The 72,089-nt window shown below is 34.9% G+C and overlaps 5 protein-coding genes across 5 annotated transcripts in view; 3 read left to right on the forward strand and 2 right to left on the reverse strand.

Moving 5' to 3' along the window:
• Nucleotides 1-7,516: 7,516 nt before the first annotated feature.
• LOC140776422 (sinapine esterase-like) lies at nt 7,517-20,688 on the forward strand. Its single transcript, XM_073120134.1, has 5 exons — nt 7,517-7,757; nt 7,888-8,106; nt 9,820-9,968; nt 19,794-20,070; nt 20,336-20,688. Exons 1-5 carry the CDS (start codon nt 7,517-7,519, stop codon nt 20,557-20,559), a joined length of 1,110 nt encoding a protein of 369 aa, XP_072976235.1. The 3' UTR covers nt 20,560-20,688.
• Nucleotides 20,689-24,449: 3,761 nt separating this feature from the next.
• On the reverse strand, nt 24,450-32,661 carry LOC140775371 (10 kDa chaperonin, mitochondrial-like). Its single transcript, XM_073118622.1, has 3 exons — nt 32,476-32,661; nt 28,321-28,460; nt 24,450-24,727 (listed from the first exon to the last, which is right to left on the reverse strand). Exons 1-3 carry the CDS (start codon nt 32,578-32,580, stop codon nt 24,679-24,681), a joined length of 294 nt encoding a protein of 97 aa, XP_072974723.1. The 5' UTR covers nt 32,581-32,661; the 3' UTR covers nt 24,450-24,678.
• An 8,333-nt stretch (nt 32,662-40,994) lies between these two features.
• LOC140775695 (uncharacterized) lies at nt 40,995-45,404 on the reverse strand. The gene is made up of 4 exons (XM_073119100.1): nt 44,088-45,404; nt 43,893-43,982; nt 42,116-42,539; nt 40,995-41,956 (listed from the first exon to the last, which is right to left on the reverse strand). The coding sequence occupies exons 1-4, from the start codon at nt 45,402-45,404 to the stop codon at nt 40,995-40,997; spliced, it is 2,793 nt and encodes a 930-aa protein (XP_072975201.1).
• A 1,170-nt stretch (nt 45,405-46,574) lies between these two features.
• On the forward strand, nt 46,575-54,347 carry LOC140775296 (uncharacterized). Its single transcript, XM_073118496.1, has 8 exons — nt 46,575-46,749; nt 46,839-46,906; nt 51,931-52,050; nt 52,119-52,192; nt 52,514-52,550; nt 52,698-52,799; nt 52,879-52,987; nt 53,880-54,347. Exons 1-8 carry the CDS (start codon nt 46,676-46,678, stop codon nt 53,998-54,000), a joined length of 705 nt encoding a protein of 234 aa, XP_072974597.1. The 5' UTR covers nt 46,575-46,675; the 3' UTR covers nt 54,001-54,347.
• Nucleotides 54,348-65,331: 10,984 nt separating this feature from the next.
• LOC140776433 (asparagine synthetase [glutamine-hydrolyzing] 2) overlaps nt 65,332-72,089 on the forward strand; it is a 7,312-nt gene continuing 554 nt past the window's right edge. The window contains exons 1-13 of the mRNA XM_073120144.1: nt 65,332-65,608; nt 66,889-67,027; nt 67,742-67,837; nt 68,007-68,148; nt 68,297-68,392; nt 68,589-68,683; nt 69,070-69,231; nt 69,559-69,639; nt 69,722-69,943; nt 70,627-70,761; nt 71,190-71,270; nt 71,377-71,463; nt 71,664-71,771. Of these exons, the coding sequence (XP_072976245.1) occupies nt 65,529-65,608; nt 66,889-67,027; nt 67,742-67,837; nt 68,007-68,148; nt 68,297-68,392; nt 68,589-68,683; nt 69,070-69,231; nt 69,559-69,639; nt 69,722-69,943; nt 70,627-70,761; nt 71,190-71,270; nt 71,377-71,463; nt 71,664-71,771 (1,524 nt within the window). The 5' untranslated portion in view covers nt 65,332-65,528. The remainder of the gene's footprint in view (nt 65,609-66,888; nt 67,028-67,741; nt 67,838-68,006; nt 68,149-68,296; nt 68,393-68,588; nt 68,684-69,069; nt 69,232-69,558; nt 69,640-69,721; nt 69,944-70,626; nt 70,762-71,189; nt 71,271-71,376; nt 71,464-71,663; nt 71,772-72,089) is intronic.

Genomic DNA, 72,089 nt, shown 5'->3' on the forward strand with positions numbered 1-72,089 from the left:
GGGAAGATGACCCTACGGCCACTACTGGCAACTATTCCAACGCTATAGAGGCTGTGGGTATGATTTATAGTGGTGGGGGGCCTCCGCTATGGCTGGAGAAGGATTCGAGGCTGCGTTTTGAGTTAGCACCTCCATCCCCCCTCCCCCTTCTCGGTTTGAATTTTGCTCATCATAGGGGCATATTTCAGCTATGGCTAGTGGTACTAGTAGTGTTTGCAGCACAGGTTGATAGCGTTGGGCAAGGAGTACTGCTGTCAAGGCCTAGATCGAGTCCATGGTAGCAGTTTAGATCTCTATCGATGATTCTCTCAATAAGTCCACAGACACTATTAATGTCTTCGCCCATATCAGTAGTTCATTGTCGTCGACTACCAGTGATAGTGGTGACCACCAAGGAGACACCCACAAGAACATAGATGAGTTCCTAGTCCTCTATAATTGCTCCTTCCTCATTCATCCTTCAATCTCATGCTAACCATCGCTTGAGGAATGTCGGCTATGGTTTCACATGAATCTGAATGCAAGAAAATTATAAAAACTTATGTGGTGGTAGCCTCATGAATTAGGATACGAATGGCTCTGGTTTCATATGAATTTGACGTCAGGATGAAAAATTATAAGTGAAATAGTAGAGAAAAGTCAAACAGGCAAAATAGTAAATATCCAACGTTGCAGCGATCACTGAAGGGTGGTGAACAGCCAAGGATAATGGTGGACGATTGTAAGGTAGAGTAACTACTAGAGGAAGATAGTAACTAGGGTTTGAAATATCGAAAGGGTTCTACGGTTATGATCTACTCCTAGAAAGATAAGAACGATCTAATGGCTATGTAAAAATATAAAAACAAAAAAAATTATTCGACTAAATTCGGATTCCTTCAATGATAATTATGAACTCATGTCCACTCTTATGTATAGGAGTAAAAATTTTAGCAGATTGAATCCACAAGCGAATTATCTGATTTATCTAAAATTTTAAATAATAAGATAAATCTAACTAACTTAGTTAACCCGAATTGACTAACCCATGTAGTTTAATTGATATAAACTCCAGACATACTAGAGCTATTACAGTGAAAAGTTCTTTTCAAACATATCGATTAGAGATCAAACTCTCCTCCGATTTCTTACCTTTTTCATCTTCAATTGACAAAAAGAGCAAACAAGGACGAAATCATAAGCGAGCATATAATGACTCATGTTCCCTCAAAATCATAATTCATGTGAACATCATTTTTTAACTAATAAATGTTAGAAAAATACACAAAACACTTTCCAAATTCTAAAAAAATTTTATTGCATAAGTTTGAATCTTTAATATCTCAATCTCTCACAAAAGAAAATAAATATTTCAATTAACATATCATTTCAAAGTATTTTTTTTTTTTTTTGTTGCATTCAAGAATTTTCAACTGATTAATGAAAGAAATTAGACCCATAACAAAGTCAAGAGGAATTAAATGAACAATGGTAACATTAACATATTTTGCACCAAGTGTTTTGATCACATTGAATTGTTAAAACGAATAGTCAATTGTAATTTCTCATTAATTCTCTCGATTAAAACACTAAAATATGAGAGAAACTTTAAGACATAACTAAAACCAAAGAAGACATTAAATTGAAGTCGAATTGATATTAGATCGTATTCTCTCTTTTCAATTCAATGCATCTTTTTAATTTTTCTCTTTTTTCTTTTTGTTAATTTTTTAAGAGAACTTTACAAATCACATCATACATTTTTCCTATTCTTTTTATTAGCATCCGTCATTGAAGATTTTATATCCCGACCCCCCTTTTTTTTTATCATTTTCATATAATATCTTGAGTTAATTTAACATAACCATAAATAAATAGAAATGCATCAACAAAGAAAGATTATTTAATTTTAAAATATCTAAATTATCTTTATTTTCATCTCTAATTTTATTCGGTCTTATTGCCTTTTGCCAAGCTATGGAGACCATTGATCAAACTCCAAGCCGAAGAGACCTTAGAGCTTCTCAAATGCTAAGCCATCTAAGGCTGAAGGAGCTTGCCCTAAGAGATTCTAGGAAACTATGCTTGCTTGTGACTTTGTTCGTAAACAAAGGGAACTTGGGCTCTGAGGCTTGATAGAGGAAACGATACTCAAAGGTCAGCTTGTCAAACTGAGTTGGGGAGGGAAACAGTTTCTTGAGTTAGGGAATAATAGGTCAGAGAGGGAGATGGAGAATATTAGGGAATTTTGGAAATTTTGGTAGCTTCTATGACCATATATGTTGCAGACAAATTTGGGACATTGGTGTAGTGTGGGGAAAAATATTTTAATTTTGTCGGGTAGAGTTTGATTTCGGGGAGAAAAATTTAAATTTAGTGGGGTAAGATTTACTTTTAGTGAAGAGAATTAGATTTAGTAGGGTAGAGTTTAGTTTTGAGAAAGATGATTTTGATTTAGCTAGTATGGATAAATTATAATTTTTGAAGGGCATTTTGTAATTTGATAAGTAGAGTTATATAAATCATATAATAGATAGAGGGACTTCCATGAGAAGATGTTGTTTTCTTAAAACTCTGAGATTCTTTTTCTAACAAATATGTTAGAAAATCAGAATCAAAAGATGTAGAAGTCCTTGAATTCTTCGTACTTAAACTAAGAATAGACAGAAGTGGCCCAAATCATTTTCTTCTTTTTTGGTGTTAATTCTTCTTCGTCTTCTTCTTCTATCTCTTAATTCTTCTCTTTTTTTCTATATAATCTTTCTAATTGCTCTTTATTTAATATAGTAAGAGACTAATTAGAGATAATGGTGAGATAATTAGGATAAATTAAATAAACAAAAACTCTTTAATCAATGTTTTGAAAAGAGAACTTAATTTATGTTACAAATAAATTATAATATCTATATAAAAAAACTATGAATTACATTAAAATTTTGTACTTAAATTAGGAATTCTTCGTTCTGCTGTAGAAAGATTTTAAATTTGAAGAAACTCTTAATATAAAAATTCTAGATCATAACGTCACCAATTTTATCCAATTAATTTTACAATATTTGTTATGAGTGTGAAATGGGCTGCTTATATAAGAATAACTAGGTCTCAAAGAATTACGCATCTAAGGCCAAAATAGGCATAACATATAGACCAACTATGTTAAAAAGAAGGCATGTGAGTATTTTTGTCTTAGTTTATACAAAAGCTAAGCAATTCAAGATATCATGTTTACTTGTTAGTGAATAAATTCAATAATACTTCGATAGAGAATGTTCAAAGCCAAAACCTACTTATCCTAATGCTATGATTTTCACTATATTCTCAATAAGTCTGCATTTCATGTGCATTTACAACCAATTCATTCATGTAGTAAATAGTTGGAAATATCATGTATTTGAACATGAATATTTTATAAACTTTAAAGCTCAAATAGTACTTTAAAGTTATATATTCACTTATTCAAATCCATAAAGAGAAGTGAATGAAAAATTAGTTTTACAAAGAGTATTATGACAATGAAAAATAAAGAGAAGTGAGTTTAGTATCATATTAAATATTTGAGAAATATTAATATGGTATATAAGTGAAAGTATTTAATTACTTGCTAGAAGATGTTTTCTCGATTAGAATGATAAACAAGAGCTAAAATGGAAAATGCAAGAGCATACATAAACACAATAACTTTAATGTGGAAACCCTCTTATCAAACAAGGGTAAAAATTTATAAATCCCTTTTCGGGATCAAACCAAGCGCTATAATAATCAGGGATTATAAAACACCTATTCATTGTTACTCATAACCATCTCTAAATTGATTTGCATGACTCCCTCATCAACACACCACTTTTCGTGCATAGTACTCAATCTTAGCGACCCTTAAAGTTGAAGACTTGCCTCTATGACTCTTGAGGCAATAACAAATGCAATCTTGAGCCTAGTAGAGCTTTATCAAAATATAGTATAAAAACCTCACCATTCAACTCTTTCAGTTCTTCTCCTTTTGCTCTCCTAAAATATTTTTAATAGCCTCTAAAAGATCATCATATTTTTCTCGATCAAACACTCAAGTGTTCCAAGTAAATCTTATTCGAACGTCCTTCCCACTTTGGATATAATGAGCTCTCTAAAAAATCTTGTTCAAATATTTCTTTTTCTATTGATATAGTGATCTCTCTAAAAATCTCGTTTGAACTCCTTTCCTATGTTGGATATAGTGAAAACTCTAGGAAATTTTGTTCAAATGCATTTTCCACGTTAGATATAGTGAGCTATCAGAAATTTTTGCTCAAACAGATTTAAATCTCATTTGAACGAATTTCAAATAAAATTCCTACAACACTATGCTCAAACTAAAACATCTCCAATTTTGATTTCCAAATGGGAAGAGGTTATGTTATATTGATCTTTGCAACAAATCTAAAGAATTTACATTATGAAAAACTTTCATTTCTCATAAATTTGTTAATCCCCAAAAGGAGTACCTATTTTGAGGGTAATGTAATCTAAAATTAACTCACACACATGCTCGCCACTCGATTCGTGTGCATCAAGACCAAAAATTATATTTTACTTGGTACAGGTTTGGATCTAGTTTGGTTAGGGTGGAGTTGGACCCAAAGTGGTGTGGTGTATCCCTTTGAATAAAGGGTTAATGCATTCAAACTTGAAGTGATGCATCTCTTTGGATGAGCATTTAATGTATTTAGACTTGAAGTGGTGTGTCCCTTTGATCAAAGGGATGTGAACAGGTGGATAAAGACATTTTGTTTCATTTATGGGTCTTACTAACTCACATTCTTTATAACTCTTCATCTTCATTTATTTATCATGTATTGCAGTATTCACACTAGAATAATAAGTATAGCAAAGAAACAATCACAAACACACAAATTTTTATATAAGAAAAAAATCATAAACCTTATGTAGAAACTACAGATCATTTCTAAAATCAAACCAATTACTAAATAACTATAACGGCTAAAAAATAGACTTACATACCACTGATCGTAATCGGTGATCCTCGAGGTTGATGTTTCCGTCTTATTGACTCTCGAGATAAAGTATTCAAGATTTGAAAAAGATGAGATACGTAGAAATCCCAATTTGTAAGGGATCTCCCAAAATCATGATAAAAAAGATGCACTATAGTTAGATTAAGATCCTGTTATATACCTCTACAACATAGTCATTTTTTATACCTCCAAGTATCTCTATAGGGTAAATACAATAAGCAGAATCTATATGGGCTTAAAACTCGAGCTGTACAAATAAGCTAGACGTGTTTATATAATTATAATATTTTAAAATATATTACTAATTACATTAAAACCTTAAGTATATAATAGGGACAATTCATCAAAAACAGAGTTTGTCTTTATTATCATTCACACCCTACCACATGTATACTTATGATTTATCATTTAACCTATATATTTTGCTAAAAAATATTTTAATAAAAAAACTTACTATTGATTTTCTAAATAGTCAATGACCGCATAGATGAGTTAAAATAACTATAGCTATAAAGTAATCTCAATACCCTTGGATAATCTTGAAAAGAATTTAAGTTAAGGTAAAATAAACAGAGAAGTAGATTTTAAAGTCATATGCTAGGTATTTTACATATTTAATTCTTTTATTTTTAAAAGTATTGAAATATATTTTATTTTGTTAGGTAATGTAAAATTAATTTATAATACTTTTGAGGCATTAAAAGCAAAATACAGGATCGAATCATAAATATTCATATGATATGTTTTGAATGATAATAGAAGGAAAAGATAGAAGGTTTCTATCAAACTTTCACGTCGTACATATACTTAACTATACTTCTCTCCTCACCTCTCATTTCTAAAAGCTGATGAGGCTTTCAAATGAGCTGGTAATTTTAAACGGCACAAAACGAACACTTTCATATTAATTTCTTTCTCTTTCTTCAATTTACAAAAGTTCTTCACATAATTGCTACAGAAATTGTTGAACTCTTTAAAAAAAATACCATTTGGTCAGTTAAATCTAACTAATCACTATTAGAATTGAACTTATAGCCAGCGAGCAGTTAGCTTTCCTCTACAAGGAATGGTGGGGAATACACTGGGACGGGTAAGGATGTAGCGAGTAATGGAACTATATCCACAGAATCTCTAATTTGCGGAGGATGGATTCTTTCGCTTTGAGGAAAAGGTGTGAATTTATATTAGGAAAAGACTACTTACCCTTATATAAATTGTTTAAAATGGTACGCAAACTATCTAATATTACTCAATATTATAGTATAAAATAATAGTTGATAAATAGCTTTAACAATTATATGTTTGAGAACATTCTGAAACATTCTACAAAAAACTTTAAAGTGATATTTTAATATTTCAATATAAATTATGATATTTTAATAAAATATAATGACAAATTCTGTTATATATTATAAAACTTTAAAGTGACACTTGTGTTTTAAAAAATCTTTTACATAAACACATTATTGATTTGGAATATTAAATTCAAGTCAAAACTTGTAGCATGTAAGAATTCTCCGTTTGTTAGGGCATCAAAATCATGTGTGTATATATATATATATATATATCAAAGTAGCTGGCTATCTTTAATATGTAACGACTTCAATGGTCATCATAATTAACTGGGTTTTTTTTTTCTTAGTGTATAAAAAATCTCTTATCTATTTTTATGCCTATCTAAAATTGATTTATATATACCCCTCAAAATATATGTTATTTGGATACATACTCATTTAGTTACTTTTTAAGTTAAATCTTATCGATTTAATAAAAATATTGTTAACTAAGATAAATTTATGGAAATTAGAATAATGATAGTTTAATCCTTTTATATCTAAATTGTCTAAATTTTAATTGGTAGCTAACTCCAACAAGAATTAATGAAAAAATATAAGAATTTTAAATGGTATGCACAAAAAGCATATGTTTTGAATAGTACTCATGCAAATATTTAATTTAGAGGACGTACAAGTAAATTTTGGGATTTGTTGAAAGGTATGTATGCACAAAAAGAAAGTAATTAATTTATTGGATCCGTTGAGCACATCGGCCAGAATATAAAACGAACAACTTTCCAATTTTTCACGAAGTCCATTAACTAGTTGCCACGTAGCTCGTACTGATGATGCACGATGAATTTCCTGCAGCCTTCCCTGCAGAGGGTCGTTATCGAAGCGCTGCTCAATCATTTGTGATTTCACATCAGAGTGCAACTTACGAACCAACTTTCACAGAGTCTCTACGTAATCTCACACAGGAGGTCATAAGTTTAACTAGAATATTTAGTGGTTGATGATTTAATAATTTGGTTCGATTAATGACTCGGTAGTACATGAAAGGTCAACTTGTGTCACGCTTGATCGAGACACCACGAGCCCTTTTCCGAGCTGACGATGTCAATGAAAGGCTGCAGAAAGTTCGTGCATCTGGGATTGTAGAGGATCCGGAACGGTTGCCTGCCACCCGTTCATCTTTATAATACGTTTGCATACATGCTAATTCGTAGAGATTATTGCATGCATTCCTCAATGGCCTCATCCAAAGGTTATCATCTCCTCTTCTTCTTCTTCTTCCTCTTCCTCAACGCAAGCACAGGCTTGTGCTGCTACTCCCACCTCTTCAGCTTCGGCGACTCCATCGACGACACCGGAAACTGGCTCCACTACGCCCCCGTCCCCGGCCCCGTCAGCCAGTTGCCCTTCGGCCAGACTTTCTTCGGCCGCCCCACCGGCCGCTTCTCCGATGGGAGACTAATCATCGACTTCATAGGTAACAAAATTCCTTAAACAGTTTATTACCGTCCCTTAAGTTCGATGCATTCTTACTGCTGCTCTCAGTTAGTAATTCATCAAAAACCTCCATAACTAAAAAACTTCTGGGCATCTACATGGTGATGCAGCGGAAGCATTGAAGATGCCATTTTCGCCGCCGTATCTCGCCGGGAAGACGGCGCAGGATTTCCGCTACGGCGCCAACTTTGCGGTGGCAGGAGCTACTGCACTCAACCAAGCCTTCTTCAAGAACAAGGGGCTTATCGTCGACTTTACTCCTTACTCATTAGAGATTCAGATAAGGTGGTTTAAGAAAGTCCTGCATTTGCTTGGCCCTACTGAAGCAGGTACTTATAATTAATTTTTTCTACTACGTACTTTTAGAAGAAAGTAAAGCTGACTAAGGTTTCGTGCTACGTGAGAAGATAGAGTGTCGAACATAAAACTTTTCCTAAAAAACTAATTAAGAAATAGAAAAGAATAACCGGAAGATATGCAATATTAGATCCTCTATTAGAAACTATTTTGTAATGTTTCTTTTTCATTTATGTACAATACTCTTTGTATCATAAAATATTACGCTGCAAAATATATAACAGTTGACCTTGAAGCTAATTAAAGGAAGAAAAGATCCGAGAACGATATAACAGTTGACCTCTAGTTACTTGGTATAAGTAATATTATGAACAAGGGAGAGATTCTTCGCAGCCGGGACACGCAATAATGGACATAAATAATCACAACCATCTCCAAACCTAACTAATTATTAAGCAATCAATTTAAACTACTTTGGCTGACTAGATTCATGCGTTTGAATCGGCTCTGTGAGTCAAATCCGATAGTTTCTACACACGCCTCATATATACACTTGTGCGCATATGAAAAGTATTAGAATAAGAGATAGATAATAAAAAAATATTAAAGAAACCTTGACGAAGTTTAAAAAATTACTACTTATAAAAAAATTAATTGACCCAAAAACTTAAGCAATAAAAATATGGAATTATGCATATGATTTGAACTTATTTCTGGATTTTTTATTTTTTAATTTTTTATTTTTTTGAAAAAGGAACTTTCACTCGGAAAACCAAGCAAGCAAGTGAGCACTTCTTTAACTTGCTTTCCATGCATGAAGAATAACGGAAAATTTATCAAACACCCAATGTCTTTATTATTCTTCACATCTTTACTAGATGGATATTTATTATTCAATCTCTGCTTATGATCTTAATGCCCGTAAAAGAGGCTACCATTAGTTTTCTTGACAGTCTAGCATCTTATATATGACTTAATTTTATTGTAGATGGAAAGTTACCTTAATATCTTTCAATAATTTTTAAAGTTAAGATAAAAATAAAAATAGAATCAAATTTTAAGTCAAATGAGGAGTATTTTAGGTACTTTATTTTTATTTTTAAAAGTTTAATGAAATATTTTCTATTTTGTTAGTTGTCGTTAGGTTAAAGTTAATTCAAAGTATTTTTGAGGCAATAAAAATAAAATATAAAAGATGAATGATAAATTTTTATATAATAGGTGTAAAGAATAATAAATATAAATATAGGGCATTTATAATAAAAAAATTTTAATTAAAGAAAACTCCATCAGCCTTAGGCTGTCAAAATAATAGAGAAACTTGAGTGCGACTGATTCAGTTTCAATTTAAAATTAAATGAGTAAGGCTGAAGATATATATATAATGAATAAATTGGTCATTTATTTCCATTTTAACTTGATCTAATCTATCTTTTAATCAAATCATATTTAACTGAAACTTTATTCAAACTTTATTTATTTCTAGCTTAAATCGGGCTTGATCCAATGGCTTGAACATTCACATTATGTTTGAATTGAGTTTATTTAAGGGTCAAGCCGGTTTTAGATTCGAATGCAATTGAAATAGGCTTCAACTTAGCTCGTCTATTTAAATCAGGCTCAGCTCGAGTGCTAAGCGAGCTGACCCTAAAATAATATATAGACTCAAAATTAATTTCAAACTGTGGTTGCTCAAATTTAGCTCATTTACACCTAATTTCTTCTTTGTATATTTTCTCTCACAGAAAGAAAAAAGATTATGAGCAACTCTCTTTTCATGGTTGGAGAAATAGGAGGAAATGATTATAACCATCCCTTCTTCCAAAACAGAACTTTCGAAGAAATACGGACATATGTCCCTAGCGTCGTCAACGCTATTTATGCATCAGCCAATGTAAGTTCCTCTATCTTTACATTTTGTTACTTAACAAAAGATAAAACTTATATGTTAGGATATCAAAGATTATATTGCTTGTTTTTGTTTCAAATCTCTTCTCAATGGGTTCTAATTCACTTGTTAGGACTATGATTAACTCAAACTCAAGCTTCTGTAGACCATGATAGTTAAAATATAAGAATTTGATGTCCTTTGCATGCCATCTGAATACCATTTATCTTACTTGGATGTCATCTATCTAATTAAGATGCTCTCAATCATGTTCGAATGAGATCCTCAATCTAAAGTTTTATAAATTTAATTATGCATCAATTGACTTAAAATTTTCGTGCTTTTGACTTTTCATAACTATGTTACTTTAACTATACATAAGAATCTAATTTATATAACTTAAATAAATATAATACTTTTCATAAATTTGTCGTTACAAAAAAATATCACTCTAATAATTTCTTTCTCAATTTTGTGATAAAATATAACTCTAAACAAAGAGTTTACAAAATTTTCTAAGTTCGAGACGCAAGACCATTACTTCAGATTCTTTTTTCAATAAATATCTAAACACAAGGAAAAAAAAACTCTGTAATGGATATGTGTTAAGAAATTGATTCCATACAAAATTTCCAATCATATTTTTAACATCAATTTTGACATTTCGGTGAAAGATAAACAATAGCTACCAAAACTTGATCAAGCCAATCAAGTAATCGTATCATGTCAAGGCAATGTAACTAAAACAAGTAAGTAAAATATGTCAAGGACATGCCAAAGTCGTGAATATGAAAATTACTTTAAGTCCTTGCTAGAGATAGTAAATTTACTAGCATTTTTTTTTTGTCAAAAATTAACAAAGAAGACTAACCATGTAACCGCCAACTATCCTAAGACTGAAGAGAAGAAAACCAATAAACTTTAAGAGAGTAAATGTCTTGGTCTAGTAATATTGTAACGCTCAATTTCTAAACACGTGCATAGTACAAGCTCACACGGTATATGTAAGGCAATTGGCAACTTGATTAATTTCCAACAATCACATAAAATTTGTATCAATATTATAATTTGTCCATAATATCTTAACTAATAATAATTCATGCCTAAGTATCAACAACATCTGATAACTCAACTAGTATACAACAATAACCACGCTCTACTCGTCAATCGCTGGCAACGTCTGTAATGGAGTATCTTATTCTACTTATTCACCTAGGTTTTAAGAAAAGAGAAATAAAAAGGTTATCAACTAAAAACTCAGTAAATAGATCTTATCCCGAATCAGTGATGTCAAACAGAAAGTAAATCATGTACTAGATAATATAAATTAAAAAGAACTATAATACGATGAATAAGCATATAAACATATCCTCAATAATTTTAAATGTATTGTAGATATCATATCATAACAGATTAAGAATATAACTCTCAACAATATATAAATAAATCTTAATGTTTTACTATCATCATAATACTCTAAAATATAACACATATGATGCATCCCAACTATGACTATGTTATAACGTCAAATGCAATCATATCTGAAGTATAATAACTACTCGATAATCATATATATCAAGTGAGAATAGAATCATATGCAATTAATATCACAATCATCACCATCATCTTAGTATAACATCATCATACTAGACTACCGTGCACAATTAACACCTAACGCCTAATCTCATCATCCTACCATAGGCTCAAAGCATATTCTACTATTTGTTAAGTGTATCTCAGTCATAATCATACATTGTCATAGGCTAAGGGTATATTAATACTTATTCAGATCGGGTACCCCACTAATTAATAGAAATTATATGAGGGTAACTCGCCACACGCATGCCCTAACGAATAGTATATGTTTGATTGTCTGTGTGTACTAGACTCAACTAACCTTAAATATGAACCACGAGATATCGCATATCAACAACCATAATCATCACATTAGGCACCCTTAACCCTGGCACCTAATCGGGTACCCTTATGCTTTTTCAATCAACATTCTTATCATTAGATTTATGCATTTCTTATATATGATAGATCACATGTATATATCTAGTACTATAACAAGTTATGTAATTTAGGAATTTAGGTGAAAGAGGAGTTAAAAAAAATATAATGCACCTTCTGATTTTTCAATCAACTTTCTTATCAATGAGATTTATACATTTCTTATATATGATAGATCATATGCATATATCTAGTACTATAACAAGTTATGTAATTTAGGAATTTAGGTGAAAAAGGAGATAAAAGAAATATAATGCAATGCAGTCTCCGATTATATATCTATCGCATGCATACTCATGCTACATATCAACTCTACATAAAGTACAAATAATATATTTACCTCCAATGGTTTCTATATATTATCAGTATATTCATATCCAAGTTCAGTCTAATCAAATAAATGATAAAACATGATTAATCATAATCATCTTTATATAGGATCGTATAATCATGCTAGAGACCAAAACAGAATGCGTGTATATAATTATATTGTATCATAATATGGGAAAGATCTCTAGAAGGTAAGACTACTTATCATAACTGTAATTACCAAGTAACCACTCTTTCACGTTTGTCACAACAATGATTAGTCCTCGTTAGAAAGATCCACGGGATCTTGAACAGAGGGATCGGAATCTAAAATTATTTATAACATATAATGTTAGTCTTTTCACTAATTAATATTAACCCAACTAAAAGATAATTTCTTATTGTAATCATATATAATTAATTCATCCTAAATATTCTATTTGATTTATAATCGATATTTCATCCTCCTATTACCATTAATTCATATATTTGTTTTGTTATTTATTAACTACAATTATATAATAATATCATTATTTAAGACATAACTATCTACCTATTATTCTCTTTGATAATTAAGAAAAATGAAAATAAATTAATGCAAGTAAGTACCTGTGAACAAATCTAGACACGCGTATGTATCTAAACCTTATGCAATGATATCAACCCTTTGCTTGAATAAATACGGAAAAAATATTAAAAAGTAAAGGCAAAGATTAACACTAAGATTTTTATGTAGAAAAATCCAAACGGGAAAACAAATCATGAATTCAAACTCGGATCAAAACTAATCACTAAACTTGTAGTAGTTACAAGACTGACTTACAAAACAACCCGTCGATTCTTACAACTTTGTTTTTCTCAATCTTGATCCCTAGAGCCCGTGATTCACTGCTTTCTATGATTGATCTCCAATCTCAGTATCCTCGAGAATGATCCTTTATGTAGATGATACTTAAGACGAAAGCTTGGTGCATTGTAGAAGAAACATACCTTATTGGTAGAAGAACATTATAGCCTCAAGAACTCCTTATCAAAAGTAATCACTGACCAACTAGAGTTAGGGCATCTCAACCCTTGTATAGATTAACAAAAGATAAGGTCAAATCCAAGTCATATCAGGAGTCACGTAACTCTAGATTTTGCATATTATGTGGGTGCGTTCGAATGCGTTCGGGTGCGTTCGAACGCACTGACTTATTGTCAAGTGCATTTGAATGCGGTCCGAGTGCGTTCGAACGCACTGACTTATTGTCAAGTGCGTTTGAATGCGATCCGAGTGCGTTCAGACGTGATGACTTGATTTTCACTAGATGCGTTTGAATGCGCAAATACACTCCTCTATATGTGTGAACGTGTTGTGAACGTATGCAAGGTGCATTCGAACGACCGATACGCATTCTTTGTATTTGCGAACACCTAAACACACGTTTGAACGGTCTGAACATATTCTCTGTATTTATGAATGCCTGATCCTACCTTCGAATGACCGAAACCCGTTTACTGTCAATGTGAATGCCTAAGTCTGCGTTCGAATGCGATCTGGGTGCTTTCGAACACAGTGCGAACATAGAGACTTCTCTTCTCTCAATCTTGAAATTCTTTAATCCGAATACTTTCAAAACTTATATAAATACTCATTTACATATATAAAAGCACTTAGAATATTTTGTACACAATTGTCAACACTAAAACCTAACAACTTGTATATAAGTATATATACATAACTCCAATGATTATTATACTTGGCTATGATTAATATAGTAACTATATTATATGTATTTTGCTAATCATGGTGTGACTAAATTAATTACTAATAATGGTATAATTAAATTAATTCATAAAAATTAGTACTTTAGATTAGCTACAATAATTAAATAACTAATAATAGAAATTAAATAATTTAAAAAAAAAAGAACATAAGCCTACTGGTAAACAGTGCTAGGCTCAGCCCAGCACCTCCTTACTATAGGGTGTTGGGCTGACCTAGCACCCTCCTTGCTGCAATGCTAGGCTGAGCCCAGCACTATTGTAGCCAAGAAGGAGCAGATCGAGGAGAGAAGAAGAAAAGAAGGAGAAGGAGAAGAAATAAAAGAAAAGGAAGAGAAAGGAAGAAGAATAAGAAGAAGAATAGTTCAGAGAGGGCATTACGGTAATTTTTGACGTTGTGGCGGTCGTCGAAGAGCGACGGACGACCAAGGGTGGTAGTGGACGGCTGTATTGTAGGGTGGTTGCTGAAGGTAGAAGGTGGCTAGGGTTTGGATGATTAAAATAGATCTACAATTAAGATCTACTCCTAAGAAGATAAAGATAATCTAACGGCAAATGTAAAAAAGATAAGGACGAAAATAATAACTGGCTAAACTCAAATTTCTCTCAATGATCATTATCAACTCATGTCCACCCCTATTTATAAGAGTAAAATCCCTAACAGATCGGATCCAAATGCGGATTATCCGATTTATTTAAAATTCAAAACAGAAAGATAAAGCTAAGTAACTAATTTGACTCGACTCAACTTGACTCGACTTAACCCATGTGGTCGAATTGTAGTAATCCACCATGCTTCCGACACCTTGTCCTCAAGGTGACTAGTCTCTCATGCCCTTGTACTCATATAACTTATCGTGCCAATCGATGGATTCGGGTTTGTCTTCTTCGAGTCCGCCTAGAAACATGACGTGGGCTGGTTGGCACTTACATTTATGATTGGGGGTAAATCGGTCATCACAGTAAAAACACAAGCTTTTTCTTCGGCGCTCTTCCAAGTCGTTGGGTACAAAGCGGCGCGTGATCATTTGTCGGTTAAGTTGAGCCGTTGGTGTAGTTTGAGTCGGGGCAGATGCCATCTCTAGTGGGCTGTGGGCTTGGGCCACCTTTCTTCTCTCCTCCTTATGGATTTGGTTCAGTTGATCCAACTTGGACTCCATCAGAACAGCTAAGGAGAAGACCTCTTTAGAAGTAGTGGGTCTCAAAGCCTTGACCTCAGCCTGAATGTCAGGCCTAAGCCCACTAATGAAGGTACTCTTCTAGGCCGAGTCAAACTAGTTAGTGACTCGGTTGCATATTTGCTTGAACTCCTCTCGGTAAGCTCGAATTGTTGTTAATTGAGTCAGCTTAGTCAATATGGCCTGAAAGTCGTCATACTGAGTCGGACTGAATCGAGCACAAATCGCATCCGCAAAGTCCTGCCAAGACTCAAATGGTCAAGTCCGCTCAGCTGACTGGTACCACCTAATCACTACGTTCTCCAAGTGAAATGAGGCTAGCTGGACCTTCTAGTGGTCGGGTGTGTCATGGTACGTGAAAAACTGCTTCGCTAGATAGGTCCAATCTAGCAAATCTCCTCTAAAAAATTTTGGAAAATCAAGCTTGATGATCCAAGCTTGGATCCCAAAATGTGGTCTATCATCATGGGCGAAGTGACCTTGGGGTCGAGGTGCTGGTCTCGTGGGTCATAGGCCCACGGGTTTGGCTCATGTCGCCCCCGGGCTGCACACGGGTTCGGCTCAGTTTGACGATGCGTGCCCACCAATTCATTCCACCATTCCTCCTCGGGCTCGTACTCGTGCTCGGGGTTTTGTTCATGGGTTCCAAACTAGTTCACACGAGGTGGTCGAACCGGTGCGCGAAAATTTAGCCTACCTTAAAAATCGTGCTCTTTATCTCCTTCATTCCAATAAACCTAACCCTAGGGCTGAATTTGGGATTCAGCCTAGGGTGCCGCCACAAGGTGCATGCGGGGCGGCGGCAGCTGGGCTCGGTTGGGGATCACTAATAGTTGACCCATGGCTGGTCCTCGCGACGATGGAGCGGCGGTGGAATGGTGGTGAGTGGCGATGGAGGGCCAAACTCGAGCTCAGGCTCGAGCTATTGCAGCGGCAGTCCTAGTGTGTCACCGGCCAGTCCACCAACCGTCGACGGTTGCGGAAGGGACCAGTGGCCCCACTGTAATGGAGTAGTAGCGGCAAAAAACTATGATGGAGCTTCCCCGATGTAAGGGTAGCTTCCCGTAGCTATGGCTATCGAGTTTGGCTACCCGACGGTCGCTCGCGGCTGTAGTGGCCACCATTGGCCAATAGTTGGCCCTAGGAAGCTAGCTGTGACTGCCGGTGGGCGTGGGAGCGTCGAACCTGTGGCCACCAACCGCTGATTTGTTACAGCACGAACTGCCACGGCTAGCGGTCTTCCAGTCGGTGCCGGCGCGAAAGGCAGCCTGGGCTCGGGTGCGAGGGCCTCATGGAAGAGATCAATCGTAGCGGTAGGGGTCGTGAGCATCTGGATAGCTGCCGATGGGAAGCTAGGGTTTTTGGCCCTAGCTCCTACCGTGGGTGGGGAAAATGATCTCGTGGACACTGTTGTGGGCAGTTCCGGCATGGTATCGACATCTGGGGAAGGTTTGCAAGGCCAGAGGGGTCCCCACCGTGGCCAGAGGGGGTTGAGGCCGCGATTTGGGCCGGCTCATCCCTTCCCTCACGGGTTGATAACAGTGGCTGCGTTTGGCTTTGTCCCGTCATGGCCGGCAACTCAGGTCGATGGAGGGCAGCTAGTAAGGCCTCCACCAAGGCCTGGATTGAGTCTTTGAGGGCAGTTTGGATCTTTTGGATCTCCTTCGCGTTCCCCTCCAACTCGACCGAAAATGCTTTAAAAATAGCTTTTGCCCACGCCGGTGGCTCGTCGTCTATAATTGCTAGGATTGGAGGGGGTGCCAAATCAATTCTCACAGGAACGGTGATGAGATCATGGTCCTCCATAGTCGATGCCTCCTCATTGGCCTTGGAACGCGTGTTAACTATCTTCCGAGGAACGTCGACTCTGATACCAATGTTACGGACCAGATCTGGAATGATCTGCCTGTAGGACGATTATAAAAATTTAGGTAGAGGTAGCCTCGTGGGTTAGGGTTCTAATGGCTTTAGTTTCACCTAAATCGGAGGTTGGGATGGAAAGATAAAAATAAAATAATGGAGATAGGTCAGAGAGGGTAGAACGGTAATTTCTGACGTTGTGGCGGTCGTCAAAGGGCAGCGGACGGCCAAAGGTGGTGGTGGATGGCCATATTATAAGGTGGCTGCTGGAGGTAGGAGCTGGCTAGGGTTTGGATGTTGAAAAGGGATCTACAGTTAAGATCTACTCCTAGAAAGATAAAGACAATCCAACAGCAAATGTAAAAAAGATAATAACGAAAATAATAACCGGCTAAACTCAGATTTCTCTCAATGATCATTATCAACTCATGTCCACCCCTATTTATAAGAGTAAAATCCCTAATAGATCAGATCCACATGCGGATTATCTAATTTATTTAAAATTCAAAACAGAAAGATAAAACTAAGTAATTAATTTGACTCGACTCGACTTAACTTGACTTAACCTATGTGGTCGGATCGTAACAGAGAGAAAGGAGGAGGGAGGGAAGCTCACTAGCAAGAGAGTGTCGACAGCGGGTTTCTCGACGGTCCAAAGCTTACTGTGTATGTAGAGAAAGAGAGGGAGAGAGAGAGAGAGAGAAACTAAAAGAATGAGAGGAAGATAGAAAGAAAATTAGAGAGAGAGAGGGAGAGCAGGGTGGTCAAATGGCGGCGGTGAAGTGGCCTGTGGGCTCGATCCCACCTCTATGCATCGCTACAACGCCAACTAGTAGGGTTGCATGGCACCTCCACTACAACCCTTGGATGCAATGCATGCCAAGCACGAGATCGGCCACAACATGGCCGATCGTGTCATGTCCAACTATTCTTTTTTTTTTAGCTTGGGTTATTACAAATGGCATCCGCACGGGCTAGGTCTCATCTGACTGCTACGATAGAAAACTAAATTCTCCAACAATTTTTCAATTTTAATCCAAAATCCACAACTCTACAAAACAACTTTTTTGTACCACCTAACTAAGCCTTCCACAACCTACTTTGGGTCCTAACCAACACCAATTGATCTTTCATAGAGTTGCAACAATATTACCTCCATCAACTACTCAACCTCCATTCCGTCATCGATCACCACCACCTTATGGCCAGCCTCTGTCACTAGTCGCATCATATCTTCAACCCTAGCCATCTTAAACTGTCATCCCTATTAGCCTAGCTATTTGTCTATCATATCCAAATCCTAAATCTTGATACCATCTAGCTAAGTCTTCTAGATCCCAATTTTGAGTCTTAATCACCACAAATCGATATCCTTAATTCCTAGATGCACTAGCTAAATACTTATACACACTAAATGGCTAAATCATTCGAACCTTATCATCTTGTATCGATGTGCACTGCATAAGCTTAGTGCACACTGCCTTTAGAAACTAAGCCCAACTATTGATTCGAGCGAGCACTCACTAGTCTCGATGTGCACTGCATTTAGATAACAATCAAAAAAATCCCCTTTGCTATCTAAGACCAATTTGGTTGGTGATCCTTCATAGGGTCGCAACAATATTACCTTGTTCATGCACATTTTGTGTTACCTATCTATATAAACTATAAATTATTATAAAAAGGATTAATTATATTTTGACCCCCTCTATCAGCTCATACCACTTTCAACCCTCAAGAAAATGGACACCCTCTAATAGTCGAATTGTATCACTAAGCTCTCTCCGTTAAAACTTTTATTAGAAAAAATATTAAAAATTTGACTAACTAATTAGACGGAATTGGGGCATTTTTGTCCATTTATTAAGTTAGTCAAATTATCAAGATTATTTCTATAGGAACTTCTAATGAAATATTGATGGATGAGACTTAAAGATAAATGTAAATATTTTAGAGGTGTATCTATCCACTTTTTCTCTTAAGGTGGTGAAAGTGATAAAAAATGATTATTAGGTCAAGATGAAATTAACAACAAAAAACCATAAATAGTTTTGGAGCAAACGATCATAATTTAAAATACATATATGAAGTCTTGATAGGATAAATAGGTTGGCATTGTCATATTCCATTTTAATTATTTTTATTTTCTTAGGAAATTTATAAAAAAAAACACTTACCTTGCCACAAACATATTGTTTCGATTGCCTCAAAAATACTCTCATGATAGTTTACTTAATCGATAATTACCATATAGATGGGTTAAATTAACTAACTAACTATATATATAAGGACCACTCATTGATATCTGCGATAATATATCTCATTCCCTCTCTAGTAGATAACTTTGGCAAGGCTATTTTATCTCTTTTTTTCAGAAGCAACATACTTTTATTTATTTCGTTGGCATATGTCAAGTTAAATTGAATATTGTGTAAAAATAAAATGCAAAGGTCAAATGATAAATAGCTATATTATGTTTTACTTATAAGAAAAGAAAAACTTAAGGTGTTTGGCATGACTGAAGTCTTCTTTACGTAACCAAAACCATGCAAGACTATAATAAGATCCAACTTGAATAGCATGTGATTTGAAGCCTAGACTATATCGCAAATCTATGAAATATTCATCCACACTATTATCTTAATTATTTTTTGCTATATGAGACACTAATTAAGTTCACTTATATGTATATATATGACTGCAGGATCTGATCAAACTTGGTGCTAAAACATTGGTATTCCCCGGGAACTTTCCAATTGGATGTATCCCAGTGTACCTCACAATATTCCAAAGCAACAACACAAACGATTACGATCCAAAAACAGGATGCATCAACTGGTTGAATGATTTCTCGCAATACCACAACCATGCACTACAACGTAAGCTGAAGAAGCTTCGCCACCTTAACCCCAATGTCACCATCATCTATGCCGATTTCTATGAACCAACCATGCGCATCACCAAGTCTCCTCTCAGCAACGGTGAGCTTCCTTTTAATTAACCTTTACAATACTTGTAGTTATTTTTTGGCGAGTATCTTGATATAAACTTCTATTATTTTCATCATTGTTTACATAATTTGTTTCCATATTGTTGAGTTTAGGGTTTTCATTTTCCAAATTTACAGTAGATACCATTAAAGTTAAGCTTTCCATGAAGTTAAAATCTCTTGAGGTACGTAGTAGTACTTAGATGCATGGACAACACTACATTAGGATAGTAGTGGATGCTAATTCTTGGCTGCAGGATTTGGCAACACGCCATTGATGGCGTGTTGTGGAGGTGGTGGTGGAAAATACAACGCCCTCATCAGGTGTGGCGAAAATGGATCAACAGTTTGCAGCGATCCATCCAAGTATATCTCCTGGGATGGGTTACACTTCACCGAGGCAACTTACCGTGTTGTGGCACGTGGCATACTCGAAGGACCGGATGCTATCCCTCCCATCTTGAAGAAATGTAGATGCTGATCATCAATTATATGCTTGCTTTCTTGTTATTGCTTTCCATCGTTTTATGGTTTCTGCACAAATAGTACTTGTCTCAAGTGTATGATTTGTAATACTCTTATGATCATGAACACACTGGTGATTGTTTAATTTCCAAAAAGAAACTTATTATATATATATATATATCTTCTAGGAAATATATGAAGCACTTTTATTTCACCAATATCACTTATATCTCAAATGTTTCAAAAGATCAGGTGGTTTTGTTTTTCAAAACTAATAGGGAAATCTACATATGACACCCTATTTTTTAACAATATTATAGTTTTGTATTCTACATTTTTACGGTTTGTAAATCGAGCTCTATGATTTAGTGATTATATATATAAAATATACATTGCAACAAATTTAAACTAACACTATGAGAATATTTTATTAAATAAAAATATTTTGTTTTTAAATTAACTATAATGTCATTAGTATGACTTGGTTGTGTGTATTTTCATAATTTTTTTAGTAATTAATTTAATGCAGAGATTTGATTAAGTTGACTAACAGCAGAATATTTTACACATATTCGCTAAATTATAAAGCTTGATTTAAAAAATATAGAGTACAAACCATAATTTTATTAAAACAATAGGGTGTTATATGCGAATTTCCCAAAGTAATATATGGACAACATTGTCCTTTGGTTGGAGGAGAAAATATGAGAGTTTCCCTCTCATCAGCCAGTTATATGCATCTTGATTCACTGATTGCATTCTATCCACTATAACTTCAAATTCCTATAATGTATATGCTATTGTAGTAGCTCAAGTTTGATCTTTAAACTCTTTGCCTTGTAGAAATCAGCATACATATGCACCTAACACAGAATCTGTGTGATCAACTCTACACATAAGTAGCTCAAAAGTTTAAACAAGGCCCTGTACAAAATTAGTCAATGTATTAGGTCCTAAAAGATATTGTTCATATTGCAAATGAATTGTAATTAGTTTTCTTCACATACTATGAATTTATTTGATATAAAGGTCCATCCTTTTTCCTTAGGGCTACTAATGGCGGCGATAAGGTTTGCAAAAAATCATGTCCAATTATTCTTGTATTTAACCTCTAATACTGCAAGGGCTAAGGGGTAGATATGATTGTTGCTATCGATCTCTACTGCATGTACTAGGTGACCGCCATATGGCCCTTCCAAATGAGAGACATCTAACCCTATAACAACCCAACATCCTTCAATAAATCCTTTCATTTGTGCAGTATGGTATATTTTAAATTGGTGTATGAACTAGGATTTCTCTATCAACCTAGAAAATAGTGATACCAAGGTTTTACCTTCTATAATCTCATATATTGATCCCTGTGGTCCACTTCTATTTTTACTTCTATCGTCTTCATTGCCTTAACCTTCAATACAGAGTTGTCCACTAGCTGATTTGTGAATTTATTTGACTACTATTTTGATGTTGCCTAATTTATTCTTATATGTTCTTCAATAGCTATGTGATCCCTTGAGACTTTTGATTTGATAGGACTTCTAATCTGTCATAGGAGATGCATGCACTCTTAATTCACATTCTCTACCATTTTTGCTTACTGCAGTCACCCTCCTGTACTTATTTTTAACATAGTTAAACTCATACCCCTCTCTAATGTGAAACTCTTTAAGCAACTCCCTAAGGAATAGAACTATTGGAAATACCATTCCAGTGACCAATCTAGAATAAATAATAACCCTATCGAATTAAATTCAACAAAAGAATCATGCTGGGTCTCTTCATCACATGTAATAGTATTCAAAGCTAGGATGTTGTAAAGAACTATCACTGTCAGATGGTATTTGATAAGATGAAGCAACACACTTGCCTCTTCTTTCAAGGGCTCATTTTTCATCAGATGAATTATCCAGGTTATCCTAAGCAAGCATTCCCAATGCCCTACCGCTATCAGATGGTGCATTATCAAAGCTGAATTTATTTTCAAACTACGTTGCAACCTTAATAGACCTGGCTCATCACCTTGTTTATGACATAAATTTCTATATTGCCAACTGAGATGCTTGTATTCGCTTGTATGCTATTTGTTCTGAAATACAACTGCGCGTAAAGGATTGGGTAGAGTGGAATGTAGTTCCAATTCGTGAGGCTGATTTGAGTGATTAGGTTTAGATCGAGAGATATGATAGAAAAGAAGAAAAGAGACTGATTTACGTGAAATCAGATTTAGATCGAAAAACTTATAGAGAAGAGAGGGTTGACTGGAGGTTAAACCCACTTATGACAATAGGCACTATAATCATTTTCCATTTTACATCTATCAGCCAACAGGAATGCTCACATATTCATAAATACTGAGAGCAATTCAGTGAACTCATTAATCCATTAATAGCATTACCTCCATTTTTTTCATTTCAAGGGGTGGGGTAGGGGGGGGAGGTGGCCACGAAAGCCTTGATCTCACTGTGTCTGCCCTTGCCCTCATTGCGTTTGTCCAATCCAGCATTACTATTTGCATAAGCTTTCTTGGTTGGAACCCCTCTCTTACAATCTCACCATGGGAAGGGAGAGGAGATGGAAATCCAAGAATGAAAAGCAGTAACATCAAAGCAAAAAGGTTAAGAGAGTGTTGCAAATGGCTTTCATGCCTATTTTCATAGGGAAAAGAAAGCAATGAATATGCTAGGTGGCTAATCGCCACCCACCAGCAGGTGATGGATCAGCATATGAGTGTTGAGGGGTTAAGGGTAAATTAATATCGCCCAAAGCTGTATTTAAATCTCTATTACTTTGGTTGAAATGCACAATGAGTGCCGAGGTACTGATTAAGATCTCTTTGTATTTAATTGGAGGGCTTAAAATTTTTGGGGAATAAATTGTAGAGTCTAATCAAAATAAAATTAAGTTCTCTTTCCTCTAACAAGGACCTCAAGTTATTCCGCAGCTAATTTACTTTGAGATAATAACTACATAAACTCTTTCAATTATTTTAACAATGCACTAACAAAAGAAAGACATCAAATTTTTTCTGAAGTTTTAAGAGACATTATGATCTACTAAAATATTTAAGAGATCCACGTAAAAATAGATTATAGTTCAAAAGATATAATAATTAACCCTGTTTAATGACATAAAAAATATAATAAATTTAAGTAATATTGTGGCATATAATTCAGATACAGTTTAGTGGATAAGTGAAAGGAAGGAGAGAAAAGATGAACAATTTAAATAAGAATAGATAATGTCCAACAAAAAAATAATTAAATTTTTATTAGTAAATATGAAATATTAAATGACAAAAAAGAGGAGAAAATTAAGTATTAAAACTAATTTTGAGATAAGCTATTGCTTAGATACTAGTTTATGTAGATACTACAATAAATTATAATTATCCCTTGTCAGAAAAATGAGATAAAAAATAATAAAATATCAAGATAAATAACTAAGTCAATAAAAAATGAGTTTTAAAAAATCCATTTGTTATTGACCCTTTCAAATTTCAAAATGTAAAATATTTATTTCTAATATCGAATAACACTAGATAGCGTTTAACATTTTAGACAATTTATATAAAGCCAATAATCTTCTTACAATGCAATTTCGTGATTATTTAGACAGTAGGCATTTTTCAAAGAGCTTAATGACAATTATGACATTTCAATAGGAAAAAATTGGCAATTAGGTACAAATCTCAAAAAAATTAAAAACAAACCAGACATACATAGCACTCGGCCTAACAAGTAGTATTAGTCTTAACGTCTACTGTCACACATACAAAAGAAACTTCAGACTCAAGTCAGATCAGAAAAACTACGTAAAATGATTAGGAAAAAGGTACTGGAAAAAATGAAACCTAAACGCCAAGTGAAATTGACAAAGTTTACAAGCAACAAAGAAAAGGGAAAGAGATTCACTAAAACCAGTTCAAACTCACCATTGATAGAAAATCTCAACTCGCATGAACAATTTCCTCAATAAGATTAGTTCTTTTCACCACGTTATTACCGAAAAAATGATAGCATTAAGGGATTTGTCCCAGAAGTTTTGCTATCACCCCACTGTCAAACATCACCTAACTAAAAAGAGTTACAGATATAACACGAATAGCATCGATCCTGTTTCATCCTCTGGACTTCTATCAGTCATGCAGTGTGCCCAATATGTCATCATCTCTGAACAAGTGATACCTGAATGGCGAAGAAAGAAGGAACGTTAGCAGGGAAGAAAAGGATATCTGATAATTAGTTGACAAACTGGGTTCTCTGTCTGCAAAAGGTATATGGAACGCTTTTTCAATGAATCCTGGATTCAAGAGAAGAGTACAACAATCTAATTCATCAACTCATGAACAATAATAACTGTTTTATATATTTTCACATGTGATATGTTAAACTTTTTTATCTGTTTATGTTGTTAAATAATTCCATATGTAAGAACATGTATATGCTAGAATCGGATAATGATTGACAGGGAGAAGTTCTCCTGATTCCTGTGCTACACTCCAGGATCTCAAATATTGTTCATAGTAGAATATTATTTATTTGCAGTTAAGATGAAGTCGTCTAAATGATAGAGAGAAAGGAGAAAGCACGGATAAGAGAGTTGCACAGAATTACTATTTAAACATATCAATGTACATGCAGAGTGCTGCACAGGATCATGTCAAAACAAAATGAGAACAATCGGGGATATCGATGTTTTGGAAAACACCTACAGTATACAGGCAGTAGTGCATAAGCAGTATTCAGATGCATACGTGGTCGAGTATTGTAATATATTAAAAGAACTATTTGGAAATTTTAATTACTAATATTTTACTGTATGTAAAATGTAATATATAAAGAACATGATTACACACTATTATACTAAATCAAATAATCAACCCAGTAAGTCTTAGTAACATTCCGCACTAATTAACACTGATTCACACTAATTTAAACAATAAAATCAGTAAATCCAAGTAACATGATTCAAATTCCATACTAATTCACACCATGGTTAGTAGGAGCAGCCAAATCCGATCCCAATCGAGACCCGATCCAAAATCTCTTTCTCTCTCTTTCTTCACCATATATTGTTTCTCTTATGGAGAAATCTAGCTCCGATAAACTCCGACGATGCAAATCTAACTCCAACGAAATCCAACGACCTTCGACAAACTCTAATATATAATTTTTTAATTTTATTTCTTTATTTATCTGTTATTTTTTCCACTCTCTTTCTTTTCTTTTCTTCTTCTTCACTATACCAAAGTTTTTCTTTCTTTTATTTGGTTTTCTTCCACTCGCTTTCTAATCTCTTATATTTTTTCAGTTTTCACTGCACTATAATTTTCTTTTTTTATTTTCTTATTTTTTTGTCATTTTTCTAAGTTTTTAAAAGTTTTCCACATTTTTAAATCATATCTAGAACTTATAAAATTAAAAAAAATTAATTTGATCCGAGTAGCCTATACGACCAATCCAACTGATAATAATATGTATCATTTTTTTAAAAGGCCAATCATAATTCCAATGCCGATTGTTTGAACCTTGATTCACACTAATCAAATTAATGTGCCAAGGATGGTGTGGTAGAGGACATCGCGGAGGCGGTGAGGAGGAGAGTCAGATGAAGAAAGTGGAGGAAGCAATAGGTAAGGAGTGTGTAGAGAATGGGGTGTGTGTGTGTTTGTGTGTGTGTGTGTGTGTGTGTGTGTGTGAAAGAAATAGAGGCCACTAACCATAGCCATTTTTTTGACAACCACCACCATCCATCAATAAGCACGAGAAGTAATAGTTTATAGTAAGCTCTTTTTCAACTAATAGTTTATGGGGCCATCGATCAGATAATAGCTTATCAGACAGCCTTGAGCTGCCAAAATACTAATAGCTTATCAGACGCCTCTCTTGGGCTGCCAAAACCTAACAATGCAGCCCAGCTGCCCTGCTAGGCCACATCAGGACCACGACTTTGCCAAGGCTGCCACATAGGTGGCTGCCAAAAATATTTTTCAATACATTGGAAAATATCACTTAAGATAAAGTGGGTTCCAAATTATCTAGATAAAACCCTGTTAATCAGTGCTCACCCAAACCTAGGATAGCAGAAGTTTGAACTCTACAAATTACTACCAATTTATGCCATGATTGCTTGAGCAGTAGCTATGCCATGATTTCTTGAGCGTCAATGGTAATGATCAAGGAGTTTTCTCAAAAAACAAAGAAAATGTTAATGATCAAGGAGAATCCCTGAATAGTATTAAGAAAATAAATGGCATGTTTTAATTGATGGGAAATGAGGAATGGCCTATTAGGGAAAGAAAGAACAAATTATCATAAGGAAAGACCCATCAGAGAAAGGAAGAACAAATCAACAAATATCATTTAAATTGATCAAGTCATCCAAAGGAAAAGTAATCCAATTGCTTACTACACCTACCAAATGAGCTACATGTGATTCTTAATAAGTATACGGGTCCTCCTCATGGACTGTCATGAAGGAGATGTCATAATTCTCAACATAAGAAATGATATATTAGGGAAAGAAAAAACAAATACCATTCAAAAAGATCAAAGTTATTCAAGGAGAAGGAGTCCAGTCAGTATTACACCTATCACACGAGCTACATGTGATTCTTCATGAGTATATGGGTCCCCCACATGGACTTTCTCATGGATGTTAACTATTAATCATAATTACACCATGATTCCTCCGAATAATTCATCTTCTATCATAAAAAATTAGCACATTGTCTGCACCTTAGCTAGTTTTTCTTATCATGTAAAGGGCAAACAAGTATACAGCATAAATCAAGGAGAGTTAAAACAAGTTACTAACTTCAGTGTATTGCAGTCACCCCACTGCCTAGTACTACTAACTTCAGTGTATTGCGGTCACCCCACATCTGGGCGGAAGGCCCTAAGATGGTCTTATATTTTTAATATATAAAAAATTAAATATATATACATAATATAACATATACTATATCTAAATTTTATTTAACTAATTCACACTAACCAAATTAAATTATACTATTACATTACATGATTCACACTATTCAGCGAGCACTCAGACAATAAAGTTGAGGTTGTCTTCTCCAAGGGCAAGCTCAGTAATTAAAGATGAAGGTGAGGGTGTTTTCTCCAAGGGCAACATAGGAATAAAAGCACTAGCATATAGCTAGGCCTAGGCCAGCTACTCCTCTCGCATGACCAAGAAATGTGTTCTTCTGTTCAACCATCAAATCACTCAACATCACCCTTTCTCATTCTCATTCCCCTTCCCCTTCCCCTTGACAGCCCCACCAAGGTGGCCACCAAAAGTGCCTTTCAATTCCATGACTAACTTACAAAACTAAATAAAAGGAACCTCCATCTCTAACCTAAATTTTTCATTTTTCAGGATGTTTTCCATCCAGTGAGGAAATGTTAGGTAGCACTTATCCAAAAAAAAAAAAAAAATGTCAGTAACATTTGTGTTGGACTCAAGCAACCCTAGCATACTCATGTCAATATATTGTGCAGATGAAACAGAATAATCATCATTCACAAAATGTTCAAGTAATTGGGAAAAAAATTAAGTACAGTAGAAATCAACATCATAAAGGATGGAACCCTGCGTGAGATGATATTACATAATAAGGTATTTCTGGATGAATCTCAAAACACAACATAATATAGACCGCTCAAGCACTATAGTGTTAATAGAAGCAAAAGAACAGGAAAACTAAATGTCAAAACAGTTGGGGCAAAGTTGTATCAAGGAAATAGTATCAGAAACAAACAAATGCTCAACATACTCTTTGTCTCCAAGCTTTACTTCAGTCCCTCCATATTCAGGTAGAAGTACAGTTTCTCCCTCCTTCACGGAAACAGGAATTAGCTTCCCATCCCTATCACGAGCACCGGGACCCACTGCTACAACTTTCCCAGAGTTCAGCTAGGAAAATTCAGAAATGAAGACAAAACTGGTTAGTAAAGTAACAATATCAATGTTCCTAGGGTCTCATTCTAGCAATGTTGCAAGAAAGATATCTTTGCAAATTCTGCACAATAAGATGAACTACAGAACTAGTAGCGCAAGAATTATAAAGAATAAAAGTAACATAAATTGTAGCACCATTCAGTACTCACAAGACACTCAGCATGAATGAAAGAGCTGATTTTAAGCCTACCAATCACAAAAAGAAACACCTGCAGAAGAAGGTACTATAACCAGAGAAACTAATAGCAGATGAAAGTGATTGGAATGGAGGTCTAGTTGCTCCATTCTAATGCAGTTATTTAAAGGCAACAACTAGATAGATGATGGAGGAGGCAATGCGGAACAAACGAGATTTCAGCCCGGCATTCTAAATGTATGTTGAATTTTCCGGCCCGTTTGAACAGCATCACAATGTTTTAGATAGAGAGTAAAGTTTGTCAATACGTCCGGCCTTCCCAGCCATCTGAGAAAACAATGATGCGGACTTTCATTTAAATTAGTTTACTTTTTAAGAGTTTGTTTGGTTTAGAGTTGTTTTCCTTCCCTAAGTTATTAGTTTGATTGGGAGACTATTTACAAACTGCTTTACTTGACTTTGGCAAGTAATTAAGTATTTTCTTCTCTCTCTTTATTTTCAAGTTGGCCGTACTAGCCAGAGGGCTAGAGTTTGTTGATTTCTTCTCTTTTATCCAATAAACTGCTTTGGTATTGCTTGAGGTCTGTCGGGTCCGAACCTATTAGAAAGACAAAGAGCTCGTATTGATTTATGATTTTATTCTACTTCACCAAGAGAAAGCTTGGCACCACATGATTATTTCAATACAAAAAGTAAACAATATCAGACAAAATAGGAGCCATCCTATATTTGGAATTATGTATGATACTCTAATAAAGTTGCTCTAGTCACATGTATTTTGAGCTTTTCAAAACAAATTCCCTTAGTTTATCTCTACACCCTGTAACAATTGAACAACTAAAAATAGAGATGCACATCTCACATAACACAACATAGTTTAATGCCATGAGCAAAAAGAATCAGAAAATATGGCAATTGTGTGACATCTCAAAAGAATAAAATTAATCATTATATCTCAAAAAACTATAACCAATCCAACTAAATTGCTTACTCTACGTAACTGTTTCCTCCGAATAAACAAACATAGCCATCATCCAAAAGATATTATTTAGGTGGGTGTTTGAAGTCTCACGAAAGAAAAGAAGTTAAGTTAGAACTATAATTTCCAAAAACAAAAGATTAATGAGCATTTTACCTTGTAGGTTTTACACTACAGGATAAACTTATGAGATATTTTCCTACTGAAATTTTTTCAGCTCTACATTACTACTAACCTGTTAAAACTTATAACATGTTACTATTTCGTCTATTCCAGGAGATTATGTTTTGATAAAATAAATCATCATTCAAGAAGTCTACTAGTCCTTAAAATTTGGCCTACATTTTAAAAATCTGAGATCTACATGCTATGAATCTCACTCCTGGATTTCTTTATTATCCATATTCCAATACCCTCTGAAGTGGAAACAAATAAGTTCCTTGATGAATATAAATTGATCCTATCAGCACATAACATGATTATCAATGTTTCCAGACTCCAGAGACTTTACTAGTAACAAACAAATTATGCAAAAAGTAGGACATTTACTAAATATCTACTAGCAGCTTATTGACACTTGGCAGTACATGCTTGCTTTACAAGAGTTCGAAAAGCAAGCAATGGATTAAAAAGCAAGGAAAGCCATGCTGAGCAGCATGTCATATGGAACAATATAAGGTTCCATATTGACTCACCCGTCCCAAAAGAAAATTAGTGACTGGGTAAAAGTTGAGGATCAACTTCAATTCTTCTAACAATCAAACAATGGTCAATAGAATTTAGTGAGCTCAATAATCACAGAACCGTTAACTTAGCAGCAGTGCAGTGATGGCAAAAAGAAGCTGCTGAGAAGGGAGAAATTATGACTTCTTGGTCCATTTGAGCAACAGTTGTAACCAAGATAGTATACATCAAAATAAGTTTATGATCAACATGTAGCAGCAATTCAACTGCAACGAAGATAGCATATGATGCTTCATGACCCAAAATTAAAGAAGGAGAGGATACTTAAAGATTACATTAATCTTCGTAATGATGAAACAAAAGGCTACTGTCTGAGAATTTATTGAGGTCCATGATCGCTGAAGAACCATGATATAACAAGGAAAAATATGTAATAGTGCAGCAAAGGCAAGAAGAATCTGAATCAAGTGATACTAGAGACCAATTCATTAAGCTATGATAAATTTAGTTCAGGATTTTATTAATTTTGATAACAACAATACTTAATGCTACCAAATTGAATCTTTTGATGTCCCCAGATACGAAGGATGCTAAAATGAGATGAAAATTGCATACTGGTCCTTTCAAGAATCAAGAAGACTGTGAAAGTGTGAAGAGTGCAGAATCACAAACATAAAATCCCACTATCTGAGTACGACAATCTGTATGAGATCCTTACTATGCAAAAGAACTTAGCAATCATAATAATGTCAAAGAATAGATCAGTTGGTCAGTCAAACTGAAAGAACCTTTTTAACAGTTTGGTAGATAATTTAACCCAACAATTTTCCCATAGATCAACTTGGCCCTTCCGAATAGTTTGATACATGAAAAAAACAAAATAATTCTTTTATTGGACATCATTAACTAGTCAAGAGCATCAAAGGATGATGTGATATTAATGTTCTACTAATCACCACAAGAAAAGCTAAAGCTTGAAAAGTATGGATTGTCAATAACCAAGGATATGACAAATTCTTAAGGCCTTGTTTGCTTTGAGTTTAGGATTCTCCCAGAACTAGTTTAGGGTCAGTAACTAAACATCTTTTTATCATTTTCATGTCTAATCAAATTTAGATTCCAAAAAATCAAGACTAAGAAATGAGACTAACTAATTGAGTTTGGAACTTAGCCTCAAATCAAATAAGGTGTAAAAGCTCTACATGTTAAAGCAGACCAATCCAGCAATTTTGGAATTTACAAAAACGTAGAAGCCCTTTTTTTGTAAGAAACATCAGCATTTTACTCAATTTGTCATCAATATGTTTTGTAAGAGATAAAATAAAACATACAGCATGGCCATTAAAGTGGCACAAGGAGGCATGAAGCTAGGAAGGGTATACACCGAGAAAGAAAAAATGAAAGATGATGCAGTTTGAAGACAAGTCTAAGAATGAAACATGAAAAGGTTTAGTGGAGTCAAGAGCTTTTCTGACAGGGAATTAAGGAAATACAAATAGCATCCGCAGTAAGGGAAGCAAATACACATCCAATAGATAACGACCCAGGTCTAACAAACGTATTCAGTAGGAGAAAGAAAACAAAACAACAAGAATTCACAGTTCTCACTACAACTATTGGCTATCCAAAAGATTAAAGTAATGATTGGAGTATTGATTAGTGGCATGTCAGATAACATCCATTTCTTCACACCCATGGAACACATTCCAGATACACATGATAGCTTCAACTAAGACAGAAACTATAAACCATCAAAAATAAATTTAGCAGGAGAAACAGTGCAAAATCTTGCTCTAGCTAAGGAAAAATAAAAACCAACGATAAGGAAGAACACCATATTGCACAAACTCACTTCCAGAAAACGCCAAACAAAAACAAAATTAATAATCCATTAAAAGTGTGGACAAGAACCGTGTATGGCGTATCTAAATTTTCATTAAACAGTAGCAAATCCCCACAGCTCAAATGTAAGAAACAAGCCGCATCCCTTTGTGCGAAAATCTAGTAAAGCTATAAAAACAGAAGAAGGAAATACACAGCACCATCAGCAATAAACAGAAGATGCCGGGAAACTAAAAAATCTGACAGGGCTCAAGTATTATCCCAAAAAATCCATATGATGTCTGATCTAAAGCATTAGAAAAATCCAAACTTTTCCAACAAAATGATACCTTGGCGGTCTTCTCGGGGAGCAAGACACCCGTGGCGGTCTTGGAAGGAGGCACAATCTTCTCCACGAGAATGCGATTCAAGGTAGGGATCAAGCGCTTCGCCATTGCGATTCAGGTGGGAGAGGAAAAGAACAATGGAGATTGGAAGGGCGATCAAGATGCTTCCTCCCTGGCTCGGAATGGGGGGTAGGGTTTATGGGGGGCTTAGGAGGGGTACCTAATTCCGGAATTACCCCTAACGTTGGGAGGAAATTACGACCTTGCGTTAGTTGGGCCTGTTTCTGAAGAGGGGCAGAAAGTGGAGCCAGTGTGTATCGAAGTGCTCCACGGTTCTCTCTAGTCTAGTCTAGAAGGTTCTTGGAATAGGATTTAAATTTTGAGGTTCGGGTTTGGGTTTTTGATCCAACTTTAGCTCAAGCCAATTTGGTATATGACATGTCTACAGCTCATCGTTACAAAGTAAAAGATTCTAATCCTATCCTCAAACTCCATGACTCATGCATGGATTTCACAGTTGGACGGCACAACTGCCCGTCCGGATGAGAGAGCCTCATAGCCCTGTAATGTATGTCTGTGGTCAAAGAATCTTATTTTAATAGAGGAGATAGAAAGGTTAACGACACTAATTTGTTATTTTTGTTTGGTAAGTGTAAACAATCCAAGTCTCAAGAATAGTGATGTCCTGCTCATCAGTCCTTTCTATTTACTACTTAGAATCAAGATAATTCTAACACCAAAATACTTGGACTCGGTAACCCATGCCTAAGACGTGCAAATAACCATGCCCAAGACGTGCAAATGTGTTAAAGAAATTAGAAAAGACAAGAGAAAAGTCTACAAGCATAAGCACAGCACAAAATGTACATGGTTCACTCAAATATAAGGATTTCACCTCTGTACTACCATGGGCATACAACTTTCTAATAGGGAGCCTTCTTGCTACATCCCTTAAGCAAATTTTCGCTTCGAAAGTGTCTTAGACAACATCTCCTCAAGCTTGGAGACCTTAGATGGCAAGAAGACCTAGAGAGAAAGCCCCCCAAATCCCTCTCTTCTCTATATCAAGAAGTAAAAAATAAGAGAGAAACTATCTCTTCCTTACCAACCCATTATACATTTGGATCACATAATCCCTCTTATATATGACTCACACTTAGACACAAATCATATGAGTTAGGTGAACCCAATCTAATATAACTCACTACATGAATCTATTAAATCAAACCAAATGAGTTTATGGTTTGAATGTTGAGTTTGCGCACATGTGCGGGGCACGTGCGCCCCTTTCCTTTTCCCTCCCTCTCTCTTTTCTTTTCTCTTCTCTTTCTTTCCTTCTTTTCTTTTTATTCTTCTTTCTTCTTCCTTCTCCCCGCCCACAGCTACCATTACCCCCTTGTAGTTTTTGCAGCGCCGGAGTGCCGTGGAGGCTTGCCGGCAACACCAACCGATTCACTGGTAAGTGCTCTACCCCTCTCTTGTAGTTAATTTCAATTAATTTGAGCTAGATTGTGTTTTCTTTTGTTTCTCCCCTTTTTGGCCTTGTCGGCGATTTGGCCAGTCAATGACCTCGGTCGCCATTATGTCAGTCCGGGAGCTTCACGCCGTGAAGCTCTCCCAGTTGTTACCCTTATTGGGCCCTTTTCGCTCCTGTGCGAGGCTTATCCCAACAACCTTGTGAGCTATTTTTTGGCTGCTGTCGTCCCGGCTTCTCTATCCAACAAATGGGTTAGCGTCCTCTTCACAAGGAGTTTCCATGGGGTGCCCACATTTGGGCCCTCGTGGTCAGAGCCACCGGGTGGCCGAGGCAAGGTGGATTCTCGTTGTCGACCGCCTCTAGCAGCTAGGCTTCCTCTCGGGTAGCTTCTACTTGCCGAGGGGAGTGTGTCGGTGGGGTTCGATTGAGTTGCCAACGACCAGGTACACCAGCAACCTTCCCCCTCCACCGATTAGGTTCTTGCCCATCGATAGGTGGTCCTCGTCTTCCCCACCGATCGGGTAGGCACCATGGTGCCTTCCTTCGTCAGCCAGTCTATTGGCCTTGGTTGTCGACAGCAATGGCCACCGGTAGCCACCATTCCTTCCTTTCTCTATTCGGTAGAGGTGAGGAAGGAGGGGGTGTCCAGACTTGGGCTGGGTGCGACCCAACTTAATTGCCCGATCGACGGCTTAGCCTATGGGCCAGGCTAGGCTAGGTGCAGCCTAACTCGAGTTTGGGGTGTGGTTTGGCTGCATGCATCCTAGCTTAGATTTGTGGTAGGTTTGGGTCGTTAGTAGCCCAGCCCAAGTTGTGTTGGGTTTGGCCTACGGCCCAATCCATTAGGCCTTTAGGTGTAATTACCAAAATAATAATAATAATAATAATAATAATAGTAACCCAGAAAAATTAATAATAATAATAATAATAATGTATAAATTAAATATAGAAAAAGAGACAAAAAGAAAGAAATAAAAAAAATAAAAATAAAAAATTTGGTGTTGCATGGCACGAGCTCGTGCCATGGAACTTGTGGGCGCACGTTGAGGGCGCCACATGCTCCCACAACCGCCGGCACGGCCAACCAAGCCGGGCCAGCTGGCTACGGCGGGTCCGCTGTCGCCGCAGCCGCCACCCTTCCCTTCCTTCACTGCCTCTCTCTCCCTCTCCCTCTAAATCTCTCTCTCCCTCTCTCTCTCTCTCGTCAACGCTGGCCTATCGCCACCGTCGCTGCCACCGCCACCGCACCCCACCCCCCTCACCGCCTCTCTCTTTCTCTCCCTCTTTATAGGTCTCTCTCCAACTCTCTCTAACTCTCTCAATCTCTCTCTTATCCTCCTCTCTCTCTCTCTCTCTCAATCACCTCTCTCTCTCTCTCTCTCTCAATCACCTCTCTCTCTCTCTCTCTCTCTCAACCACCTCTCTCTCTCGAGCTCTCTCTTTCTCTCCTTCTCTTGCCGATGCCGGCCTACCGCCGCCGACGCTGCCGTCGCCGCCGTAACCCTCCTCACCGTCTCTCTCTAAGACTCGTTCTCTCTCTCTCTCTCTTACCCTTCTCTCTCTCCCAATCACCTCTCACTCTCGAGCTCTCTCTTTCTCTCCTTCTCTTATCGACGCCGGCCTGCCGCTGTCACCGTTGTCACCGCCACCGCCACTACTGCCAAGGTGAGCCTCCCTCTGTTCCCTTTCCTCCTCCTTCTTCTTCTTCTTCTTCTTCTTCTTCTTCTCTTTGTTTTACCTTCTCTAACAATAAAAGACATGTCTAAATTACTTATGTTATTTAGTTAATCTAAATTAGATTTTTAGTTTAATTTTTCAAGAATAGATATATTTAGTAACATGGTTATTAGATAAGTGTAATTAGTGTAATTTTAGTTAATTATAATTACAAATATTTGTACATAAATTTATTTTTAACTTCATATATTTTTATTAGATTAATACATGTCTTTATAATTAGGTATATATATATATGTGTACAACTATTATACATTATTATGTATGTAATATAATAGAGGCTTACTTAATGTTATATTACATGATTAAGTAAAGATTATTTTATATGCAACTCTTAATTTGTTTAGTAAAGGTAGTAGTGACAAAATAATTAAAGTATAATTATATAATATTATATAATATAGGTGCTTGTATTTTAAATTATATTATTATACATGTAGCTCTTTTACGTTTTGTTTTTCATCAAAAGAGATGGACTATTATATACTTAATATATAATTAGCAAACTATGGTTTTATAAATAAATCTACAATTAGAATAATAACATATTAAAATTATTATAATTAAATATATGATATAGATCAAATTATTTAATAAAAACAAAAGAAGAAATATGTTACACAAATGGATCCCAATTGCATAAATAACTAACTTTACATTACTTAAACATTTTCAGATCTCAACCCCTTTGTTTGAGACCTCATGGACCTTGCTGGTGATTTGTGGTGATTGATCGATAGACGGGAGGGATACGTGTATTGGGTTTTCTGATTAGACTGTGAGTAGTCTTATCCCCTAGATACCTTTCTCAAATTAAGATATATTATATATTATGTACATATATGTTTTGGCTTCCAACATGATTATATGACTTTATATAAAGATGATTTTAGTCGAGCATATTTTATCATGCATTTGATTAGGCTGATCTGGGATATGAATACATTGGTGATATATAGAGATGATTGGAGATAATTATACTGTTATGATTTTATGTCGGGATGATCTCTATCATAAGTATGCATGTGTTAGATACATGGTTGGAGTCGACATTGCATCATTTTTCTCTTGGCTTCTTCATCACCTACATTCTTGAGTTGCATGATCTGTTATAGTATTGGATATGCATATGATTTATCATGTATAGAAAATCATAAAAAATACATGTGTATGTGATGTGATGTAATGTGATGGCTGAAACGGTATCTAGTCCTTACTGGTATTAGACATACTCTTAGTGTATGACAGAGTATAGTGATAGCCGATGGTTGTACTCTTAGCGTATGACAACGTATAACTATCATTAATATACCATTAGCATATGGCAAGGTATAATTACTTTCTTCTAAGATACCTTTAGTGTATGGTAGGGTATGATTTATCTCCAGAGATACTCTTAGCATATGATAGGGTATGCTCTGAGCTTATGACATGATGTGTATCGAGTTTGGGGCCGAGTACCGTAGTCCAGCATGATGGATGATATTCAAAGTTGAAATGGATGATTGTGATGGTAAGAGATATATATATATTATATCTAGCTCTGACATATACGATTATCTAGTTGTTGGCATATATCATGCATCATTACTAATTTGACTAGTATCATTGGATCATGATTGTTATACATCATATGTTATTATATTCGGTGATATTATATTGTAACTTCATCATGAGATATATTTTTGGTTGAGGATATAATATGCTCATCCATGAGAATTGATTCCATTTATATATATATATATATATATGTCATTGATGATACATATATACATGCGCATATATGGCATCATGCTGCTTTCTTATTCATATTATCTTGTATATGATTTACTCTTTATTTGACATCACTGATTCGGAGTAAGATTTATTTACTGAACCTTTTACTTATGACTCTCTCTTTATTTCTTTTCTAACCCCCAAAATATTATGATACGTGATAGCGACTTGAGATATCCTAATAAGATATTTTAAAGCAAGGATGAGGTGAGCTATAGACGTGAAGCGATATAGAAGATAGTTTAACCAGACATTGAGTTATATCGTTCTTTATTATATTTGTACCTTATTGTATTAGATGATGATTTGTATAGTACATGTCAGATTATAGAATATTTGTGTATCAGTTATTTAGTTGTATCTTGATGGTTTGTTGTGGCTTGTGTGGGTCCTGCCAAATTAGGTAGTGGTCTAGTATATATTATTGTAGACTTGGATATTCATATATGTTAACAGATTTATTTAGTTGATAATATGATTTATTTGGTATTGGATTATGTGAGTATGAATATGTTAGCAGGTATTATTTGATGATGTCATGATTATATGTGCACATAAGTGTATTTGTGCGTGACGGACCCCACATGTCCTATCGCGTGCGCCGCGCGTGCCGTGTGGGCGCGTTGGTGTGCACGTGCCTATACCGGGCAGGGGCGTTACATTAAGCCTAGTTCCCTTAGGGCTTTAGGCCCTAATTAATTTTAATAATTGCTTTTAATAGGGATTTAGTTCTAGGTAGCGTTTAACATAGTTGATTTTTTACTTTGGTTAGAGAGAAGAGTAGGATGACGTAGACCTAGTAGTACCCGATAACATAGGGTAGGGCGTCTGTGAGCGACGGCTTAAGATTTTCGCACGATGTTACGATGATGTGGAGCCGAGGGCTCAGATGGTAGTATCTATATGCGATATAACATATGTGATGGGCTTACAACTGAGTTCCTTTGTCTACGATGACGACCAATTGGTCATACTATTCGCTGGGTGATGGACTAATGATTATACTGCTAGGATCTACCCTCCCTTAGGGGTAGCGTATAGTTGGGTGTGAGATGATGATGTGGCCTATGGGCGTAACTTTGCAAGAGCTTAAGTTATAAATTTGGTAGTCTGAGAGGATACATATTATGTAATGTAGCATTGACATAGCCTTTGAGCGAAGCTCGATGTGAGCTGAGCTCGAGTTTGAGGACTTTGAAGGTTATCAATTGCTAATGCATGTGCGCATTGGATGAGCATGACGAGTATGTGGTACTGAGGTATTTTATCTGATCATAATGTGCATTTTTATAGTTACTTATTGTTACATCTTTCATCACACGACCTAATTATTAAATGAGTAACACGGCACGACCCATCTAACCCGTTTAATAAATAGATTGTGTTAATACGACTTATCTAATCTATTTAATAAATGGGTCGTATTAACATGACATAATAATACAACCAGTCTAACCCATTTAATAAATGAGTTAACATAACCTATCTAACCCGTTTACCCTATATAAATTTAATATTTATTGATTCATCCCATATAAATAGTGTATTATATAAACAAAATAACTTATTTCCAACTCAAAACTCATACAACATAAAAATTACAAATCTTAATACATACACTAAAATTTAGAACAAATACATACATGAAATTGTTAGTCCAACTTCAAATCTAATAATCACATGACAATTTGAATAAAGATTAAAGTTTACAATTCATTACAAATTATAAATAATTTGAAATATATAAACAACAACATTAAGCCCTCTTTTATTGTCCAAATATCATGACCCTATAAGAACAAAAGATAATGTAATAACTAAAATAGAAGATAGAGAGAAATATAATGTAAGAAACATAATACAAAAGTTACAAAAGAAAATATGTTGAGAAAATTGGGGATATTCCTGCCAACAAATATCATATTATTTTACTATGATAACCAACCAAATGGGGATCTTCCTGCCAGAAATTCTCATCAGTTGCTTATTCAATTATTTTCCATAATCATCACCAGTTGAATAAAAATCAAGCAGGAATAAAACGCTTGATCTGTAATGTGTGCAAGCATGTCCTATTCTAGATAAACAGTAAACGGATAGAATTTGTTGAACAAAAAGAACACTAAAATAAGAGCATCCAAGTAGGAGTGAAAACGGATCAGAAACGGAATCGGATAGTGCTCAACTCATATCTGGATTCATATTTTTAGTTCGGATATAGATTCGGATATGAATATTAGACGGATAGCAAAATTAAAACCATATCCTAATTAAACAGATACGGATAATTTTCGGATAGAGGATCGGATCTTAAACGGATATTAATTGAATTTAAAAGAATTATAATATTTTATTTAGATATAATTAACATAAAAATATTAAGAGCTTTACGACAAATAAATTTTTTGTACGTCAAATATGTAAAATTAGAGAAATTAATCTCTATAAATAATATATATAATGTATTATTAGTAATAATATTAATATTTATTATTTAAATAAGCAAACTAAAAACTGTAAATCATTCAAAATAATATGCGGGTAAACGAATATCCAATATCCGTATCCAAATCCGAAAAATATATCCGACCTGTATCTGAATTCGTATCTGAATTTTTTTAAAAACTCTATCCGTATCCGAATCGGATAGAAATTTTCTATCCAAATTCGATCCAAATCGAATCGAATAGCGAATTGGACCTGAGTTAATCCCAACCGTTTTTACCCCTACATACTGCAGTTTCTAATATTTATAGGCTTATAGCTCTACAGGAGTGACTGAAGTACTGGTGTCAGTGTGACCTTTCGTAAGGGAATTGAAGTAGACAGTCTCTGGATGCAACATATAACCAAATTCTACACAATCCACGTTACTTTTTGTAAAGAAGTAAACAAATGCAGTGAGTTTATCCATTTAACTTTAGTATGCTCACAAATACTAAAGTGCCAGTTTACACTTCTTGTTCAAACAAGTATATAATGTCTTGGCATACATCAAATGTCTTGGCAAAGATCACAATTACGCATTTCACATCTGTTTTTTTTTTTTTTTAAGAAATTTCCTATGCATCTTGAAAGTAATAATTAACCTACATAACCAATAGAAGAGAAAAAATAACTCATATCAGCAGAATAAGACAGATTACCACAAATAAGTTAGTCTTAAATTCAGAAACAAAATAACATTAACCAAAGTTTGGAAATGTTGAGATGTTCCAAAACAAGAAAAATCAAGTGAAGCTTAGAGAAGTTGGATACATAAACCGGCACATAATTAACTAACAAAAATTCTTATGACTATTCGTCATTCATTTCCAAATTCCAACAAGAAATATAGTCAACATGATCCGTAAACACAATTAAAGAGAATTCTCCTTCTTATTATTTCAATAAATCAGCTTACATGCTTTATATAGGATGTGTACACATTAGATCCATAATTCATGGCCTGAGATTTAAATCCCACCATATATGGATATCTATTAACAGCTATTAACATAATTATAGCTGACTAACAGAATCAGTTAAGGGATCATATCAGATTCTTTTCTTTAACACTCCCCCTCAAGTTGGAATGTATATTGATTACATTCAACTTGTCGAGCAATGCCTCAAATTGTGTAGAGTTCAATGGCTTGGTGAATAAGTCCGCTGGTTGATCACCGGTACGAATGTATGCTGTCTTAATTTCTCCTCTCTGCACCCTTTCACGAACTACATGACAATCAATCTCTATATGTTTTGTGCGCTCGTGAAAAACCGGGTTCAAAGCTATATGTATAGCAGCTTGGTTGTCACAGAACAGCTTAACTGGTTGAGCTTGACACACATTCAAATCTTTTAATATACTTTGTAACCAAGTTACCTCACAGCATGTAGTAGCCATGGAACGATATTCTGCCTCCGCACTTGAACGCGCCACTGTACTTTGTTTCTTTGTCTTCCAAGAGATTGGTGCATGTCCAAGTAGGATGCAATATTCAGTCAAAGATCTTCTTGTGTCTTTACAGCGAGCCCAATCAGCATCATAGTATGCTTTCAGCTCTAGTGGTCCTTTGGAAGGTAAAAGAATCCCTTGGCCAGGTGTGTGTTTGATGTACCGCAGGACCTTGTGTGCAGCTTCAAGATGAGGTTGTCTAGGCTTGTCCATGAACTGACTTAATATGTGAACAACGTACACAAGATCTGGTCTCGTAATTGTGAGGTATATTAGCCGCCCTTTAAGTCTCCGATATTGGGATGGATCATGCAATAATTCACCACTTGTTTGTGTTAATGACAAGTTCTGATCAATTGAAAAACGTGAGGGCTTTGCACTAAGAAAACCTGTGTCTTCAAGAATTTCTAAGGCATATTTCCTCTGACACAATGCAATACCTTGCTTAGACCTTGCAACCTCAATGCCAAGGAAGTATTTTAGTTGCCCCATGTCCTTTAGTTTAAACTGGCTTGAAAGAAATTGCTTGGTATCAGTGATGTCTTCCAAATTGTTTCCTACCAAGATCACATCATCAACATAAACTAGTAATGCCGTGAATCTACCCGAACGATTTCGGACGAACAATGAATAATCCGACCAAGATTGGTGAAATTCAACTGATTTGAGGGCTGTTGATAGTTTAAGAAACCACTACCGTGAGGCTTGCTTCAAACCGTAAATTGATTTATGAAGCTTGCAGACTCGAGTCGCCCCCTTTTGTCCGAAACCATGTGGAAGCTTCATATATACTTCCTCAGAAAGATCCCCATTGAGGAATGCATTGTTAACATCAAGTTGATGCAAATGCCAATCTTGTAGTGCGGCAAGGCTAAGAAGCACACGTACCGTCGTTAACTTGGCAACTGGTGCAAATGTTTCTCTATAATCAACCCCCTCAACTTGGCTATAACCCTTAGCCACCAACCTCGCTTTATAACAATTAATTGACCCATTTGGATTCAATTTGAGCTTGTACACCCACTTGCAACCGATTGATCGTTTATGAGATGGCAAAGGGACCAAACTCCAAGTGTGGTTTGCTTGAAGAGCTTGAATCTCTGTATGCATGGCTTCTCTCCATTGTGGGACTTGGACAACCTGTGAATAAGAAGTAGGCTCTTTCTGGATAGAAAGTTTAGTGGTGAAGGCTCTATAATTATGAGAAAGGCGATCATATGATAAGACTTGTGAAAGGGAGTGAACTATACCTTTGGTCAGTGAAGGTGATGGTGCAGGTCTTGAAGGGAGGGCTGCCTCAACATGAAAGTCCTGCAAGAAGGTTGGTGTCTTAGTAGGGCGGGTCAACCGGCGTGGTGGTGAGGATGATCTTATTACCATGGGAGGGTATGTAGGTAAGGTAGGTGGTTTTGCTGTTTGAGTTAGTGGAAGCAATGGTGTAAGGGATTCACTAGTAGAATGAATTGGTGAGTTAGTAGCGGAAGCTGGATCTGGTGAAGTATGTTCAAGTAGTGGGACCCTAGAGTTGGAAAAAGATGAAACTAAGAGTTCAATATTAGAGGAGGGTGACTGTGTTTGGGGTTGAAAGATAGGCACATTAGTTGGAGAAGTCAAGTGAGAGTTGGACTAAAATGGGAAAATGTCTTCAAAAAATACAACATCTCTAGAAACAAAGACTTTGTTTTCTGTTAGATCATAAACTCGGTAACCTTTTTGACCATGAGGATAACCTAAGAAGAGACATCTAGTTGCATGCGGCTCAAATTTTGTGGGTTTGGAAGGGTGAGTTGACATGAAACACAGGCAACCAAAAACTCGTAAGTGGGAGTAATTAGGTGGTTTATGAAAAACCTTTTCAAATGGGGTTTTGCCTTGAAGAAGTGGTGTGGGAGTCCTATTAATAAGATATACTGAAGTGAGTATGGCATCTCCCCAAAAATGCTTAGGTAAGTTGGCTTGAAAAAGAATCGCTCGAGCAATGTTCAGTAGATGCCTATGTTTGCGTTCAACGACACCGTTTTTTTGTGGTGTGTTGACACAACTAGTTTGATGAACTATTCCTTTTGATGAGTAAAAATATTCGAGCTTAAACTCAGGACCATTGTCACTATGCACAATTTTCACTTTCTGATTAAATTGAGTTTCAACCAACTGAATGAAATTGACTAGGAGGTTTCGTGTGTTTGACTTATGCTTCATCAAGTATACCCAAGTGCTCCTAGTATGGTCATCAACTATGGTAAGAAAATACTTTGCACCAGTAAGCGAAGGTTCATGATAGCCACCCCAAATGTCAACATGCATTAGGTCAAAAGCAGACACATTAGAAATAGTACATAAGGGAAAAGACATCCTAGTTTGTTTAGCCAAAGGGCAAATAGGACATTGACTTGCATCGCAAGATTGATTTATGAAGAAGGGAAATAAGGAAGAAACTTTGGTGGAAGGATGGCCAAGGCGTTGGTGCCAAAGGTTGAGTGTAGGGCGGTGAACCGAGTTGCATGTTCCTTTCTGTATTGGATTGAGGCAGTACAATCCCTCCCGTTCAGTTCCCGTCCCAATCATCTTCCCCGATCGTAGGTCCTATATGAAACAGAAATGTCTAAGAAAGATGGTGATATAGAATGAATCAAGTGCCAGTTTGCTAATAGAGATTAAGTTCAAATAGAATAAAAGCACACATAAAACATTATGGAGAACGAAATCAGGAGTAAAAACTATTTTGCCATTATGAGTGACTGAAGCCATAGTACCATCTGGTAGTTTGACAAGACGATTATGAACAGGTTTTAAAGAAGTGAGAAGAAAATGAGCATAAACTATATGATCACTTGCACCACTATCCAATATCCAGACATTGTCTTTGCCATTTTGAGTGATGGAAAAAGCTTTACCTGAGAGCTCATCATAGTTTGGGATATTACCAACATGATTGATCTTGGCTGCCTTATTTTTACTTAGCAACTCGACCAGCTCCTTGCATTCTTCCTGTGAGAATGAAAAATTGTTTCCATCAAATTTCTTGTCATACAAGGAAGCCACATGGTTCCCTTTTGAGCTTCCGTGTTCTCCTTCCATAGCAGCCTTTCTTCTTCTACAAAAATCATAGATATAGCCTTTTCCACCACAAAAGGTGCACTTGAGATGAGCCCTGCAATTCTTGGTTCTATGATTAGTCATGTTGCACTTTTCACATCTCATTTCAAACTTTCCTGCATCATAATCACGACCTCCCTTCTTAACAACAAAAGCTGCCACCTCTGGTTGAGTAATTGTCCTTCCATTCGAAGCCTCTGCTTGCTTTTCATGGCGCAATACCATTGCATATACCTTATTCACACTTGGCAGTGGATCTATTGCCACTATGTTGCTTCGGATTATAGCATAGTTGTCATTGAGTCCCATTAAGAACTTCATGGTCTTTTGGTTCTCCATGTACACCTTGATCTCTTTGGCCGCGTCACAGCTACAAGGTGGAATCTCATAAAGTGCATCTCTCTCATCCCAAAGACTCTTGAGTTTGGTGAAGAATGACGTAACTGAGCCAGTGTCTTGTTCACAGCTATGGATCTTATTTTCTATGTTGAATAGTTGAACAGTATTTGTATGGAAAAAGCGCTCTTGCAACTCGAGCCACATATCCCTTGCATCCTTGCAGTGAATCACGCTGCTAGAGATGTCTTTTGACATTGATCCTAGCAGCCATGTCTTAACCAAAGTGTTGCAGCGATCCCACTGTTGTTGTTCTTCAAGCCTGATAATTGGCCTATGAATGGATCCATCTATGAACCCTTTTTTGTTTTTGATTGTCAACACAATACTCATGGATTGAGACCATATTGTATAATTGTCTTCCATCAACGGTTGTGATACGAGTACTGCACCAGGTTGATCTGAATAATGGAGAAATAAAGGATGGTTGGGATTTTCCCACGATTCTGGGACTCTCGAAGAGGACAGAGGTCTGCCATGTTTAGCAAGATTTCGTTCTTCCTCGCTTGCCATGGAGTATTGTGTTTGTGTAGGATTTTAGGCTTCCAAGAGCTTTCGCTCTGATACCATAAAGAGAATTCTCCTTCTTATTATTTCAATAAATCAGCTTACATGCTTTATATAGGATGTGTACACATTAGATCCATAATTCATGGCCTGAGATTTAAATCCCACCATATACGGATATCTATTAACAGCTATTAACATAATCATAGCTGACTAACAGAATCAATTAAGGGATCATATCAGATTCTTTTCTTTAACAACAATTAATATCTAATCAAGTAATTAGTCCACCATAATAGGTATAACAAGTAATAAGTAATATGATCTAACAAGCAAGCACAATTAACATCTAATAAGTAATCAATCCACCATAATAGGTATAACAAGTAACAAGGAAACAAATCTAATAAGTGTCAACTAAGCACAATTAACATCTAATTTAAGCACAATTAACATCTAATTAAGTAATACGGTGAGGGCTTGGCAGACAGCAGCGTGACGTGGAGGGTTTGGACTAGAGAGTGAAGAAGAGGGTTTTAGTTGACTTGTGAGGAAGATGAGGGCAATAAGCCAGCTGAGGCAGGTGGCAGGTGAGCTAAAGGGAGTTTTCGGGCTATTAACGTAGGGAGATGAGGGCAATGACGTGGGGAGATGAGAGTGGCAGGTAAGATGTGGGTGGCAGTGTAGGGAGATGAGGGTGACGACATAGGGAAATGACGGTGAGGTAGTGAGAGTGAGAGATTGTTTGAGAGGTAGGGGTTGGGTTTAGTATTAGTTTATATAGTAAGTGTTTTGGTGGGTTGGTAGGTTAACTTGACCCTATCCGACCTTAGTCGTTTACTTAAACGGGTTAGACGGGTTAAATGGGTCAAACGTGTTAGTTATATAAATTCGAACATGACCAAATTATTAATTGAATTAGATGCGTTGACCCATTTATGAGCCGAATTTGATTAAGTTAAATCCAAACCCGATTAAAATGTGAGTTATTATGTAGGGTTATGAGATGAGCTCAAGATTTGCCACCCATATGCATGGCTTAGGCATTTTTGGTCAATTTCTTAAGAGGATTAAGATAGTGTCCAACCAATGACTAACTTTCTGTTGAGACCTATTAAAAAAATAAAGAAAGAGAGGAAAAAAAAAGAAGAAATTCGGCTCGGCCCATGAGCCGCCCTAGCCGCAGCCGTTATTCATAGCTCGGAAGGTAGAAGAGACCAAAAGGGTGTAAAAAATAGCCGAACTCCCTCCTCCTCCTCGTCCACCTCAACAGCGGAATGCAGAAGCAGGGTGAACTCGATGACGACGACGACACAGTCTGCTTGGGCAGCTCCTTCTTCGTAGATCGCAAGTAATTTTCTTCTCTCTTCCATCCGCCTCTTGTAGCAGTTGAGAGGTAATCCCAGGTCTAAATTATTTTCTATTATTTTGGGTTTCTAGTTACGAGCTCACCACCTTCACCTTCGGCTCTCACGTCCTTAACCTCCTCTGCCTTCGCTCTGCTTCCAGTAAGTCTCGACCCATCTCGCGTTTACCTCGTTTCCTGCTTAGTTCTTTGATTCTTTATCTGGGCAGTCTGTATTTAAGGATTTTTTTATAATTATTTTTATCGTGGTTTGGGCGTCAAAATCTTAACTTTTGTTCCATGATTGAGTGACTGATTCCTTTTGAGGAGCTTTTATATGTTTCCCATATCAGAGGTTTGATTTACGTCGGAGTGAAGTTTGTACGCGGGTTAAAGAAATCTTGCATTTTTTAGCAGAACTATTTGGGTTGGAATCAGGACTTATAGTAAACCACAGAGTTTTCCTGCCGGGGAGGATTATATTTGGTTATTTTTAGACATTCCATAATGTCTAAGATTTGAAGATATTATCGTTCCATGTAGGATTAACATGGATCCGAGGATTGGATAGTGGTAAAACCATATAGTTACAAATAGTGAACCAATATTGAACTTATTTTAATTGTATGGGTTGTTTGATATATCCATATTTACTTTCTAAAACCAGAAGAAACTGTGATATTACTCAAAATTTATAGAAAATAAGTAAATAAATATGGAAAGAAGATTATAGGTTCACATTAAATAAAAAAGGGCTCCTATATTACTATTTTGATAATATTTAAAGGGGAAAAAAATTACATTCTAGCCACCCTTTTGCTGAATCAAAACTCAAAGTGCCTTTATGAACTTCCGCTGCGACACTTAACCCCTTATGGTTTTGACCTATCTATAATTATCTCTATGTGATATTCACAATCATAATTCAAAGTTTCACTTTCAGTTTTAGTTGGTTTTTGTTTTTGACTCTTGGAGAAAATGAAAAATTAGACCAAAATGGATCTGTTTTAGCCAATAATGTCCAAAACAAAGGTCAAAACTAGAATTCTTGCTAGTTTCAACCTTGATCAATGAGTTTCAACCTTAGTTTTCAAAAAGTTTTGGCTGGTATTGTTTCGTAATGGGCAAAATTTCAAATCATATTAACAACATTGTTTTGAACATGTGGAATGCCACTCTTTGTGTTCATATTATAAGTATGCTAACTGCTAAGACATACTCAAAATTAGGATATGAATTTCTAGAAAGATACTGGAACTTTTGCCCTCCATCGGTTGTGAAAAGTCACAAGGCATTCTTTTTTGTTATCCATGGCCTTTATCTAGATTGATTCGATAACTTTGTTGAACTTATGGGTCGGCTACAATCAGGAGGACATACTTGTATTATCATGCATCTTTGGAAGGTTAAGATAAACATGACCGAGTTATTCTTCGTTCTACCATATGATTCCAGTTCATGGACTTCATGCGAATCTTCCTGTAGATTTTTTTTTGGTTTTGTTGTCTATTAGCACATGACTTTCACATATAGTATTTTATGAGAAATCTATACCTTGTTTAGTTGTTTGGAGCTTTACGAAAATAGAGATCCAAACAACTGAAGAACATTTAATTCACTTGTTAAGTCACACATGTTGAGCATCTCTTTGGAACCTTAGATGATTGCACCATGAAGCTGGGGTCATTCACTATATATCTACTAATCCCAATCAAATGTGTCATTTACATTTTCTGTGTTCCTCGATATGACAGGAATGGCACTGCATTTAGACAAGGACATAATCATTAGTAATTGCATGCCTTATGGTATAATCATTTTCTCCATTAGTGATCAACTGCATCTTCTTGAAACTATAATTTTCTCCTTGAGTTTCATCTTTAGGGAGAAGATCTACATTAATGATTTAAGGGTAACCAGTTGTTGAACTCTCGCGTCGCCAAATTGAAAAGATGGACCAAGCTCTATAAATATTTACATTAGTTAGCTAGAACAAATAGTTAGTAATTCTTAAATATGTTGATGCTTAACCAATAGAATGCAGTGACAGTAAAACATCACTAGAGTTGAAAATAGATTTCTATACATATAGGAATAGCAGTTGTACAACCGTTTCAGTTTCTTCTTGTTATGGTGGCAATCGGATCGTGTTAAGTGGGTTTAGGTTCGGATTAGATTCGGATTAGGTCAACTTTACTTTAACACGAAAATGACCTGATTATTAAATGGGTAACACAACACAACCCGTATAACTTGTATAAGCCCATTTAATAAACGGGTCGTGTAACACATCACAATAACCTGTTTAACACGACACAAATAACACAATAATATTAACAATATATGAAAATTAATATGTATTGATTTATCCTATATAAATAGTATATCATACAAACAAAGTAGGTTATTTCTAACTCAAAACTTATACAACATAAAAATAACAATTCTAATATTTCACCATAATACAGATCCATACAATATTGTTTTTAACTCATAACAATTGCAACATAGTTTCAACTTTCAACTTCACAATTCAACCACCAGCATCCAACATTAAGTAAATAAATTTAAGTACTAAATTTAGTTCCAACAATCCCATGACAATTAGAATATAGTTTAAAGTTCACAATCTATTACAAATTATAAATAGTTTGAAATAAGCAAACAACAATATTAAACCCTCCATTTTATTGCCCAAAGATCATTACCCTGCCAAAAAGAACGAAAGAGAACATAACTAATTGAGATAGAAGATAGATATACTCTCTAGACAATAAGATTATAAAATAGTTAAGTGCCTTGCAGTTATAAGCTAGTTCATGCGCAGGAAATCAAATGCAGTGCTCTACAATGAATGCATCTTTCATAATGAAGGAAAAATGTTGAATCTTACCTTAGTCTTTCCAAATCTTTAATAAATTCACAGCAAAGCCACCACGATATGCATTTGGGGAGTAAAGGCCTGCACCACAAACATTATTCTGTCAAGGATCATTCAAATAGAAAGAAAATAAGATAAAAGATGTAAGTCAACAACAACAACAAACACATTGTTTTAATGGCTCAATAGTAAAATAGGTTAGCTCCAAATAGAAAGATAATGCCAAAAAATGAGTATCTATCATAAAATAAAGCACCATAAAAGTAATTGCCTTTGTCAAAATCAAATCTAGACAGAATAGGCATTGTAATAGTCTAATGTTCTGCTGTACAAGAATAGGCTAGCATGCATTTGAATAATAAATTACAAATTTAAACACTGAAGCATGGTATTTTTTTAAGTAGAACATGAGTCGAATCCATATACAACAATTTGGAAAGATAAAAAAGAGGTAAAATATCATGACATAGGAATAAAAGCTGTGAAACTAAACTAAAAATAAATTAAAGTTCTGACATAGGAAAAGATCAATGCAGTAATTAAATAGATATAACAAACCAATTAAAAAGATCTAAAACATTGCAGGAAAAAATTGCTGCTAGCACATTGGAACATATCAATGCTACTAGCAAACTGATTAAACAGATCTAACCATTAAAATTATGGCCAAGCAGATCTAACAATTAACCAAAAAAAGATCTTTGATTACATGGAAAAGAAAAATCTCAAATAGACCAAGATCCTTTTTTAGGTCATTTCTTGGTAACATAATCTGCTATTAGAATTAACTGTTTAACACAGTGAAAAATATAATAGGTTGCCTGCATCTGTCTCACTAAATGAAGCAAAGAATTCAATATCTAGGTTTCTCTTTCTTTTCCTTGAATAGCGCCAATAGCGACACACCAGAAACCTTCACAACCTTGAACCGCACGCCAAGAATGTCACCAATAGCATGACCTTTCCGACTAAATCTAGCAATCATTACCTTATCTTGATATAGTTAGATCATATCAACTATAAGCATCAATAGTCATCAGCATCATGTATAAGAAAATGAAAAACAAGGATGTTGCAGTATTAAGTTCAATTTATACTTAACCAAATGAGTACTGATACACCATTTTCTCTGGAACACTAAAGTTTAATTTAAACGAATAAATCATAAACCAGAAGATGCACTAATAATTTATGTGCAAGAGTACAGAGAGATTTGATATGAGCCGACTTGACCCTCTAGAAGTCAGGGATCTGACACAACCAGATCAAGTCAATTGGATGAGTAGATCAAGAGATATGGTGAAAATATTGATCAAATATTAGGGAGTGGCGAAATGGACGTGGAAGGTGGATAAAGGAGTTGTGGCTAGGGTTAGGGTTATGGAAGATGAAAGATGGCGGGAGTAGTAGGATAAAGCACAAAGCTAGATGAAGGGGGAGAAGTGGATTGTACTCTTAGGAACGAGAGGAGATGATCTAATGTAAGGGAAGGGCGACGACAGTGTTACCTGCGGCCTAGGACAAGGCTTAGCAATGAAGAACAAGATCGCACAAAAGGGATGAGTCGAAGGAGAAGAGTTTTGCAGCAAAGCCAATTCATTTAATTTGATTAAGATATAAGCCAGAAGGCTCTACTTATAAAGAATGAAATATAAGAGCCCTAAACAAACTTAATTAAACCAGTCTTTCTTATTCTTCTCGGATTAGTTCTTTGTTTTGCTATAGATAGAGTCCGATATAAAGAAACCTTGAATACAAAAGTTGTAGATTATGAGGCCATTGATCTTATTCCGGTTGTTTCATAATATTTGGATACATGACGAATATTTTTTGAATATTTTTTTAAAATTGCATAAAGCTAGATTTAGCTGATTAAATAAAATCCTATCCTACTAAGACTAATTAAACTATAAAAGGGTTAGACAAGTTAGGGGGTCAGTAGTATAAATCCAAACATGGCTTGATTATTAAATGGGTTAGACAGGTTGATCCGTTTACGATCCGGACCCTAGTAGACTAAACCCAAACCCAATTAAGGGTTGGGTTATAGTATCGGGTTATCGCGGCGAGTTAATTTTTGCCACTACTACTTCTTGTTACAAAGGTAACTATGTTAACAACTCACTTCTTACGAAAAATGGCAACATAATACAAATGTTCTTTTAGTTTTATTATGTCTTTGATGTAATTATCCTATTCTTCCACTCTGTATATATTATTGTTAAATTGTTATTTGCATATGTTAACGTCATTCCAGTTGTGGATATTAATGACATGGCTTCATACTTTTATGACTTGCATGGCAGCCGACTATGATCTTACAGGGCAGTTAGTATGGCCTGGTGCAGTTCTATTGAACAATTACCTGTCACAGCATGCTGAAATTCTTGAGGGGTGTTCAGTTATTGAATTAGGATCTGGGGTTGGTAAGATGATGGCTAATCATGTCTACTTTAATTGGAGACTTTTCCTAAATTCAACAGGTTCTTTGTAGGCATTACTGGCATACTGTGCAGTCGGTTCTGCCAAGAGGTTCTCTTGACTGATCACAATGACGAAGTTCTAGAGGCAAGGTTTATGCCCCCTCTATAGCCATCTTCTAAGTTCTAACACTCATTTTCCTGTGTGGAATATTCTATGCTTTTTAAAAGTTAAAAATACCATGAAAAATGGGGTGACTATTTTATTCAATTAAGTTTCCTATAAAAGTAGTAAGGTTTTTAAGTTATTTAGTATGGAAGAAGATGATATTTCTTTTCCATTTCTAAGTTTTCAAATAACCGGTTATTGTACATTGAATTATAACTACAGTTCAGTATAAGTAGCTGCACATTTTTGGAGGAGAGTTCTATCTCCATTTTTAATACATTTAATCTTTTAAGTTTTCAGATCATGAAGAAAAATATAGAACTTCATTCATCTTCAGGTAATCAAAGATTTACAGGTTAAGGAGTTTAAGTTATAAGTTCCTTTATGTTTGGAACTTTTCCCTGAGTTCAATCTGGTCATCCTGACAACTAAGAACCAGTGTCCCTCACCAGGAAATAACTTCTATCAGAAATTTTGGTTTCAGAGCTGACAGCTGAGAAGCTAGAGTGGGGAAACTGTGATCATATTATACAAATCTTAGAAAAGCATCCAAAGGGATTTGATCTTATTCTTGGAGCTGATATTTATATCCTTTCATGTCGTTTGCTCTTTCCCTTTTATTGGCAACTTTTTAGATTTAAATGTTAATCCTTGACAAATAACAAGCTTTCAACAGTCCAGCATTTCTCATCTTTTTGATACTGTAAAGAAGCTTCTCCAATTCAACAGGAGCAAATGCAGATTCATACTGGCCTATGTTTCTCGGTCTAATATGTATGTGTTTTATCAACTCAATCTTATTGGTCATGATCTTTTCTCTTTTCTATTTTCTCTCTGTGTGTGTGAGTAGTGGTGGTTGGAATAGTTGCTGTTTCTATAATTGTGCCTTACAAGAAGACATTTGCATATGTGAAAGTACATTAATAAGGTTCAAAGCTCATGGGATCACAAGAATAATATGTTACTACTCAAGAAAACTGACATAGACAAATATTTCAAGAAAAGTCAATTAAGAGTAGTAAGAAGATCATATACTAATTATTATTTAGGTCCCTAATTCAGATGACTCCCATAAACATCTTTATTACTGAATTTAGTGTGTAGGAAATATACCCAAACAACTTTTCCCATAGGAAATCTATGCACATGTACATGGAAAAGTCATAAACTATGACAAACAAGTAATTATTGTCTTGTATGCTTCCAGGGAGCCACATAGTCACTTGACACTTCTATGTAACTCACTATCTTACCTATTTGATGTTGCTCTCCAAACTTATGAACATCCTTTACTATCCTTTATTAGATATTTTGGCGAGGTTTTTCAAGTTCATAATCTGATGCATGGTGCCATAGATTTGGCAGGAGTCTTGTTCTTCTATTTTTGTTAACTCTCTTCTCTGCCTTTCTAGCAGTCTGTTGTGGTAATAATCCAATATATCTTTCAAAAATTGCCACACTTGCATTTATAATTTTGTTAGCTTATTTGCACTTTCATAGAGTACCATTGTATTGCAACCAAATGATCTTTATTTAAAATTTGATCAAGTTGTATGCTTCTAATTTCTTGCTCCACCATTTTATACAAGGTGCTGAATTGTCTTAGATCATAGTAGGACACAAACTGCAGTCTTCTTACAAATATGCTTCTTTTTCTGATGAGCAGCATGGATACACTTGTAGTCAATGAAGCTGTTCAGCATGGAATGCAGGTCAATGAAGTTCCTGGGACAAGAACAACCATATCAAATCTTGAAGGGGTCATATTTGAGATCACCCTCAAATGATATTTGATGAAATCTCATAAATTCCATGTGCTTGTTTGGTTAGACATGCTATTCCAAAAATAATGTGTTCTTAGCAAGGGAATCGGCCTATTTTCTTGTGTCAAATATGGACGTCTCTCATCTGCTGACTTGCTAAATAGACAAAGTAGTGAGAGGAATTAATTTTGTATGCCTTATGTTTGCCGTCCTTGGGAATTAGCAATTGAACATGTATTGCTATGTTGACTAGTACGGTGTGTGGCAATTGGCACTTAGCATAGCATGGCACACAGAACCAGCTAAAGATTATTGCTAGTGGAATGGCATACATAATATAAGATTTATATACTAATATAAATCTATCTAAATATATTCTTTCGTGAAATATTCTATTGTTAAAGCCTTTATTGCTAACTGTTATATTTTCTTCTTCTTTTTGTGCCCTTTAGATGATTGGTTCTAAATATTTCCAAACCATCTGGAATAATTCCATTGCAAAAAAGAAATAATGTGGAGTTATATTTCACATTTTGACATAACCCAAACCTTGCCGTTTAGTATGACATCAAGGAGAATGAAAAGGTTTTAAATAATAAAGATAACGACAAATTAATTAGGAGAAAATCAAATACTAGAAGGGTCGATCTTCAAAACAAAAAAGAGAAAAGAGAAAACCGGAAGAATTAGCATCTCCAATTAAGGGGTCTATATTTGGAGCTTGAGAAATCCGGTGCACTCCAATTCACAAGCTCTATATTTAGTATTTAATTATTATAATATATAGTTTACATCAATTAATAGGTTTCCTTAAAGTTATTATTTTTAATAAAAGAATATGATTAAAAAAATCTTATTAAGATTTTTAAAATAAAACTAAATATTTAATAGTTTCAGAAGTAATTTTACCTTACTTTAATTAAAAAACACTTAGGCCATACAATCTAAACTCTAAGTTGTGCCACCTAGTTATTACTCCTACCTACTGTGATATTGAATTGCTCCTTCAAGTCAACATACACTCGTTGAGCCATTTAAATTGAGCCAAATCAAGCAACCAAACTAAGCCAAAAAAACCCAAACAATTTGCCAACATCAAATTTGTTTGGAGATGGATTTACTTACGACATCTTAAGTCACAAAGTGTGTACCTTTCCTAACTTCCTAAAGTTGAGTAATAATTACTAATTTTTAATTAAATAGAGAATTAAAAAAAAATAATGATGAACGATTTTAATAATTCCTCGCTCGACATATGTAGATCCAAGATAGGAAGGCTTACTTTGAGAATGGGAATATAATTTTTTGATGTAGTTTTTCTAGCAAAAGATGTAATTTATGTTTGGTGTATTTCAATGTATTGTGTTTACATTTGAAGAATAATAAATGCGCTAATTGAATACTTATGATAGAGGTATAGGAATATGAACTTTTTTAATGTAATTTTTTAGCAAAATGATGTATTTTATGTTTGATATATTTTAATATTTGGTATTTACATTTGGAGAATAATTTTAGGCCATTATCCGAAGAATTTTGAGATATGTAGATTTTAAATGGTAAACTAGAAAAGATATTTATTATATAATTAAAAAATAATTTTTTTAAAATAAAAAACTCTAAATAATTTAATATTATACTTGATGAGATATTTCCAACAGTACTATTTTTGCTAAAAATTAATTAGTAAAATTAATTATACACTCATTTTAGATAATTAAATTATAAAATAAATAATAATAGTGGCTCAACAATTTAGGGGGTAGATTTGGCATTTCGAGAAAAAAAATTGTGATTTAGGGGCTTCAAATCCATGAAATAGGCTTGTAGTGGGCTCCAAATCTGGAGCCCCTAGAATCCCATTAGATCACCATCGGGCTCTAAATATGGAGATTTGGAGTCCGATTGAAGATGCTCTAAGATTATATAATAATTTCCTATTTTTCAAAAGTATTATAAATAGAGCTGTCAAAATAATCGAGCCGGCTCAAGCTCGGCTTAATAATGCTTGATCAAGCTCAGTTCGGAAATAGGCTGAGTCGAGTTTGATCATTAAAGCTAGGCTCGAAATTAAATTCGAGCCAAGCTTGATCCCGAGCCAGCTCGACCGAGGATGTCGGATGCCCTGTCGAGCGCAAGGTCTCCTCGGCTACATCGTCGGGATTGAGGGCTCCGCCGACTACTCTCCCTTGGCGGCAGCTCCGTCAAGATCGGGGTCAACCTTGCGGACGGCGAGGCTCGAGGACGCCGATGAGGGGCGAGGGTCAAGGACGCTAGCGAGGGTCATGGTCGCGTTCTCTTCCTGCGGGTTAACCTCGGGGTCAACGGTCAACCTAATGGCATTTTAGGTATTTAAGATATTTTATAAATAAAATATTTTTAATTAATAAAATATTCTCATGGTGTTAGTTTAAATCTAACTCAGGGTGTTTTCTGTACATATTCCTTAAATCATATGGCTCGATTTGTAAATAGTGAAAATATAGGGTGTAAATGCAAATTTAGCTAAAAAGCAGGATGTTATATATAAATTTCCCTTTATATAAATTAATTTTAATTGGATAAATGGCTAACATCATACTACTTAAATATTTTCAGATCCTGAACCCCTTATTTGAGACCCCGTGGACCTTGTTAGTGATGAGTTATCACTCGGTTGATTGGCGATTGTGAGGGATATGTGGTTTGCGTCTTCTAATCAGGAGTGAGTAGTCTTATCCCCTAGACGGCTTTCTCAAATTATGTTATATTATATATTATGTACATGCATGTTTTGGCCTCCAGCATGATTATATGACTTTATCTAGAGATGACTACAGTCGAGCATATTTTTATCATGCATATAATTAGGCTGATTTTGGATATATACATATGATCTGTCATTTAGAAAGAAAGTATGAAATGTGATTGATATGATAGTTAATAGAAAGCGTGAGGATACCCGAGTGGGCATGAGGGTTAGGGCGTGCTTGGAGATGATTGATCGCTCGACATAATCGCGATCCTGTTAGCCTTACGTCCGAGGTCGTTAGTCTGTGTGCATAGCAGACATTTAGACACATGCCGTTTGCTAGAATATATGTGGCGAGTTATCCTCATGAGGTTTCTATCAACTAGAAGGGTACTCGATCTGGATGAATGTTAATACCGTAGCGGGTGGCATGGTATGGTAATATTTGAGACCTTGTGGGTGGTAGAGTATGCTCTGAGCTTTCAGACATGATATTGAGATAGGGGTGAAAACGGATCGGATACGGATCTAATAGTGCTCAACCCATATCCGGATCCATATTTTTAGTTCGGATACGGATATTTAACGAATAGTAAAATTTAAAACAATATCCTAACTAAACAGATACGGATAATTTTCGGATAAAAGATCGGATCTTAAACGGATATTGATTAAATTTAAAATAATTATAATATTTTATTTAAATATAATTAACACAAAATTATTAAGAGTTTTACAACAAATAATTTTTTTTGTATGTCAAATATATAAAATTAGAGAAATTAATCTCCATAAATAATATATAAAGTATTATTAGTAACAATATTAATATTTACTATTTAAATAATAAAACTAAAAACTGTAAATCATTTAAAAAAATATGCGGATAAACGGATATTCGATATCCGTATCCGAATCCGAAAAATATATTCGACCCGTATCCGAATCCGTATCCGATTTTTTTTCAAAAATTCTATCCGTATCTGAATCGGATAGAAATTTTTTATCCGAATCCGATTCGAGTCGGGTCGGATAGCAGGTCGGGTCGGAGTTAATCCGACCCGTTTTCACCCCTATATTGAGACCAAGTATCGGGTATTGACTGTGCATAGTGGTCTGGTAGGATGATGACATATAGAGCTGACATTAATGATTGAGATATTGAGAAATACATATGATTGCACTATGTTCCGGTTCACTGATAAGGAAGATAGAGTTGGGGTGAGGGTCTACGATGTGATACTCTAGTATGATTCATTATCATCTAATTAACTGATTATCGAGTGGTCAATATATATTATATATAGTTGCATTTTGGTACAATAGCATGGTCATGATCGGCATGCATCATGTGTCATATTTGAGAGAGAGTTATGATGATAGTATGACATGGTGATCAGTTTATTCATTGTCGAGGATTATATATTTTTATCAGTTATAATATGTTATATACTTTTCAGTTATATATTATTGAGGAAAACATTCATATACTAATTTATGACATAATACTCTTTCTGATTCATATTATTCAGTACATGATTTACTTTTTGTTTGGCATCATTGATTCGGGGTAAGGTATATTCACCGAGTCTTTTGCTCATGACTCTCTTTAGTTTTTTTCTAACCCCCTCAGAGATGTGGTACGTGATAGCGACTTGAGATATCTTAATGAGATATTTTATAGTGATGATGATGTGAGCTATAGACGCGAGACAGTATAGATGATAGTTTATATAGAAATTGAATTGTACTAGTATTTGATATTTGTACTCCTTTGTATTAGACAATGATTGTATAATACAGGTCGAATCATAGTATTATCTTGTATTAGTTATTTTAGTTGTATCTTGATAGTTTGTCGTGCCCTATGTAGGTCCTGCCAGATTATGTAACTATGTAGTATGGTTATTGTGGACTTGAGCATTCATATATTAACAAGTTTATTTGGTTGATAGTATGATTGATCTCTGAGATGGATTATATTGAATATGGATTTATTTGGTGATAGATTATGTGAGCATGGGTATGTTAGTAGGTTTTATTTGATGATGCTAAGATTATATGTGCACAGGAGTGTATCTGTGCATGACGGGTCCCGCCCGTCCTATCGTATAAGCCACGCTTGTCGTGTGGGCACGTGGTCATGCACGTGCCCGTGCCGAGCGGGGGCGTTACGCTAACCTTGACTCCTTGAGAGGTGGAGGATGAGATCCATCCGGCGATGAAGATAAAGAGTGACTCCCGTCGATGGTGACAAGGACATGGTCGCCGACTCGCTATCGGTGTCCTTAGCGGTGAAGATGAGTTTCAGTGGTCCGGTGGAGGATACTTGTCTTTTGGCTATCAACACCTTCGCGGTGATGATTGCCATCGGTGCCTCGATGGTGAAGAAGGCGATTGTCACCTTTGGTGACTAGAGAAGATGGTGGAGAAGAGGGTTTGGGTGGTGCGGTCGTGCCGATCTGGGAATAGAATCATAAATTTGGGGAGAAAGCTAGGGCTTTCTCCCTATTCATACATATCCTATCAACCATTGGATCTAAGATCCAATGGTTATAAATCATATATATATATATATATAATCGAGCCTAATTGAGCTGAGCTTGAGCGAGCCAGTGCTGGCTCAGCACGGCTCGATTATTCTTTCGAGCCTGATTTTTGGGCTTGGCTTAGCTCATTTAGAGCTCGAGCCGGGCTCTTATCAAGCCGAGACCATGAGCCTCACGAGCCCACAGGCTTCTTTGACAGGCCTAATTTTAAGTAATTCTAATAATTTATTATATATTATTATTATTTTGTAACAAATAAAATACTAGGCTTATTTATTTATTTATTTATTCATCAGTCCCTAATTAATCAAAGACAGAATGAGAACCACAACTTAATTATAATTAGTTTTTTTTATCTATATTTATATTTATATTTATAATTATAAATCTAACTAGTTATAGAGATAAGTAAAAATTCGAAAACCTAATAAATCATTATATCTTACATGAACAAATTTTAATTAGATAAATGGCTAATTTCATGTTACCTAAATATTTTCATATCTCTAACCCCTTATTTGAGACCCCGTAGATCTTGTTAGCGATGAGTTGACTTTTGGTTGATGGATGTACGGGATACGTGGTTCATATCTTCTGATTAGACTATGATTAGTTTTATCCTCTAAATGACTTTCTCAAATTATGATATATTATATAATTATGTTGATATCCTTAGCGGATGGTAGGGTATGATTATGATTGAGATACCTTTGCGGATGACAGAGTATGCTCTAAGCCTTCGGACATGTTGATGAGACGGGATATTAGGTGTTGACTGTGCATAGTGGTATAGTATGATGATGTTATTCATAGTCAATATTGATGACTGAGATATTGAGAAATTCATATGATTTATTATCATCTGATACACCTAATTATCGAGTGATCATTATGTATTATATGTGATTGCATTTGATATCATAACATGGCATGGTCAGCATGTAGTATTTATGTCATATTGAGAGAGTTATTATGATGGTATGACATGGAGATTTGTTTATTCATTGTTGAGAATTATATAATTTTATCTGTTATGATATGATATCTATATTTTATTTATATAAAATTGAAGACACATTCATATACTTAATTATGACATGATGCTCTTTCTGATTCATATTATCCAGTACTTGATTTACTCTCTGTTTGGCAGTACTAATTCGAGGTAAGGTTTATTCACTAAGTCTTTTAGTCATGACTCTCTTTCTTTTTTATCTAACCCCCCTAGATATATAATACGTGATAGCGATTTGAGATATTTTGAGAAGATATTTAGAGAAATGATAAGGTGAGCTATAGATGCGAGACGGTATAGATGATAGTCGATATAGAAATTGAATTGTACCATTATTTAATATTTATGCTTTATTGTATTTAATGATGATTTGTATAATACATGTTAGATTATAGTGTACTCATGTATCAATAATTTTAGTTGTATCTTGATGGTTTGTCGTGGCCTGTGTAAGCCTTTCTAGATTATGTAATTATTTAGTATGATTGTTGTGGACTCAGATATTTATATATTAACAAGTTTATTTGGTTAATAGTATGATTTATTTGGTGATGGATTATGTGAGCATAGATATATTAGCAAGTTTTATTTGATGATGTCATGATTATATGAGTACAAGAGTGTATCTATGTGTGATGAGCCCCACCCAACCTATCGTGTGCACCACACGTGCTGTGTGGGCGCATGGGCGTGCACGTGCCCATGCTTGGTGGAGGCGTTACAGTTCTTATCTGATCTAGCAAATAGAGGTGCTAATGCTGGTCCAAGACCGAATCACGATAGGTAGCTACTTTAATTGTGTTTCTTATTTTGTTCCTTTTTTTTTCTTAATTGTGTTTCCTATACATAATGGAATTACTTTTTCTACATAAACCCTACACAAAATTGCCCTTGTATGATTTGGAATGACTAAACCTTTAATATAACAAACATATGTACTCTTTTTATATATAACCCCTACATACTAATGTATTTTGTCTATTATGTACTTTTGATTAATGCTCAAGATATGGGTCCTACATAATTTTCAAAATTAATATTTTTATACATGAATTTCATTTGAGGTGGCAAATGAAATGGCAACAATACAACTGCACTATGCCACTATGGTGGAATATAGAAGATGAATCAAAGTATATGTTTCTAGTTTATAATTTGTTAGCATAACTCATCAACATAAGTAACTTGATAATTTTATCCTTTTATGAAAAAAACAGTCCTTGCTCCAGCACTACCATAATATTAGTGAATGTAGAGCTAAGAATTTTTTTCTTTTTTATGGGTTCACATATACGAGATAAACCACACGCAGATTTAAGTGCAAAAAGACAACGTCACATGAAATCATTGCGTTATGTCAATGTACAAAGCATTAATGCACTGTACTTACATCTTGGAAGATAATCTTATTGTTGTTATGAGTTAAATTTTTTTTCTTACTAGATGGATATGAATTTAGTGTAAGATTTAGAAATAAATCACCACAAACTATATTATTCATAAATTTACTCTTTAAAGTAAACTATCACAAGCTATAATATTCATAAGTTTACTCTTTAAAATAAACTATCACAAACTATAATATCCGCAAATTTATTCTTTATAATAAATAAAAGTAATATAAACAAATTATAATATCCAACAAAAACTATATCTAATATTTAATCATTATCTTTTAAATTTGTTCATAGAATTCCAACAGACTGATGTCTCGTTTAATTCGTGCATAAAATAATTTAAGGATAACTTTATGCACTCTTAAATGTAAATTATTTAAATTTATAACTTTACTCATATTTTGTTATTTGATTGTAAAACATTATAATTACATTGAATAAATTTATGCAACAATTTGTGTTTGGTTACTAAAATAAGATTTAATTGTATCAAAAATTTGCTTAGAAAACATGCATAACTTTATCATACATTCTATTTATTATAAGTTTTTATGTAGAACTTGTTATGTGACTTATTTTATATAATATTTGACCAAAATATATATAAGTAAGTGTTTGGTAGCAAAATGTACTTTAAGAGAGTCCTAATTCATAAATAAGTATCAATTATGCACAAAACAAATGCCATTAAACCCCGTTCACTTTAGGAATAACGTTTTATTTTAAAAATTTTGAAATACAACTCCTTATTCCAAAATAACACCTAACCATCATAATAAATTCATTCTAGAATATAAACATTACTCATTAAAATTATATTTTCTACCACATACTAACTACATTACTAATTTATCCTTGATATCTATCCCATCAACCTATTTTATATCGGTTATTCATGATAATTTAATAAAAAAACATTTTTTTCTATCTTTCTTTTTAACTTTATATCACATCAAAAATAATTATTACATATTTATTTCATAATATAAATGAACATAAAAATAGTTAATTCTAGGAACACAAAACTGATACCTATTCTAGAATTTATTACATATTTATTTCATAATATAAATGAACATAAAAATAGTTAATTCTAGGAACACAAAACTGATACCTATTCTAGAATTGACCTTTTTTTCCTGAAGTTAACAAAGCTTTAAAATAGTCTCATAAAGTTATAATATCCAACAAAAATTATATCTAATATTTAATCATTCTCTTTTAGATGTGTTCATAGAATTCCAACATATTGAGGCCTCATTTCATTCGTGTATAAAATATTTTAAAGATAACTTTATGCACACTCTTAAATATAAATTATGTACATTTATAACTTTAATCATATTTTATTATTTGGTTGTAAAACATCATGATTACCTTGAATAAATTTATACAATAATTTATGTTTGGTTATAAAATATGAATAAGATTTAATTATACTAAAAATTTTGCTTAAAAAACATGTATAACTTTATCACACATTTTACATGTTATAAGTTTTTTCATATTACTTGCTATGTGGCTTACATTATATAAAGTTTAACTAAAATATAAGTGAGTATTTAGTTGTAGAATATATTTAAGAGAGTTTAAATAAGTATCCATTATGCACGAACCACACGCCACCTAAGTCCTTGTTAATTTTAGGAATAACTTTTTTAAAAAAAAATTTAAATACAACTTATTCATATTTTATAATCAAACATTTAATTATACTAAAAATCTTGCTTAAAAATGTGTATAACTTTATCACATATTTTACATGTTATAAGTTTTTTCATATTACTTGCTATGTGGCTTACCTTATATAAAGTTTAACCAAAATATACATAAGTGAGTGTTTAGTTGTATAATATATTTAAGAGAGTCAAATAAATATCCATTATGCACGAAGCACACGCTACCTAAGTCCTTGTTCACTTTAGGAATAACTTTTTTTAAAAAAAATTTAAAATACAACTCCTTATTCCAAAATAACAGCTAAATATCATAATAACTCTATTTTAGAATATAAATATTATTCATTAAAATTCTATCTTATACTGCACATTAACTAGATTACTAATTTACTCTTAATATCTATCCCATTAACCTACTTTATATCAATCAAGGGTATTTATGATAATTTCATAAAAAGATATTATTTCTATATTTTTTTCACTTTATATCACATCAAAATAATTGTTACACATTTATTTCAAAATAGAAATGAATATAAGAATAATTAATTCTAAGAATAACAAAAGGAATATCTTATTCTTGAAGTAAACAAAGCCTCAAGTAAATAGAATATGAGTATATTTGAAATATTAAAATATAAAAATAATCAATGTTTTGATTAGAGACACTTTTTTCTCTCCTAAATTTCAATCTAAGGTTTCTCTCCAAACTCTCTCCTATTCTCTTCTTTCCTATTCTCTCTGTCCAAATGAAATGTTAGAGACTATTTTATCTCTCACTTTTTCTTTCTTTCTCTTCTAATACCCAGAGAATTATATTCTCTTCAGACTTTCTCTTCTCTTCTCTCTCGTATTGTCTCCGTCCAAACACAGGGAAAAAGAAAGGAATCATTTGAATCTTCTTTACAGGAAAGATAGTTTGAATCTCCTCGACAAGAAAAACGACCTTTCCTAATGCCGTCAGTTGACTTATCTCATCCTCTTAAGTAATGAATACAAGTGCAACACGCAATTAGGGACGGGGACTTTGCTTTTCTGCAGATGGGCTGATTCTGATTCCTATGGTTAGAATAGGTATCAACTCTTTCATCAAAGATTTTGACCAAAAGCAAAAAAAAATTCTATTGCCATTAAATACATCAGAGTTTTGAATAAAAAGAAGAAGAAGAAATCCATTCTTTTACCTTGAGATCAATTCTTTACAATCCCAATTGAATCATTAATTTCTCTCCAGAATATACATCCAACTATCTGGTGAATAGTTTTTTTTTCTTATTTTTCAAATAATTCTCCTGGTAACGTGGCTACACATGTCAGCTATTTTCTACTCATGGTCTCATGGATCCCCACTAGTGCTGTTTCTCTTATATACGTATTTAAATATATACAAATATTGTGACTTAAGATTCTTGCCATATATATATACACAGAGAGAGAGACAAGAATCTTACTCTAAACATACTGCTAAACAACATTTATAAATAATACAATAATTGATTTTTGATACGACAGTTGAGCTGGAATCTCTTTAGTAATAAATTTCTTTTTAGTGAATTATATTTTACGGATACCATTTTAGGAATCTTTTATAATTTAATTACATTTTACTTTTAATTTAATATATAAAAATAAATGATATATATTTATAGCCAATACATATTTTGTTATATTTGTATTCCGTATTAGAGTCTATTATTATAAATTAAAAAATTAAATGTAATTAAATTGCAAATGCCCCAACGTTTTAATAAAAAGAAAAAAAATTGAAAATATATTCGTTGATTATTTCTCGTCAAAGTAGGAGTTCGAGATTCAGAACAGCAAAGATTCTCCACGCGTTCGGAATCCGATTGATTCTGCCAGCTGTACGATTTCACGGGATTCTCTGAACCCTCGTCCAATCCGCTCGTGATGGCTGGGCGAAGCCCTAAACGGGCATTAAATATTCTAACCAAGTTTATTCTTAAGATCCGACGGCCCAGATTACATCTTGTGTATAGCCCATCCTCCTCCTTCCTCTCTTCCTCTCGCTCCCACTTCGTCATCTTATATTGTCTCGTTTGCGGGCTTCGCTTCTCACTTTCCCCCGGAGGAAGCAGCGCAAAGGCAACCTTCTTCCTTTCGCGACACACGTGCCACACAGCGACACGCGGGTGCGAGTGCGAAAAAGGCGGCGCCGCCATGTGTGGAATCCTCGCGGTGCTCGGGTGCTCCGACCCCTCCCTCGCTAGGCGTTCCAGAATCATCGAACTCTCCCGAAGGTACCTTTTCTCCCTCTCTGGATCGATAGATCTCTAATCTATCTACAGTTCTTTTTAAGGAATCTTTGGGTATCTTATCCCGTCCTGTATTCTCGTTCTTTTTAGTTGCTACAGATCCGCTTTAATGATGCGTAATTAGTGGGTTGATCGGATTGGTAGGATAAATTTCGCACCTTTTTGTTCTCCGAAGGTTGATTACAGGAAATCGATGGGGAAAGCTTTTTCTGTTTATGAAGTGGGCTTAAAGAAGTCTGTCCTGGGATTTAAATTGGATGTGTCGTGCTCATGGTGTGAGATTTATTAAAAAAATTTAATGGATAAGCCCATTTTTTCAGTATATCTGAGGTGACCGTGATGTATACGAGAATGCTGTTATTTTAACCGGCTTTGCCGTCTTTGATTGACATAGATGTAGTTCAGAGCACACCTGAACTTGTAGCGAGTTTGGTATATATGATATGTGCTTGTATTATGACATGATAGGAAAGTGATCAATCCTCTATAGTTTGTTTATGTGATACGAGTATCCTTGGTTCATATCTCAAGATTAAAATGCAAAGCTAAAATATAATGCATCTTATAGTTGAGCTAAGTGCATTGCAGACTCGAACGAACTTGAAGTAATCAAAACCTGTGAACTTAGCCAATTTGGTATTGAGATAATGTTGGAGTATATGTGCTTATTTCTGGGTCCTTTCTTTTTCATTCTCAAAAATTCAGCTATGATCAGAAGGACACATCTGGAAATTTCTGAAATGTTGGGGATAAGGTTCCTAAAATTCCCAGGTTTCAATCTTCATTTGGGTGTCTGGAATTATATATCCTCGTTATTACCCTTATATCTACAATCAGCCATAGGGTATTGCAATTGCAAAAGAAGTCTATTTTGAGCAAGAATTATGTTTGCTATATGAAATCAGTCATCAAGTACATTGTTGGGCATAAACTTGATATTTGCACTGTAGAGCTAGTATTCTCACGGACTGGACCGACATGTTTTCCACCCTTGATCATCCTTTTGTTGGCAAAGTTTTCGCCGTATAACAACACATTGCATACAATGCGTGCTGATACCTAAACCATTGTTTCATAAAATATAGTAAATGAAACCTTTAGCTTTCTTTTCCCAATCTCTGTCTTATGTATGCCCATGAAGCAGTATATTTGGACATGGTGCCTCCAAATGTTAGATACCTAGCATTGCTTCTGCATAGAGGCAAAAAAGTCTGTAGCACCATTTTTATCTAGTTTCTTATTTTTTGTCCTTCATGTGGGCACAGATTGCGGCACAGAGGCCCCGATTGGAGTGGGATACATACTTACCAGGATTGTTATCTTGCTCATCAACGATTGGCTATCATAGATCCTACCTCTGGAGACCAACCACTTTATAATGAGGACAAATCAATTATTGTGACGGTAAATCTTATTTTGGTCAAGCATACTAGTATTTTCATTGGATGTTTGTAGAATCTTACGTGGCCTCTCTTCTTTGTACTTTATTTTAGCCTGCATGTATTATATCCTACATTTCCTGGAGTGGTTTCAGAATTCAGTTAGTAGTTAACTCATTGGTTGTTCCAGTATTTTATTTTTATTTTTTTTACATTTTTTAGTTCATCTAAGACCTGCATGAACGGTGATCCTAACTACAAATGTCTTTGTGAAGTCTTAGTGGCGTCTATATCACGAAGTCGAAACCTAACTTTTGTCTGCTTTGATTTTGGTACCAGCCAATGTAGTAGACTGTAGACTTGCTATTGGAGTCTTCTGTTTCAGTATTTTTTTTTTCCTTATATATTGTCGATGCATGTCCAGATCTATTTTTTGCTTCATGCGAACCTAGAATGAAGTAGTCCTTTGATATACATTTATAATTGAGATATAATAACTGGTGAAACTGAAAGGATAAATAGTATCCTATGATCTTTTGTGCATGCAGGAAAGATCATACAGTCCACTGTTTGTAAAGGGTTTGATCTTGTAAATTGTATTATTGTATTTCATTTAATGGTCCCTTTAGATGTTTATCTCTGGCAATTCTACATATATGAGACACATTATCAGTGTTATATATATTAGACCTTGTACGGCTGTAGTATTCTGTAAATTTATTCTGGTTACCATTTTCAGGTTAATGGGGAGATCTATAATCATGAGGAGCTGAGGGCAAAACTCAAGTCTCATAACTTCCGAACTGGCAGTGACTGTGAAGTGATTGCACATCTTGTGAGTAATGAGAACCTTTCTAATAGTTCTTATACCCTGCAGTTTGATGCCACAGTATACTCAGTGCTCCAACACTGTCAGTGATCTAATTAGCAGGAAGGACCTTTTTTCAGCAGACTTACAGTTTGCTGACGTATCACTTTTATCTTTACCTTGTCCTCTTTCACAGTATGAAGAGTATGGAGAAGATTTTGTCAATATGTTAGATGGCATGTTCTCATTTGTTCTTCTTGACACCCGTGACAAAAGCTTTATTGCTGCTCGTGATGCAATTGGCATTACTCCTCTGTACATGGGCTGGGGTCTTGATGGTATGTCATAATCAATTGCCTGATCTAATACATGTGTGATACTGTTGGGAACTTTGCCAGTTGTTATTCATGTTTGTAGATTTTCTATTTTAAATGCCAATCTGTTCCTTTAATATACTTCTAATTAGTTTGTAATTAATTTTGCCAGGATCAATTTGGTTTGCTTCAGAAATGAAAGCATTGAGTGATGATTGTGAAAGATTTGTGTCCTTTCTTCCTGGGCATTTATATTCTAGCAAAAGAGGTCTGATTTCGGATTGTACAGACTATACACAAAAAGAGCTTTCAGTAAACTAATTTGCATTATGCAGTTCTATAGCATCCTAGGAATGTAAAAAGTTTGTGTACTACTTTTAGCTTCAGTAGTAATTCATGCTTGTTTATGCATTGCTTTATGTGATCTCCTCCATAGGATATGTGCTAATATAAAATTTTCCCAGGTGGACTGCAGAGGTGGTACAACCCGCAATGGTATTCAGAAGGCATACCATCAACTCCTTATGATTCTCTAGCTTTGCGTGAGGCTTTTGAAAAGGTATGCTTCAGAGATTATCTTTTTACGTTCTCTTATTTAAATCCATCAATCTTACCATGTGAGTCTCTATTTGCTGAAGTTACTGGCCAGTGATAGGCTAATAGCAATAGGAAGAGGTTTGAGGCAGCTAAGACTTTTAAATTTGTTAAATTGCCTTTCAAATGCCATAGTGCTCTGTTGGGTTATAAAGGATCAGCTTTAGTTTGCCTGGATTGGTAGCATACAATTGATAAACTTTGCATAAATTTGCTTTGTGGATTTGTTTGTTGTGGTTGAAGCATGACTTGTCGACTAGTGGCAGTCAACTAATGATACAGCTATAGAAGTCATTTTAGCACTTTTGCCTAATGTTACTTCATCTCTTGCCCTTGTTGTCATTCATACAGGCTGTTACTAAGAGGTTAATGACGGATGTGCCATTTGGTGTGCTCTTGTCCGGTGGACTTGACTCGTCGCTTGTTGCTGCTGTTGCTTCAAGACACTTGGCAGAAGCCAAAGTTTCCAGACAATGGGGATCTCAGTTGCATACATTCTGTATTGGCTTGAAGGTTATCTTTCTTCATTATTGCTAGCTATCCTTGTTGGTGTTTGAACAGTGGTTATATGTTGATGAGCTTCTGAAAAAAAAATATATCTTAGCTATATTTGTAGGTTTATGAGAAAAAATTATTCCACAATTCCTTCAAAATACTTCAGTTGGTACCTGATACCTCCCATGTAAATTTCCAAATTGGTTACTGTTAGAATGTAATCTGCCTTTCTTTGATAGATGCAAGATATGCTTGTTGAACTTGCTTATTGATTTGATATTCATAACTGCCTGATGTATTTGCCCTACTTGGTTGATATGTTTTGAATGATTTGGCCTCATTCAGGGTTCTCCTGATCTCAAAGCTGCTAAAGAAGTTGCGGATTACCTTGGAACTCTCCATCATGAGTTGCACTTCACAGTGCAGGTACATACTAATAGTTCTTTACATAGGAGAAAGAAAGTCAATGATGACAGCTGTGATCTTGTTGTTTTTCCTGCAATATCAGGAGGGTATTGATGCACTTGAAGAAGTCATTTACCATGTTGAGACATATGATGTGACCACAATTAGGGCAAGTACTCCAATGTTTCTGATGTCGCGTAAAATTAAATCCTTGGGTGTGAAGATGGTTCTTTCAGGGGAAGGTTCTGATGAAATATTCGGTGGTTACCTATATTTCCACAAAGCACCTAACAAGGAGGAGTTTCATTTGGAAACTTGTAGAAAGGTATCTGCAGAATGCTTCTGATCCTTTTCTAAAATGTCTATTTTCTCCCTAATCTGCAACTTAGAAACAGAGTAGTTCTATACTTCAATACAAATAGTAAAGTGGCTTTTCTTCCCATAAGCAGCATGACTTCTGAGAACATGCTCATAGTTTATTTATTAAGATAGTTGTGGTCCCTTATGGCTAAATAATTTTGACAAAACAAATATTCTCATAGCTAATAGATCTTATGAATCTGTTAGATGAATGTGCATATTAGTTGCCCAGAGAAATTTATGTCAGTAACAAAGATGTTTTTACCTCTTCTTATGATATCATTAAAAGATTGCATGTAAGTTTACTGCTAGATATGATGCGCTTAAGAAGTGATCTAAGTAGTTATTTATAATTTAAATTGTGGAATGCAGTTGACTGGCCACCAGGGCTGTTAACTCTTTTCTGGATTTTTATGATATCACTTGTTACTTTGTTAGGTGCTCATGTTCTGCATCATATGGTTGTTTCTTAGTTGAGATGTGCATTTCTTTTCTCTATTTATATGAGCTTCATGAATCATTTCTTTTAGAAAAGAAAGAATTTTCTGCTTGGAATATTCCTGTGACAGCAATGGTAATGATGCTCTTTGACATTTCCTTTCCTCTTGCAAAAGTGTATACTAACTAAATTATTCAATTTGATGTTAGATAAAAGCTCTTCATCTATATGATTGCTTGAGGGCTAACAAATCAACTTCAGCATGGGGTGTGGAGGCTCGTGTTCCCTTTCTGGACAAGAACTTCATTGACATAGCAATGGATATTGATCCTGAATGGAAGATGGTAGGTGCAAAATATTTCAGTCAGTGCCTCATAAGTCATATAAATTAATTAATTTAGTCAGCGCCTCATAGTTTAGATTCTTTTAATTGGCGTTTTTGTAGTCCAATTTCTTCTAGATAATAAAGCATCATAGTTTAGATTCTTCGCACTTTTGTTATTGGGTTATCTTCTCTAACAATACATGGTATTTTTCCCAAATACAAAAAGAATCCAAGACTAAGTTAAGCAGTAAATATAAGAGTTCTGCCATGTTTCCTATTGTGGTCTGCTTGGACCTTGGTATGGTAAATTATCTTGGTGGTTCTGGTTCGCACTGTGCAACATTGCAGCTTAATTATTTCTTCTTGTTCATAAATAAGCCAAATTTATCAGTTTATGCTGTACCTTTTATAGTCAGCAATTGTAACATCAGATCTGACCAAATTCAGATAAGACCTGATCTCGGTCGGATTGAGAAATGGATCCTGCGGAATGCATTTGATGATGATGAGAACCCCTATCTGCCAAAGGTTGGGATGCCTGTTATGTTTTGTCTCATATTTTTTGCTCAACTCTGCAAAATACTTCTGACAAAGTTCACATCTGATGGCATAAATGTGTGTGTTCCATCTGTAGCACATCTTGTACAGGCAGAAGGAACAATTTAGTGATGGTGTCGGTTACAGCTGGATTGATGGCTTGAAGGACCATGCAAATCTACATGTATGTCATCTTTTTTCAAATTACAAGTAATATCTGTCCTTGCAAATTGTCTAAGTTGTAGTTAATATGGGAATTCAAACTATATTAATATTTTATTATTCCATAACTTAGATTACTGGGAAACTGACCCTGCATTACAAAGATATACTTTTTGATGATTTCTTTTCGTTAAGCTTGCATTTTTCACTTTTGAATGCCAGGTTACAGATGCCATGTTGATGAATGCAAGCTTTGTTTATCCTGAGAATACTCCTACAACAAAGGAGGGATACTACTACAGAACAATATTTGAGAGATTCTTCCCTAAGGTATGGATCTTTTAATGTTATAACATTTTTGGAAAGTTGAAGAACATACAAGTAAATGTTCATATTATCTTTGCTTTACCTCTGATATTTCTTATCAGTATACATTGACTTAGTTTTGACATATTCATAAATTCAGTAATTCTCAGGACATAAACTGTTGATAGATATTACAGCATGAGTTAATAGTACCCCTAGTTCCTACTCAATTTGCCTAACTATTGTTTTAGCATGCCTTTTCAACTTTGATCAGTGAAATTATTTGGCATACAATAATTGTTCCACAATGCAAATTTTGTTTTGTTGACTCACATTCTGTTG

The sequence above is a fragment of the Typha angustifolia genome, chromosome 14 (genome assembly GCF_048772165.1).
Source record: "Typha angustifolia cultivar Huaian chromosome 14, ASM4877216v1, whole genome shotgun sequence".
NCBI lineage: Eukaryota > Viridiplantae > Streptophyta > Magnoliopsida > Poales > Typhaceae > Typha > Typha angustifolia.

Bases quoted from the DNA above. Each gene is read 5' to 3' on its own strand.
- LOC140775695 (XM_073119100.1), bottom strand. From the start codon at position 45,404: ATGGCAAGCGAGGAAGAACGAAATCTTGCTAAACATGGCAGACCTCTG. The intron at 42,540-43,892 runs GTTCACCGCCCT...TCTTATTCACAG, and splicing joins AGAAAGGAACATGCAACTCG to GTTGTCCAAGTCCCACAATG. The intron at 41,957-42,115 runs GTTTGAAGCAAG...TGATCTTGGTAG, and splicing joins GCTTCATAAATCAATTTACG to GAAACAATTTGGAAGACATC.
- LOC140776422 (XM_073120134.1), top strand. From the start codon at position 7,517: ATGGCCTCATCCAAAGGTTATCATCTCCTCTTCTTCTTCTTCTTCCTC. The intron at 7,758-7,887 runs GTAACAAAATTC...ATGGTGATGCAG, and splicing joins ACTAATCATCGACTTCATAG to CGGAAGCATTGAAGATGCCA. The intron at 9,969-19,793 runs GTAAGTTCCTCT...ATATGACTGCAG, and splicing joins CTATTTATGCATCAGCCAAT to GATCTGATCAAACTTGGTGC.
- LOC140775371 (XM_073118622.1), bottom strand. From the start codon at position 32,580: ATGGCGAAGCGCTTGATCCCTACCTTGAATCGCATTCTCGTGGAGAAG. The intron at 28,461-32,475 runs GTATCATTTTGT...GAATTTTCCTAG, and splicing joins TCCCCGAGAAGACCGCCAAG to CTGAACTCTGGGAAAGTTGT. The intron at 24,728-28,320 runs GTATGTTGAGCA...TTCGCCATTCAG, and splicing joins GTAAAGCTTGGAGACAAAGA to GTATCACTTGTTCAGAGATG.
- LOC140775296 (XM_073118496.1), top strand. From the start codon at position 46,676: ATGCAGAAGCAGGGTGAACTCGATGACGACGACGACACAGTCTGCTTG. The intron at 52,193-52,513 runs GCAAGGTTTATG...TTAAGTTTTCAG, and splicing joins ACAATGACGAAGTTCTAGAG to ATCATGAAGAAAAATATAGA. The intron at 52,988-53,879 runs GTATGTGTTTTA...TCTGATGAGCAG, and splicing joins TATGTTTCTCGGTCTAATAT to CATGGATACACTTGTAGTCA.